At 45.0% G+C, this 66,528-nt stretch overlaps 1 protein-coding gene across 1 annotated transcript; it reads right to left on the bottom strand.

The window, feature by feature from the left end:
* Window positions 1-31,959: 31,959 nt before the first annotated feature.
* Window positions 31,960-51,556, bottom strand: LOC308152128 (adenylate cyclase type 8; the record flags this gene model as incomplete). The annotated part of the gene is made up of 20 exons (XM_080525038.1): window positions 31,960-32,175; window positions 35,165-35,367; window positions 35,572-35,686; window positions 35,989-36,081; window positions 37,110-37,256; window positions 37,974-38,132; window positions 38,320-38,401; window positions 39,366-39,535; window positions 40,479-40,580; window positions 41,060-41,261; window positions 41,633-41,733; window positions 42,369-42,551; window positions 45,776-46,010; window positions 46,323-46,481; window positions 47,774-47,901; window positions 49,194-49,305; window positions 49,786-49,916; window positions 50,137-50,286; window positions 50,430-51,149; window positions 51,401-51,556. The coding sequence occupies 20 exons, from the start codon at window positions 51,554-51,556 to the stop codon at window positions 31,960-31,962; spliced, it is 3,564 nt and encodes a 1,187-aa protein (XP_080381164.1).
* Between the last annotated feature and the right edge of the window lie 14,972 nt (window positions 51,557-66,528).

Below are 66,528 nucleotides of genomic sequence, written 5' to 3' on the forward strand. Positions count from 1 at the left end.
TCTTGCATGTTGTCCACGCCCCTACGCATTTTCATTGGTTGATACCGCGCGTGACGTGTGAAAGCAGCGACAGCAGTTATCATCACAGACGGGTAGAGAGTCCCCGTTCGCGAATTTGCGAAACCTAGGATGGTATGGGGAAGGCAGGGCAATACCGCTACCTGATTGGTTGGCGAAAAACATGTTTTTTGACTGGGCAACACAGTGTAAATACAGAGTTCAAGTTTAAACAACTCCTAAAGTTCTGAAATGTATTTGTGGGTATACAATGTGACAAATTGAATGTTAACAAGCTGGTTATTATCAGAACAAACAGCCTGGTCTCACACATCAATTTAAATTTTAATTTTGCCATTTAGCAGACGCTTTTATCCAAAGCGACTTACAATTACGAATTACAGGGACATTCCCCCTGGAGTAACTGAGGGCTAAGTGCCTTACCCAAGGGCACACTAGTAGTGGTGTGGCTTCAGGCGGGATTTGAACTCACAACCTTCCGATCCCAAGTCCAACTCACTATCCACTAGACCACCACTACCCCTACATCACACATAGAGATTACAGGGACAGTCTAACCCTAACCCTAACCTTAACCCTAACCTTAACCTTAACCCTAACCTTAACCTTAACCCTAACCCTAACCCTAAAGGGCTCTGCACACAGCGTGCGATTTCTGTTGCGCGTCAACGTTCCATTTTGAAGTTTGAATGGAAGTCTATGAGAACATCGCATTTACCCACACACGGCCCCGATTTTAATCGCACGGCGAACATTCGATTCCATTCATTTTGAATGGGACAAAGCAGTGCGACAAAACTCGCACGCCGTGTGCTTTGTCCCATTCAAAATGAATGGAATCGAATGTTCGCAGTGCGATTAAAATCGGGGCCGTGTGTGGGTAAATGCGATGTTCTCATAGACTTCCATTCAAACTTCAAAATGGAACGTTGATGCGCAACAGAAATCGCACGCTGTGTGCAGAGCCCTTAACCTTAACCCTAACCTTAACCTTAACCCTAACCCTAACCTTAACCTTAACCCTAACCTTAACCCTAACCTTAACCTTAACCCTAACCCTAACCTTAACCTTAACCCTAACCTTAACCTTAACCCTAACCTTAACCCTTACCCTAACCTTAACCCTAACCCTAACCTTAACCCTAACCCTGACCTTAACCCTAACCCTGACCTTAACCTTAACCTTAACCCTAACCCTAACCTTAACTTGAACTCTGTATTTACACTTTGTTGCCCAGTCAATAAACATGTTTTTCGCCAACCAATCAGGTAGCGGTATTGCCCTGCCTTCCCCATACCATCCTAGGTTTCGCAAATTCGCCAGCGGGCTCGGCAAAACAACCGCCAGGCGTCATCTTTTTCTTAGGGGTAATACACCTTAACAACCACCAGAGGTCAGCATAGCCAATTCTAATGTCTAGAGTAGACTTTAGTCTACCTCAATGACACGAACACATTTAACTTGTTAATATTGTGTTGTTGGGGAGATGGCAGATGGCTACTGATGTGTACATGCAGCTAATTGCTAGTCATATGCAGCTGATCACAATGTAATATTTTGGCAATGATTAAACATTTAGAGAGAGGCCCATGATGAACAAGATTCAGCACTGGAGCGGCTCGGCCTCATGGGAAATGTAGTTCATGAGAGCTCTTTGCCGGTTCCTAAACTCCTCACTTTTTTGCTGTGCATTTATACCACACGTTTATTGTCAGGCTTGACTGATACTGGTTAAGGACACATCATGTTATCGGGCCCAGGAGTGTGATTCAAACCAATCCCCGGTAGTCCGGGAGACAAAGCCTGCTTTTTTGATGAACCTTGTTTTGTCAAGTAACGTTTTTTTCCTCTCCTGTTTCTTGTTGCTTGGGGGTTCCTCTTCAAAATACAGGAGTCAATGCACTTATAAGTTATAACACACATGCAAAATAGTTTGTGAAAGAGACAAAAAGACAAAAGAATACGTTATGTGAATGAAGGTAAGTAATAAGATATGAGTAGCTCTCGGCCACTTACATTTTTTCAAAGTAGCTCTCAGATGAAAAAAGGTTGGAGACCCCTGATTTATGCTGATACATGCCTGCCATCTAGTGGACATTTAAGGGTAGGACCAGGTAGGGGGATATTGCTTGTAACTAACACAATCCTCATTCCTTCCCTCTCTCTAACCTAATCCCATAGTAACCTTCATAATTCAGTTTTAGATATGTATTTTCTTTATGTGGCTAACACAACTCCAATTAAACTGCTTCATGAAGTTAAAGTTAATAAATGTATAGTAATAATCACTTTAATAGTAATTACTTTGTTGTTTAGTATCAGGGAGGGAGGGAGAATGTATGACCATCTTTCTTCAGTAGGCCTACCATTTCTAGCTCATGTATATTTCTAATGATTCCTTATATGTCTTGTATATGATTCTTGTTATGATTCTTGTATATGATTCTTGTATATGATTCTTATTATGATTACATTTCTACTGGGATATTGCCTCAGGCATGGCTGTAAACATGCTTAGCTACTATATTTGTTGCTGTAATCGCAGTTGCTTCTAGCTATGATATTGTTAAGACCACTTATCTAGTTACACAATCTTCAGCATAACAAGTTCATAAGATATGAAAAATGCACAAGCAAAAGGAATTGAATCCAAATTATTTAATTTTTAAGTTTTGATGCATCCTCTGGAGGCGTCGTCACAGCCGCCACTGTGCCGGGCACTAGAGACAGGAGAGAGAGTTCATATGAGCTTCACCAGGCCTATCGCTACAGAATAGAATACGTCATTAGTTTAGTTCGTATGTCCTTGGTCTCTGTGTTCTATATGTTGACTTACCTCTGCTGTGTCCATCGTCGTGAAGACGGTTACTGGGTCTCGTTGGACGGAGACTGTCTGCGTGGACAGCAGCAGCCAAGGCTCCTCACAGATTTGAGAATCCACTGGAGGACGGAACGCTTCTTGGGCTTTGAAGCTCCGCTCCCCTCACAAGGCGTCGTCACAGCTGTCACTGGGCTGGCCGCTAGAGAGAGGAGAGAGAGTTCATATGAGATTCACCAGGCCTATAGCTACAGAATAGAATACTTCATTAGTATGGTTAGTATGTCCTTGGTCGATGTGTTCTACATGTTGACTTACCTCTGCTGTGTCCATCGTCGTGGGCAACCTCAATGCCCTCCTGTCCTGGGGCTGGAGGCGGGACACTTACCTTCATATCCTCCTGTCTTGGAGCTGGAGGCTGGAGACCTACCTTGATGTCCTCCTGTCCTGGGGCTGGAGCCTGGACACCTACCCGGTTGGTCCTCTTGCACTATATCAGTTATTACAGAAGAAGAATCAATGACAGAACATATCTCTTAAAACCCCATTATTCCAATGCATAGATTGTCTGCTGTTTTATGATAAACTGGTAAGACTTATCTCTTATAAATTCACTGTATATTTCTGTTTTACCTTGCGCATCACCATTGAAAGGAATTTCCTGAATTTTCCTTTCTTCTTCTTCCCACTAGCATCCCTCTGAGGCTGTGTGACCGAGGCTGTGGAGGTGTCGGATCCCACTGATAGGGCCATCACCTGGTTGACCAGGGCACTGGAGAACAGATCCACTGTCTCGTTGTAGATCTCCGAAGAGCTGGTGGACAGCAGGCTCTTGTGGCTGGAGACTCTGGTCGGGGCGTTGCTGTTGGAAGCTCCTCCCACCTCCATGCTCCATGATGAGGGAGGGACGATCACGGGAAGAAGCAAACGCTTCACAGACTCCTCGGCAAAGGCGTAGAGCACCTCAGAGCACACCGTCGCACGCGTCTCTGCCGGTGTCCGTTTGGACAGAACACTGTCCGACACACTGGTCCCAACGTCCACTGGCAGACTACTGTGGAGTAACATCAGCCCCTGGAGTCTGTCCACAAGGGCGTTGGTCAGGGTGCGGATCCCCCCCTGGGACAGATGCTCCTCCCGTCTGGTGAGGTCAGCTCCGGGAGAGGTGACCTCTTGAAGAGCCGTCGGGTCCAGGTGGTCCATCAGGACTTGCACCACGTCGGCCATCGGCTGTTTGGAGTCACTGATGACGGAATCCTCCGGCACAGACTCGTCAGAGGTCGCGCTTCTGACGACGGGGAAACTGCTTTCTGCTGGAAGCTCTGTGGGAGGCTGACATGTGAGACTACCCTCACTACACACCCTCTCTACATTCTCCAGTAGAGATCCTACAGCACTGTGCCATTGCTGTAGCTCCACTGAGGTCTCCATTTCCCTTGACTTTACCACCATGTCACCCTGAATGGCGACCAGGATCTGGCTAATGCTGTCTCTAGCCTTAGCCATCGATGCACTCTGCTCAGAGGCATCCATCTCACGCCGAGTGAAGAACTCCTTCAGCTTCCTCTTCAGATCTCTGAAGATGGTCTGCGCTGTAGACCACAGTCTCAGCTCCGACACACCATCACTAGCACTAAGCCCACTAGCCTCGGACACCTCAGAGGCCTCAGTGTGTGTGGGCAGCACACTGGGACCAGCTGAGGACTCCTCATCCTGGAACAGGCTCTTCACACTGTTCACAACCATGCCGACAAGGTCTAATGCTGACGAGTCAGCACTGGCAGGTGACAGCCCAGAGTGGTGGGAAGAACTGAGGGAGCATCTCTCTGATCTCAAGAGAACATCCCTCACTTTCTCAGTGGCTTGACTCTGAAAGTCCTCCTTGGACAGTTCGCTCACGACTGCCTTTGGAGACACGCACAACCTCTCTGATGAGGAGGATGAGGAGGAGGAGTACTCCGTTAACCATGTTAACACGTCCTCCACATACTCGCAGGCAGCGAGGGATTCATCAGATGCCGTTGGTCCAGCGGAGGCTGTCCTCTCGTCTTCTGTCTTATAAAAGAGGAGAATCTCGCTCAGAACCTCTTTGGTCGTGCGGTCGAGTTTGAGCTGGCTCACCGGAGGGCTCTGCTGAGCCAGCATCGGTAGAGAGCATTCACTCCGACATCTATGCAGCTCTACTCCAACCAGTGAGGTGGATGGAAACAGAGGCTCACTGTGAGAAGACCCCGCTTTTACCAGAGTAGATCCATGGATGAATCTATCCTGGTCTGAGGGCAGTTTGCTCTTCTGGCTTGTGCCTTTAAAAGACAACAGCCGTGCGAAGAACGCTCCCAGCCTTCTCTGAAGCCTCTGAACTAGGGTCAGGGCAACAGGCAGAGACTCCTCCTTTGAAGCACCAGACCCAGCTGAGTGAGTGATAGACCTCATGTCTGCCACAAACTCATCAACAATGTCTGAGGCCTCCTCCGTGGTTATATCTATAGATATAATGCTATTCCGGCACAGAATTGCACTCACGGCCTTGATGGCTTCGGAGTGAAACTCCTCACTCTTCACACTCCTGAGGTGTCCCACACTGCAAGAGGAGGACACGCGTCTATGCGGTGCTCCAGCAGAGGATCCGTCCTCATCAGAGACAGAGCTGATCGTGCTGATCTTCTCTGCCAACTGTCTGAGCATGTCAGCTGCCCCCTGATCAGCAGTGCTGCAGGACTCCACCGTCTCAACGATGGCAGTCATGACGTCTGCCGCCACTGACCCCAGGTCGGTCTTAGAGGCTGTGACCTTGACCTTTGGCACCACTGGTTTGGTGATCCCCAACTCCCGGAGCTTGGTGCACACCACGTGCAACATCCTCCTAGCCGCGGACATGGTGGTGTCCCTGTCGCAGACTATCAGGGTGGACTTATCTGACCTTGATAAGGAGATTATCAAGGAGACGTCCGAGTTCACCTGCTTCAGGACGTCTCTCACCACAGGTCTGGTCAAATCAAATGGGCCAGAGGAGATAGAGCCCAGTGATTGGAGGACGGTGTCCTCTGTGATCCCAAAGTGGACCTGGAGTGGATCATCCAGGGGGGGTGATCCTCCGGACACACACTGCCGCAAAGTCTGGGAACTTCAAAATAAAGACAAATATGACATTCAATTCAATCGAATGTAACTTTATCAATCCCTGGGGGATAAAAGCATAAGAGTTGGTGGCTCACATCAGACTCTGATGTAGTGAAGAGAGATTTGACTTTTTACAGTACGTTGTTACTCATTCTGATTATTGTTGGTATTTTGTCAATGGTCAAAACATTTCATCACCCAAAAAATAATTGTATTATCAGCATTGATAAAGTCCAACACTTTAACTGTGCAACAAACATTTGGTTCTAAAACAAAACAAAGTAAAAATGATCATCATCATGTTATGATCATAGTAGTCATTACGTAGAGGCGTGGCTGTGATTATAGCATACCTCGCAGAGGAACACCTTGACGGGGACTGGGCCTCTCCTTCCTCCAGAGAGGTGGTGGAGGAGAGCTCTGACCCACTCTGAGAGGCTGCAGCATCCCTGGCCTCACTCAGCTCTATGACCCGCTGTAGAGTCGGGAGGAGGACCTCTATGACCGTGTCGGCGACCAGTTGGACAATCTTTCGACCTGTGATGTCAAGCTTCGCCTTGGTCATCTGTGTTCATTCAGAGAGTGAAGAATTAGTTGGTGTTTAGCTTAAAGAAGGTAATCATTTCGATTCACTGATTCACAACACAAACAATGACTGGTATGGTATGCCTGCTAACTCTAAAGTCACACACATCAAATACACTTACAGGGTCTGTCATGCCGTCATGGATCACCGTCCACTGCCTGGTGAAGAAACAAGTCAACATTTTCAGTTGTTTTGGTCTTGGCTCACACTTGTTGTACTGTTTATGCGCAGGGTGCAACATATTGGGTGTGTATAGAAACATAGGGAGCATAGATACAGTAGAGCGCATAATACTGACTCATCAGTGAGACCCTTCATGAACTTCATCAGGATGGGGAAGGAGTCCTGATCTGTGTTGATCAGGGCACCAGCCACGCCTTCCTCCGCCAGCAGCTTGATTACTGCTCCTCTGTCCTCACACTTCGTTCCGGAAGCAGAGGACATCACAGAAGGAGCTAAAAGAACCAAACAGAGAGGATTCTGGGGTTTTATTGCCAGCTATGAAATATAGTCTGTAGTACATTAAGACAATCAATGGTTGTGTTTACAATATTCACACTAGCATACCATGATGGAGCCATTTCCCAGCCTTGCATTCAAAATGATATGTATGGCCATGCATTCATAATGAATGTTAGCATGTGGATATTGGAATGATGTTCAAGTCATTATCATTGTCTGTGATCGGATGTTTAATAGGAATGAAAGACATTTTTTCTTCTCATCAAACCAAGTCTTCAACATAGGGACTCTACAGGGAGAAGTCAACAGAAAACTCTCACCTGCATCAGTCTTGGTGCTCTTCTTTGCGCTCTTCCTCGTGCTCCTACTCTTCACCTGCAACACAACAGAGTTCAGATCGTCACATTCTGGTCAACTTGTTACGTGAAGTCAAAGTAGCTTCAGACACAAAAAGTAGCTTCACATAAAAAACGGATTGAAAGGATTAAAAACTGTCTGACTGAAAATCTAAATATATAATAAAAATATACTGCTCTTCACAGTCTATATACTGAGCTCTCAGGTCTTCTGACGCTGGTTTTCTCTGTGTACCACATGTACAAAAGAAGAGATTTGGTGTGGCTGCGTTCTCATTTTATGCACCCACATGTATGAATGTAGCCTACTGCCAGTTTACATTAGGCATGCAACCTCAGCAAATATGTTCAAGTCAAGACTAAAAACCCATCTTTTTAATATTGCCTTTAAATGACTAAATAATTCAATTAAGATTATAATGATTGGAGCACTTTGAGCTGCAACGTTTGCAGGAAAAGCGCTATACAAATAAAGTTATTCTTATTCTTATTCTTATTCTTATTCTTATTATATATACTATAATAGGTATCCTTACTTTTTCTTGGTCCATACTCTCAATCTGCTCGTTGTTGTTAACAATACAACGTGCGATCTGCGATGTAAGATGTCATCCAAGTTGACATCGACCACATGACTGACGACAAGACGCCGCACCGTGGTTTTATAGTGGCGTTTATTACGTCATAATACATTGCGCGCGATTACGTCATAATACATTGCACACAGTGGCGGCCAATCAGAGGCCTGTAGACCATCTTCATGTGGCCCGCCGAAGATATATATATATATATTTTAAATGAAAAATATTTAAATATATATATTTTAAATAAATACTTTATTTATGACTGTCTTGTATCACGTTGGTTATTACATATTAAGGGTTTAACTTTTAACCACTCCGTTTTTTTTTTAAACGACAAGGTGTATTACCCCAAAGAAAAAGATGACGCCTGGCGGTTGTTTTGCCGACCCCGCTGTACTTGGTGGATTGGGCCCGAGGAACAGTCCTGGGGTCAAGCTTTGGACGTCCTGGATCAGGGGTTCCTGTCAGACATGTCACTGAATCCTGATGTGATACTTTTAAAAACATGAATGAATAGGATTTAGGTCTAAAATAACCATGCAATTGTAATAAATTGATTGTAATAAATTGATAGTAAATTAGAAAGAGTACACATCGAATCATTTCGTGATTAAAAGAGTCCAGTGTTGAGTTATATTCGTAATTTTGAACATGTCACCTCAAGTGTTGAACATGTCACCTCAGTTTCTGCCGCTAGGCGTCACTGTTTTACACCTGCCGTTTGACATATCCACAGTTATCAGTCTATCCAGAATAACTGCCTGTTTCCTGGGCTTTCACCCCTGTACACAGGGCTGGACTTAGGGGGGTGGGGGCCCCTGGGCTTGAGTCATTGTTCAGGCCCCTACCTACACTAAAAATGATAAGCTACAACTACACCAACCAGAACCTATGACCAGAAACACACGTATCCCAATGGAGTATGTTATTGGCATAAAGCACATGAAGAAAAAGCAAGTGTTAGGCCTGAACCAAGCGGTCAAATGTGGCAGAACCCCAGAACAGACGGACACAGAGACAAGGGTGACAATAATAAAAAATGTATTTATTAATAAAGACAGACAAAATAACAAACCTACACTAACAGGGCCTACGTGGGGGGAGTGTGTGGGTGCCTGAGACGAAATGTAAGTGAGGTGTGTATTGGACAGCTACAGTATGTGTCTGGGCGCGAGTGTCTGAACTCATGAAGCATCTACGACTGGTTTGAAAAACCCAGTAAGTTTTGGAGTTTTTCTCAGTGTCTCCCTTTCGCGTTCCACTTTTTCATTTTTCATTTTTCTTTTTTGCGCTCCACTCTCGTAATTCCTCCTGTCCGCCATGATCATGACATTGACAATCGCTCCACCAAAGATGATGCCCCTGCCCTGCGCGTGACGCGTCGATGTAAACCTCTCCATTGGCCTAAATATACAGTATAATTAAACAAATTAAAACACGTCATTCATCAGAGCGTCCAGTAGGAATAGTGATAGGGGTTGTATTTCCATGCCCGCGGGGGAGGGGGGGGGGGCTGTATTTCCGTGCCCTGCGTTGCGACAAAACAATTTTTTCCAATTTGAACGTAATTTATGAATTCAAAATCAAAGAGCAAATATTTATTCATACATTTGGATTTATTTTGGGGCCCCTTGTAGCCCGGGGCCCCTGGGCTCAAGCCCAGGGTAGCCCATGCATAAGTCCGGCCCTGCTCCTCCCCTTAGCTAATAACCTCTTATCCATGAACTAATTAAATGACCTAAGAACATGTCAACTCTAACATCCTGCTAAACCTAATTAACGTCCTACTTCTGCCAGAACGGCACAGTCTCTGCCTATTGCATGGGCTACACCCAACTAAAGGTCAAGTCTCTCAGGAGGGTTTTGTTGGCGCACAGGATTACGTCTTGCTATCTGGCCTTCAGGCGGAGGGCCAAGTTGCGCTGGTAACTCAGGCTCCTCTTGTCCACATCTCCAGTCTAGGGCGAAGTTCCCTGGGTCGTTGTTGATATCCTTGTCTGCGTCGGCAGGAACGTTAGACCTCAGCAGATGATCCACGTGCACGCTGACTTGGCGATGACCCACCTGTACGGTGTAGGTTAGAGGGCCTTTACGGTGTAGGATAACACCTGAGTTCCACAGGCGCTTGGGATGGCGGAAATCACAGACCTTCACCCTCTCCCCCTCACTGAAGTGTCTGACAGGCCTTGAGTGCTTGTCATGGGCCTTCTTCTGCTGTAGTTGATGCTTAACTACAGTGTTTGACAGGTCTGGCTTCAGTAGTGTCAGGCGGGTGCGGGGTTGGCGTTTGAGGAACAGTTCAGCTGGTGTACGTTCAGTCACTGTGTGGGGGGTATTTCGGTAGCTGAACAACAAGCGGGCAAGCCTCTGGTGAGTGGGCACAGCCTGAACCTCCTGCTTAGTCCAAGCCTTCTTGAAGATTTGCACAGCTCTTTCAGCTGCTCCATTTGAGGCTGGATGATACGGCGGTGATAATGTGTGTCTCGTCCCGTTGTTTCTCAGGAAAGTCTCAAACTGCGCTGAAGTGAAGGGAGGACCGTTGTCTGAGACCAGCTCTTTAGGAAGGCCATAAGCCGCAAACAGGTGTCTCAGTAGGTCGATGGTCTTCTCAGCTGTCATCAGCTGAGTAGGGAACACCTCCATCCACTTTGAGTGAACGTCCGTGACCACCAGGAAGTGCTGTTTGTTTATTTCAGCGTAATCCACATGAATACGCTCCCATGGTGCAGTAGCCCAGGACCACGGATAGAGGGGCGCAGCAGCAGGCTTGTTTCGGACTGCTTCACAGGGAGAACACTGACTGACACACTGCTGTACACCACAGATAACTCCTGGCAAGAGCTTTCATCCGAGTGATCCCTGGATGACCCTCATGTAGATCTGAGAGCAATCTCTTCCTGAACTTGGGTGGCACCACTACTCTAGATCCCCAGAGTAAACATCCTTGATCAGTAGAGAGTTGGTCTTTCTTATCTGTGTAGGGACGAAGGTAAGGGTCACTCACATACGCTGGCCAGCCTGCCAGTGTCAAGTCCATCACCTTTGATAGGACCGGGTCTCGTCTGGTTTCCTCTGCTATGTCTGACGCAGATAGTGGCAACTCTTCGATGAGTGAGATCTGGAAAACAGCTGCATCATCTTGACCACCTGAGTCACTGTTGCATGGTAACCTTGATAAAGCATCTGCATTGGCATGGTCACCTGATTTTCTATATTCAATGTTATAGTCGTAGGCTAACAGGATCAGAGCCCACCTTTGCATGCGGAGAGCAGCCAATGTCGGAACAGCTGATTTAGGTCCTAGAATGACCAGGAGAGGCTTGTGATCTGTCAGCAACTGGAATTTTCTTCCATACAGATACTTGTGAAATTTCTTCACTCCATAGATTATGCTCAAAGCCTCTTTTTCAATTTGAGCATAATTTTGCTCACTGGGTGTGAGGGTTCGTGAGGCGAAAGCAATTGGATGTTCTTCGCCTGAGGGTAGGACATGTGATATGACGGCCCCAACTCCATACGGAGAAGCATCACACGCCAGTCTCAACTTCTTCTCAGGGTCGTAGTGCGCGAGCCACTTGCTCTGTAGTAGGCGCTGTTTGCAGGTCTGAAAAGCCTCTTCACATTGTGAGGACCATGTCCATTTGGTATCAGTCTGCAGTAGTTGGTGAAGGGGGTGCAGAATCGTTGACAGGTTTGCTACAAACTTGCCATAGTAGTTAAGGAGACCCAAAAATGATCTTAGCTCAGAGACATTAGTGGGTGTTGGTGCACTGACAATGGCCTCCACTTTGCTGTTTGTTGGGTGCTGACCTTGGCTATCGATCTTGTATCCAAGACAGTGTTTCCTCTATATGCATTTATTGGTGGCGGGCCGCCACGAATGAATTTCTTCCGCCACTAATTGATTCAGTCCACAAAAAAAAGAAAAAAAAAAGAAATCCACCTCTGAACATTTTAGCTGATTAAAATATATCTGATCCTAGATCAGCGCTATAATGGATGTTGACTAAAAGTGCACCTAAATCCACGCCCATCTCTCTCTAACCGCTGATCCAAAATCAGATTAATGACATTAAACATTCAGTTGACGACGTGACACAAGGGCTACTCCTGATTGGTCTAAATGTGAACCGGCATGAGAACCGTGCAGACTCAACCATCCCTGCTCAGCAGTCTTACCTGCCGAAATGCTCGGGCGCCTGTGTTTTCTCCTCGCAAATAACGGGCTAAAAGTCACCGGTAGTACCATCTAAAAGATACAAAAAGCTGATCTAGCTAGCTAGGTGCACAAATAATATATCACGTTAAATAACTTCGAAAAATTTAACGAAAACAGCGACAGATGGATGGATTTTTCAAGAAAAAAGATGTCCCAGACACTTCAAACATTGCTGAAGCTAGCAGTGGCTATAAGCGATCCGAAACTGCATGGCTGGCAGGATCAAAGGAGCTAGGTGGTGGATCAGCTAACAACGTTTATGGCGGGGTACCACCACCACCAGCTACAACTACAGCGGGAGAACAAGCAGCAGCTACTGTGCGCTGTGGTATGTACACCAACATATATTACTTTCGTTTGTTACTTTTATTTGGACTTTGGATTTTAAGACCACTTTAATTCATGAAAAGGTCCAGAGTTTCTTGTTGCAAACGGAGGAAGGACAAACAACAGGCGCGTTGAAACCAACACCCAATCATGCCAGGACGATGGCTAATTTGATAATTTTGATAGACATGATAGCCATCACATCTAGTTGAAAAACTGTCGCAAGTTGAAGAACTCGGGCAAGTTGGAAATACTCGGAAACTTTCGCCAAGTTGGACATACTTTTCCTGTTGTGTTTGAGACGGAGCCAAGACTGCTCGTTTGGAAGGACATTGGATCCGTGAGTAACGTAGACCTTCAGAGCTGATGGATGGAAACCGGTATCACAAGTTTATATTCTGTATATTCTTATTTATTTTTTTGCCATCCTCCCTCTAGTTTTGGTTGAAATTAGGTCGTTGTTTTGAGCGCGTGTGCGCGTTTCATGCGTGTGTACGCGAAGAAAAATCGCGCGCACAGGGCTCTCCGCCACTAATGTAAAAATTCCTGAAGGAAACACTGCAAGATACTCCACTGAGTCTTTGAGGAACTCACATTTCGACGGTTTCACTCTCAGGCCACATTCTTCCAGTTTGCTCATCACCTTGTCCAGTACAGCCATGTGTTTTTCCAATGTGGGGGCTGTCACTAGAATGTCATCCAGGAAACAAACCACGTTGTCTATGCCATGTAAGATCTGGTCCATTGTTTTCTGGAATATCGCAGGGGCTGTTGAGATTCCATAGGCTAGACGATGGTACTTGTATAGCCCCTTGTGGGTGTTGACGACTAGATACTGTTCCGATTCTGAGTCTAGCATCAGCTGTTGATAAGCAAACGACAGGTCAAGCTTACTGAAAACCTTACCCCCGGCTAGGGTGGCGAACAGATCCTCGACGTTTGGCAGTGGGTATTCTTCCTTCTGAATACTCTGGTTTATTGTGACCTTGTCGTCTCTGCATATCCTCACACTGCGGTCTTTCTTGGGAACCACGACAATAGGGGCAGCCCAGTCGCTCCTATCCACTTTTGAGATGATGCCATTCTTCTCCAGGCGTTCTAGTTCCTTCTCTACAGCTTCCTTTAAACCATAGGGAACAGGGCGGGGCTTGTGGAACCTAGGATTGGTTCCCTCTTGAACTCTGACCTTCGCTTGGAAACCCTGCATCTTTCCATAGCCATCCTTGAACAGTCCTTTGTGCTTCTCTAGCAGGGCTGTGAGTGTAGGTGTACTCACTGGCTTGTCATTTTTCACACTGAAGATCTCTGCCCAGTTCAGCGTTATCTGTTTCAGCCAGTTGCGGCCAAGTAAGGCTGTCTTGTCGCCTTTTACTATGAGCAGTGGTAACATCCACTCTCTTCCTTCATACTTGACCGGTACCTGTATCTGGCCTAACACAGGAATCCTGTCCCCCGTGTAAGATGAGAGACGGACGGCAGCTGGTTGGAGAGGGCACTGTTTCAGATGTTCTCTGTATATATGTTCCGGAACTATGGTAACTGAAGCACCTGTGTCCAACTGCATACTCACTGGTTTTCCAGCTAACTCAATTTTTACATACAGTATATTCCCTCTTTGTGTCCTTCAGCGGTGTACATGTTGAATAGTTCAACTGTCTCAATTTCACCTTCCTCCTCTTCCTCTGACACATTGTGAGTTCTTCCTGTGTGTTTTGCACTTTTACACACCCTCTGCACGTGACCTGTCTTCCCACAGTTGTGGCATTTCTCATTAATGAACCTACAGTCACTGGGTCGGTGATTATCTCTTCCACACCGATAACAACCTTGCTTTGCTTTGTCCGATGCATACTGCGTTTTGGGTGCACGTCTTGCACTTCTTGAGTCATGTACCTTGTGAACCTTCTGGCGTTCTGAGTGCTCCGACAGCTCCATGGTGTCCTTGTGGGCAAGCTCGAGTCCCAGGGCAATATCACAGGCTTTCTTTCTTGATCCTTTTCTGTCAAAAGCCGTCTGTGATAGGCTTCACCTGTGAGACCACACACAAACTGATCTCGGAGAGCATCATTCAGAAACTGTCCAAACTCACATGAACTAGCTAACCGTTTTAAGGCCAGGATGTAGTCTGCCAGTGCTTCACCTTGGTTCTGGTGACGCTTATAGAATCTGAAGCGTTCAGCAATTATAATGGGCTTAGGCTCGAAATGGTCTGATAGTGCTTTAGTAAGCTCAGCATAAGACAGTTCCACACATTTCTTTGGTTCTGCAAGACTTTTCAGCAGCCTATATTCAGTTGGGCCCAAAACACTGATAAACACATTTGCTTTCTTCACATTTTCTATTTCATTTGCAGCCAGCCAACTCTCAAAACGTTCCAGATAAGACTCAAAATCCCCCTTTGTTGAATCAAAGTCAGGTACTTTTCCAATAGTAGTCATTTCTTTTCTTTAAAAAAAATAATAATGTATATATATATTGCGATTGACGATTTTACCTGAATATTCAGTAGTGTTCACTTTCGCCAACAGAGGGCAGCAGAGCCCATCAAAGCCATGACTTCATCGCTATGCCGCGGCAACGTTGCTTGCTGACTTGTTGCTAGCCGCACTCACTTCTTGACAAAAACGGCGCAGGTTCCTTATTTCTTCTAGTTCACTTGGTCAGTTTTCAAGTTCAAGTTTTTTTCTTTTCAAGAATTGTAATGTTTTTACGATATCCCATCCTCGTCGCCACTGTAGTATTCTTAATAAGGATGCACGGACACAGTAAGTGTGACTTTACTCGTAAACTTCAAGGTACGGAATCCCGTAAAGGACATAGAATAGGTAGATTAGTCTGCTATTACACTCATCTACTACAATCAACTAACATTAAAAGATACATTCAATACATTCAATATTTGTACTTCAAAAGCATATGATTTTGACACTGTATACTTGAAAACATATGCTGAAAACAATGTACATATCAATATCAATGTACAATGTACATATATGCAGTGGAGCCCCTAGACTTTTGGGGGCCCTAAGCAAACAACATTATGGAGGCCCCTGGTAAGGGTCTTAGGCGGGTGACGATGTGGACATTTTAAAATGTATTTATTTCCCTGACACTAAAATATAATACGGTTTTACGAAGTTCGCGCATATGCGCGCGCTCGTGTGTGTGTAAGTAAAAAAAACAGTCTGAAAGACTAGCGTCTCTTTTACAAAGGAGCCCTGGCCAAGACAGCCACAATACAACAATTACATTTGACATAATAAAAGCACATAAAAACATGCAAAGCACATTACATAAAAACAGTAAAAACAGTACATGACCACAGGTACAGTAGCACACCTAGTACACATTGCGACATACTGGACCACAAGTAGCATACAAATTACATGCAACATGGAGCATGTAAATGATGCATGTAAATGCATGTAAATGATGGATCTTATCATGAATCATTTTTAAAGGCTTTAATATAGGCTACATGATGTATTAACTATTTATATTTTGTACCCAGATGTCAAATAAATACGTAACAAATGAATAGTTAACTTTAAAAAAAAAAACTGCCCCGCTGAACCAATGAGAAGGACGGGGGGGCGGTGCTTCCCATCAGTCCGGCCTATCAGTGTCCTAGATTTGCCGCTCGCTCCGGGCGGCACATAGAATCCGTTCTATGGATAAAGGTCTCCAGACGTTTGGAGCGAGAGCAAAGCGGAAGTGGAAACGGCTGGCACCGCGAGACTAGCCAGCTATCAATAAACTACAATTCATCAGAGCAATTGCGCGTCATCTCCCTGTCATCAGAATGATCACGCCCCTTTTTGGGTGATAGAAGGGGAGAAGTTTGACTGGCGGTCAATGGGAATTTCTGGTCTTCGCTACTTTAATCCGATAAAATAAGAAAACCGTAGTGCTTTTTAGATATTAGGAGCCCAAATCCGATGGCCAGTTAGGCAAACTATATGATAGTGTCGTTGCCGATCAATGATCGACGTCGCTATATAGAGAAAATAATGAAATAGGGGTTGATTCATCAGAGCAGTCATACGTCATCTCCCTGTCATCAGGGATTTGTAGTTCTTCATTTGATTTGCCGTGTAAATCCCCAGACTGCCCAAATCCGATTGCCAGTCAGGCAAACAATTATATAGTGTCGTTGCCGATCAATGATCGACGTCGTTATATGGAGAACATTTATGAAATAGGCAATGAATGTGTGTCCTTTCAGTCTGCCTCCATGAACCACCCGACCCAAAGGCCTGAGGTGTTGTAGGAGGTATGAATATGATTTAGGGGGTATTTAGTATAACAGGCTAATGGGTTTATTGTGAGTTTACTTTGATTGTTTGTTTATTGCCTAGATCACCGTATTGAGAAGTCATATGGTTATGGGGGGTGATATTGCAAGGTAATTTAAGCATCTGCGCACCTTGCATGGTGGTAGTGGAGAGAGAGGGGAGCGATGTATTTTTGTTGACCGCATTATACGCATATTCTATACGCATTGTTTGTTATTTTTCTGGTTTTGATCGCTTATGGATTATTTTTGTACGTCGCCAAGTTTGACTGTTCTATTCAATAAATGACCAATGTGACAATTGCCCTCCTCCACCGGCCCTAGTTTTGGATCTAGCTTGCTGTTCATTATTTTCATGATAAAACGTCATAACATCTTCATATACACCATACAGTAGACACTGAACAGTAGACATAAGACATGTTCATAAATGTTTATCTTATATGTGTATATGTTTGTGAATATGTGAATATGTTTTCTGTTTTTTTGCACCTTCGGAAGAGCCACTACAATTTCATTGTATAGGCAACTGTACAACGACAATAAAGTCTATTCTATTCTATACATAATAAATACTGATTAACAGTAGGCTACTTTGGCAAATGCCCATTGAACAGATTTATTTATTATCCTATCTTAAGAAAACTAATGTAACACTCCCATCTGGAAAAAAAAAAATTGTGGAAAAAAAATTGTTAAAAAAAAAAATTGTGGAAAAATATTTGGAGGCCCTTTTTGTTTGGTGGCCCCAAGCAATTGCCTTGGTTGCCTCTATGGACGGGGCGCCTCTGCATATATGTACATATATATATGCTAGTATGCCATTTCGAACACAGCCATAGGTTACAGTGGAAACTAACTAGCAGGCCTCACAGCCTAACACAAACACAGCACCTACCACACAGCTACCAATAAAACAATTGATTAAGTTAAATTCAGTTTCACTTACTTCAGCGAGAAAAGAGATGTGTCCACTCACTCAGTCCAAAAAGTATTTTGATATATATGTTATGATAGTGTTAAATGATTGTGTGTGTGTGTGTGTGTGTGTGCTCCTCATGTCCATTATAATATATACGCCATAAATTAAACTCCCAAAGTGATGTGAGAGGATGGAACATCAACTTCATGGCACACTTTGCTTTTTACAAACATGATAGAAAGATCTGAATTATGCTGCTCTGCTACAACTGACAAAATCAGACTTGATCAGAAGATAATAGATTGTCTCATCTTCAAAGCAATTACAGATATCTGACAGACTCATAAATACCAGTCAGTGTTTGATAAGCCGATAAAAACTGTATCATGAAGGCATGCTAAAATATCAAGGGTTTGCACGCTGTAGGTCTACATACTCACTATCAATAGGAATCAATAACATGCAGTCTGATGAATGTCTTCCTCAAAGAAAGTGGGGTAGTGGTGGTCTAGTGGATAGTGAGTTCAAATCCCACCTGAAACACCAATACTAGTGTGCCCTTGAGTAAGGCACTTAGCCCTCAATTACTCCATGGGGAATGTCCCTGTAATTCGTAATTGTAAGTCGCTTTAGATTAAAAGTGCTGCTAAATGGCAAATTCTTAAATTCTTTAAGTGTTCTACTGCCACTGAAATTGATCTTTGGTCTTTGAGGACTTTGCTGACTTCTCTCAAATGGCTCTAAAACGGCAGGTCTTTCTGCCCAGAAATGCACGGTGCTGTGTGTGCCTTCTTCCCTGCCCTAAATCAGCCAGAAAGAATCCAATTCTGCAAACTTGGGGAAACTGGTGATAGTGTAACTGTTGCTATTTCCTGAAGACCTACAGTACAAACAGACAATTCAGTATCAAATATGGTGCCTACGGATTAACCAAATAAGGTTTCTTAGAGCCTGAACATGCTTTATGAGTGATTACCCCCTTGTCATACTTGATACTTCAACATAGAGGCCTATCTGTACAGGTTCAAATGTTTTGCTATATGTGCACATAATTCAGTGGTACAAATGACCAGGTTGTTAGACACATAAAACACCAGCTTTAAGAAAAAAAAACGTTTCTTATTATGTTGCCTCTTCAATATTGTTCACACTCCTTCTTCTGCTACATCTAACTCCAGAACAGTTTCTACCCACAGGCCATAAGACTGCCCAATTGACCCCCCCTTATGTTTTCTTCTTCTGCTGATACACACCATTTACGTACAGTAACATCCAGTTCATATTATGTTTTTATTAACAGCAAATGTGTTTCTATTCAACATTTCGGTACAAATTGTGTAAAAATATAATATGCACCCAGGAAACAGTCCATCATTCTGTCACTACACAGTACAGACGTTGTATTGAATAGTTGTAGTTCTGTTTATAAACCAACAGTATCACGCACCCTTTCTTCTTCTGCCCTTTCCTTCATACTAGCTGAAGCTAGCTGTAGATTATTTCACACCAGACACATTTAATGTGAAACATCATCACAACAATCAGTCCTGGTGAAATACATGAATAAATAATATATAAGAATAGTTCATAAATAATACATTAAATGAACACTATATATCAGTGTACTTTTGGCAATAAAGTGGGTTCCATTGTGGAGAGACCTGTTCTATGAACGTGGAACGTTCTCTATTTCCCCCCTCAGGTGCCTGGCATTTGGGAGGGACGGAGTAAGGGAAGGGGGGGGGATAGAAGAAGAAATGGGGTGGGTAAAAGGGGGAGTCAAGAGGATAGAGAGAGAGAGAAAACGTAAAGCAGAGATTAAAAATGGGGGCTCAGAGAGAACAAGTATGAGGGATCTCTTCAAAACGAATAGATCTGCGAATATGGTATGAGTTACATGCAGTCATGAATGTACACGTACACACACACACACACACACACACACACACACACCTGATTTCTTCCTCGACGTCTCTGCTGAGGTAGGAGGCCCTCTTCTGATCAAAGGAATAGAAGCGGTTGTTGTAGATCTGATCTCCGTCCTTCGAGAAGGCATGACTGCAGTTCCTAGGAGGCTGTCTGCTCTGCATCACATTGTGAGCCTCTGCGCTATTCCACACACACACACACACACACACACACACACACACACACACACACACACACACACGCACACACGCACACACACTAAGGTTTTTCTTATCTTCCTAAAAGCCAACGTCAGTAACATCACAGAGGATATGGTGTTAAGATGTATTGATTTTAGAATGCAATTGTCACTTCGCTAAAGTAGGGGGACACATTTCACACCTGTGCGTTGGTGTGAGCTAACTTTAGCCTGCGGTTCCTGTAGCAAAATAAAGAGACCCTAGTCATAGTTGCAATCACTACTGGCCCATGGGTGACTTGGAACAGATTTCCAACATTTAGTTTATTTTTTGTTTTGTTTTTTACATTTAGGGAATTTAGCAGACACCTTTGTCCAAAGCGACTGACAACAATAAAAAAAATACTTTAATCAAATAAAAACTAGTACTCAGTCGAGATAAAACAACAGTAACATATTAAAACATAGGATAAAACCTGACAAATGTACACTAATAACACATAATAGCTGGTTTGCACAGAATTATAATAGTAACCTAACCCTTTAACTGTGGCTGCCAAGCCTGTGGTGCCACGCTCTTACCTTGATCAGCAGGACGGTCTCTATGCTCCTCTGGTCGATGAGGCAGTTGGCCACTACTGGGTCCTCTATCTCCAGGGCCTGCAGTACTGAAGGGTAGTCTGGGTGGTAGACTTCCCTGGACGGATGGATGCATGGAGAGATAACAGACACACACACACATACACACACACACACACACACACACACACACACACGGTTACATGAGTAATTAATATATATATAAACTTTCTTTCTTTCTGTTAAGCCCATTGTATTGCATCGGTGTATGAAATGTGCGTTACACAAATAAAAGTTGCCACAAACAGGTAAAACAACCTCCTGCTGGTGTCGTGTTGGTTGGGGAAGAACTGGCTGGTGATGATGTTAGGCCTCCTGTCTGCGGCGTAGTATCTGCTCATCAGGCCCTGCAGCACCCTCTCGTCCTCATGGTTGTCACAGGTGAAAGCCACCATCAGGGCCTTCAGACACGCCTCCACTGCCAGGGCCAGCTCTGGGTCCTTCAGACGGAAAAGGTAACCTGGAGGGAGGGAAGGAAGGACAGGAGAGGAAGAGAGAACTTGTTCTTCATCCAAGATGCCATGTGGACCATGTGAATGAGACAGAGAGAGAGAACTATTTGTAGATCTAGCGTAAGACACAGAGGAACGGCAGGGTTCTTCCCAGGACATATGTGACAGCAGCTGGTGAAACCGGGAACAAGTCAGCAACCAATGAAAATGTTCTGACTTTTATTCAGAAAAAGTTAAATAAATGTCAACTTTGTTGAAAATCAATTACACACTCACTAGTCAACTAACACAGCTTGTTTTGTGAGCCTGCTAACAATGTAAAGTAGTGTTATAGTTAACTAGGTAGTAGTGGGGATTACTCACCGAATCCATTGCATTGCAATGTTTTGATTTGACTAGCGAGTGTGTCATTGATTTTCAACAACATTGACATTTATTTAACATTTTCAGAATAAAAAAGTCTGAACAATTTGATTGGTTGCCGACTTCTTCCCGGTTTCACCAGCTGCTGTCACATAATGTATGAACAAGGTGGCGCTGGATTTCTTTATCAGAACCCGACTTGCGTTTAATTCAAGTCAAAAACTACAGCTAAAAACACTGAATTCATTGAGGAACATCATAACGCTTTCACTTTTGTATTTTACAACGACATAGTGGTGCCACCAAGTTCACAGCGTGGTGCAGCGCCAGTCTTACATTCTTTGGGGAGAATGCCAAATGGTATTTGTGGTAAATATATTTGGAAACCTAGAGAAAAAAGACTGCTGATGTGAGATGGGGACAGAAAGAGCCAGAGTCAGAGACACACAGAGAGAAGAACACAGAGACACACACAGAGAAGAACACAGAGACACACACAGCCAAACACACACACAGAGCCACACACACACACACACACACACACACACACACACACACACAGCCACACACACAGAGCCACACACACACACAGTCAGCCAAACACACAGAGCCACACACACACACACACACACACACACACACACACACACACACACACACACTCTCTTAAGCCCAATTTATACTTCTGCATAAAATCTACGCCGTAGCCTGCGTAGGCTCACGCGCACCTCTCCAAAAATGTAATTACGCGGCACACCTACGCAGACCGTAAGAACTGTGATTGGTCCGCTTGGTAGCACATGATTCCGACTCTCTCGGAGGCCTAAATGCGGAAGCCTTAAGAAATGTCATTTACTTTTTCTGTAATTACTTATTAATAAAGATTTGAAAAATGATGATAACCATCTTATATCTTAGTTTAATGTAATTTCAATGCATTATAGACATTTTCTTTACAACAAGCATAACAAAAAAATCGCTATTATGCCGCTATTATGCGGAACTATAAATTGGGAGAGCCCTTGCATAGGCTACGGCGTAGCCGCGCGTAAATTCGATGCAGAAGTATAAATTGGGCTTTACCCAGCGGTCCCAGTGGCTTCTTCCTGAACTGGTCCCTCCTGTGGGCATCATCTATGTCAGCCAGTAAGGCGGGCATTCTCTCCCCGAAGCGCCGCAGCCGGTCCGAGCGACTGCCCTCCATGGTGCGTAGGTTCCTGAGGTTGGCATCCACAGACTGCCTCAGGTTCTGCTCCTCCGTCCTAGGTTGAGACAGACAAACATTCAGCTGTCTCAGTTCCTAACCCTAACCCTGCATTTCTAGTGCCATGCTCTAACGGTACCAATTAAGCCACGCAGCACCATCTGACCATCTCTGATATGTTTGTAGGTAGGTGATTACACAAAGTTAAGTAAAACAATATGAAAATGCACTGCACATCAGGCAAACGCTAGTTGCGGTATTCAATCCCAGTTATGTCTCTTTGTGAAATTGGAGCCCCCAGCGATATATATTGCGGCGCCTGTTCCCTCAATACTCAGTATACTCACTAGCCTGGGGACGAAGTTAGTATACTCTTCTTCCTCTTATGCCATTTAGCTGACGCTTTTGACCAAAGCGACTTACATTGCAGTGAGTGCATACATTTTTAGGTATATATGTTCCCCAACTAGGGATGTCCCGATCCCACTTTTTCACTACCGATACCGATACCTGGGCTTCAGGTATCTGCGATTCCGATATCAATCCGATATTTGTATTTATTTTTTTACTCCTGAATAATAACAAATACTTCCCCATTATATAGTCCACAACAACAGTTGGCTATTAAAGACTGCCAGCCTTTATTGAAGCAACAAAGTAACAGTACTCTGCAGTCTGCAGTACTCAGTGACCAAGTTAAAACAATTTAGCAGCATTCAGCATTGTAAAAAAATAAATAATTACTGTCTGATTTCTAGTTTTAGTGCCTTCAGGTTTTTATTCTATTTATCTTCTCTTACAAATGGCATGCAATTATAGCACCCTTTTTAAAAGTGTAGCCTGGTGACACCCGCTGGTGAGACCCTAAACCAGTCGCAGAATCGAAGGGGTCAAAAAGTGAAACTTATTGTGTCAACAACATCTGGTTTTCGTTTTTTTTTCATAACAGGCAACTTGAAGTTTTAAAGTAGCCACTCAATATAATATACGATCACGTTTAACGATCACTACATTTGTGAATTGGATTCACTGTTCTCGTTTGCCGTAGGCTACCGGTAAGTGATAATGACTTGTAAACATACTTTCGTTTTAGGACGTGTTCAATTCAATTCAATTCAATTCAACTTTATTCGCCATGTGCAGTGCACTAGGAACATGACTTGGTATTCTCCATGCTGAACAAGCTACAGTACATACAACAGCAAGACGACAATACAACAATACTCAAGACAATATATACAGTACCAATATGAGTGAACAAAGATACTGTACAACTTAGTGCAAGAACATGTAAAGTGCAAGGTGCAATGATCAGGAGTTATTGAGGAGGGCTATGGCTTTGGGGAAGAAACTGTTCTGATGGCCCTGTACCGCTGTCCAGAAGGGAGTAATTCAAACAAGCTGTGAGCTGGATGTGAGGGGTCAGCCTGATCTGGAGCTATGGAGGTCGGGTATCTGTGATGGGAGGCAGGGGGCAGCTGATGATCCGCTCAGCTGTCCGTACGACTCTTTGTAGCTTGGCCTTGGATCGGGCAGACACAGAGTCATACCAGACAGTGATGGAAGATGTTAGGATGCTCTCTATGACGGCCCTGTAGAACTGGACCAGGATGTGACGACTGATGTGAAGTCTCTTCAGCTGACGGAGGGAGAACAAACGCTGCTGGCCTTTTTTAACTAAATGGGTGATGTTGTTATCACATTTTAGTTTGTTGGAGATGGTAGTGCCCAGAAACTTGAATTCATCCATTATTGTGACAGGGGAGTTATTGATGACCAGTGGAGAGTGAGTTTTTTTTCCAGAAGTCCATAATCACCTCCACTGTCTTGGTGTTGTTGAGTTCCAGGTTATTGGCTGCAGACGAGGACACCAGGCGGCCGACCTCCTTCCGGTAGGCAGTCTCGTCATTATTAGTGATGAGGCCAACCATGGTGGTGGTGTCATCTGCATATTTGATGGTCTTGACAGATGTGTCACCAGAGGTACAGTCATTGGTGTACAGGGAGTAGAGCAAGGGGGAGAGCACACAGTCCTGAGGAGCACCGGTGTTAACTGTGCGGCGCTGAGACAGGTGAGGGCCCATCCTGACATACTGTCTTCTGTTGGTGAGGAAGTCAGTAATCCACTGACAGATGGAGGGGTGGCTATTCAGCTGGTCCAGTTTATTGTGGAGGAGATCAGGAATGTTGGTATTGAAGGCTGAACTATAATCCATAAACAGGACTCTGGCGTAGGTGTTTCGATTGTCCAGGTGTTGCTGAATATAGTGGAGCGCAAAAGCAAGGACAGTGTGTTCATCTAATAGACCTATCGCTAAGCCACGCCCCAAAATAGAAATTGTCCAATCATATCACAGCAAAAGTCAAAACAGGCAGAAAACTCGGACAAACAACTTGCAAATATCTGATGGTGAAAAGCTTCTAGACTAAATATTCTTGTCATCTTTAAAAAACATGTCTATTACTTGCTGTGGTAAATCAGAAATGTGCCAACTCCCACCATTGTAAGTCAGTGAATGTCATTCAGTCGCGGTCGGTCAGTCAGTCACTGTCAGTGAGGCGTTGTTTGTTTGTCTGAGTTTTCAAAGGGGGTGTGGCTTAGCGATAGGTCCATTATTGTAGTTATGTGTTTTTAGCGGGTCGATGTTCTCTCAGCATGTTGTGATGTTATAAAAACGCAGTTAGACTTTCGTAGCTATGTATCACTGTTAGCCGCTAGCTGTTAGCAGCGTTTGTTGTTGTGGTTTGATCAGTCACTCTTCTCCTGTCACATTCTCATTCTTGAGGTGCACCAACATTCAAATACTCACGTCGTCTTTAATGCCGTGGATCGGATCGGGACATCCCTACCCCCAACCTAAGCGTTGTTAACACCATGTTCTACCAACTGAGCCACAGAGGACCACGTTGTGAGGTATACTCACAACATGCGGGTTTGCTCCTCCTTGGCGCGGGCCACAGCCAGCTGAAACTGGTCTATCTGCTGTTCCAAGGTGGAGTCCTGGAAGTTGTGAGACTGTACAGGACAGTATTATAACAACGAGTCCTCAAATACTTGGTGATCTACTGTTGCATCTACTGTTGCATCATGGGATGCAGCCTATCAAAATGGGTTCACAAATCTGTGGGTTTGTATTGAGCTGGTGAGCACATAGGTAAGAACTGTAAAAACAACTATAAGAATTGGGGCGGATTCCTTATAAATTCCATCAATTCTAGAAGTGAACTGAATCCCATTTCGGTAATTGACAAAAGGACATTAATACATTTGACATTAATACATTTGAGTATCATTAATACATTTGAGTATCAGGGTATACTATTTGTTCCAATAGCCAGCAACTCACTTGTGTGTGTGTGGGTCATTGACAGATAAGACTTTTGAATGGGCCAATTTTAAAATACTAACAATAACAATATATTTGGCCATTATTCAAACATTTGGAATGTAGTGTACACATGCATTTATGCAAAAACCCCAAATTAAGAGATTTTAGTGTTTTTAAAGTTGAATTAATAGGACACACCCTTAAAAAAAGTCATTTGGGGCGACCCGACCGTAATTTATCCAAAAATTAATATATTTCCTTAACATTACTAATATTTTAACAAGTATCAGTAATTAAATAAACTGTTTAAGAAAGACAGGCTGTGTGCCCTTTCATTTTTTGTAAACCATGACTTCACAAGTTTATTCTATAATGGCAGTGTCTCCCTCGTAATGCAGTTACAATACCCATTTTTGTTCTAAAACCCATAAAACTGATTTAAAATGTGTACAGATAATATCCACTTAAGCATAGTATACAATTGATTAATATTTTAGCCAAAACTGATGGATATTCTATTTAGAATTTAGTACAGTAATTGCCAATAGTTGGTTACCCCACATGACAGATGGTCGCCCCAAATTATGAGAAAACCGCAGGTAGTTAAAAGTCTATTTAAAATGTACACAATACAGTTCAGACTAAAGAAAACGGAACAACGTTTTTATTACAATCTTTTCAAGTGGTCAAGTAAAAAATATTCTTAAATTCATTCAAATATCACAGAACTAAAAAAATGTAAAACGTAAAACGCGTAGGTTACAAGTTTCGTCAGGAACATTCAAATATAATTTTGCCATTTAGCAGACGCTTTTAATCCAAAGCGACTTACAATTACGAATTACAGGGACATTCCCCCTGGAGTAACTGAGGGCTAAGTGCCTTACTCAAGGGCACACTAGTAGTGGTGTAGTTTCAGGCGGGATTTGAACTCACAACCTTCCGGGATTTGAACTCACAACCTTCCGATCACAAGTCCAACTCACTATCCACTATACCACCACTACCCACACAAATGTTAAAAACATTAAACATTTAAAAAGTTAAAGTGCAATGCACATTATATCCTTCATGAACTTCTTCAAGAACAAATATTTCACAAATGTACATTTTCACGTCCTTGTCATCTCATCTTTGGTTTTGTCAATCTATGAGTGAGAGAAGGAGGGTTAAGTAGCATCACTTTTGTGGACCCTGGTAGTCACATTGCACAGGGATTAACAATTTCAGTCAATAAAAAGTAAACAGTTGTATATATGGAATACAAACTAAACACCAACACAGTTCTATAGAGTCAATAAACAATAAACACCAACCTAGTTGCATGGATGAAATCAACACTAAACACCTACAACACAGTTGTATCAGTTCCCTGTATATGACTTACAACACAGGCTGGTTGGAGCAGTGGATCATTTGTTACATTAAAACGATGTTTAGGAACATCAGCATGTAACAAACTAGGCTATTTCCATTTCATTGTTACTGTAATTTCATTGTCTTTGCTATTTCATTCTATTAATCTATTCATGCTATTTCATTCTCATTTGTCACTTGTTATTTCAGTTCCATTTTCTTTTCGTTCCTTTTCTTCCCCATTTTATTGCCATTTCATTTTCCTTACTCATTGCATTGTGACCAATGACCATCTAATCATTGTGACCAGACTCATGGTAAACACCAGGCATTTCTTTAACACCAGGCAAGTCAGCTTCGAGAAGCGTGAGGTTGCTGGCTCAGGCTCTGAGATGACAGCGTGAACATCTTTCCTGAAGTAGAAAATTACATCTGGAGTTTGTGGCCACATGAACAGGTTCTTGTCACCAGACTGCTGCATGCAGCTGACCTGCACTTCCTCTCCTACAACCTTGAGGACCTGGCCTACATATGGAAACTCATCGTAGGTTACAATTACACACTTGCCACACAGATCTAGAACACCTTCTTGTTCCCTGGGTGGCTCAGGAGGAGAGCTTGGGGGATTCTCAGTGTGGCGCACAGTGTTTCTCAGGTCTACTGTTACTGGCTTGTAACAAGGGCATGGACTCATCTCTAAGCGCTTGCAGAAGCATGACACCTCCCTGTGAGTGATCTGTGCAGGCTGTGAAGACAAAACCTGGTGTATCTTAAAGGTGCCCTTCACAGCCTCCAAGCCGCCAGGAATCAGCTCGTCGCATTTTTCGATGCTCTCTCTGCTTACCCAATAGTGAGTGATACTTGAGCCTAGTCTTTTGTTCAGCATCTCGTACAGATCCTGTGGTGTCTGAAGCTCACCTCCTCTGTGAACGTAGAGATCCGCTTCTCTCTTTATTGCCCCACCAATCCCATCTGGGGCCCCTTTTCCATGGGATTTTTCGGAGTAATTCCAGGTCACATTTGTGAATCTGGAAAGGAAAGGCACAGTACTGAGGAGGTAAAAGTTGTTTTTGTTCCGGTACGGTGTAACCGGCCCATCACTCAGAATGTGGAGAGTTGTGATCTCTGGGAACGTTTCCTGAAGCTCTCTCAAGATGGGGTTTAGATGCGCCCACACTGCCCGTTCGTCGTGGCGGAGGCTGTCAGACAGTGTCGCATAGGTTTTTGTTCCATGGACAGTGTACAGGACTGCTGTGTGGATAGTAGCCTGCTGTCTACTGCCTCCAAAGTGAAATGCCTGGATCTCTGTGCTCAGCTTGCAGGCATAGTTCTCAGAGAAGTCGATGTGCAGAACAGCTTCGCACTCTGTGAGGTTTTGTTTGAGGAGGCGGAACTGCTCTGCCTGGTGCAGCCAGTTGAACTGGTGTATTGCCAAGGCTTCTAGCTTCTGAGAGAAAAGCTCTATCAAATCCTTGATGGTTCCGGTCTGGGTCTGTTTGACCACGTTAGAAAAACGATTTCTCTCCATTTGTGGAGGTGACCCTCTTCCACTGCTCCCAGGTGACTTCTGTGCTGCTCTCTGTCTCAGGGAACTGGACTTCCTCAAAGCAGCACTTGACACAAACGCGATCCATACAGTCTTTATTTTTTGGGTTACACACTATCATGCCCAGCAGCTCAGAGATGCTCTTTGTTTTCAACAGCCCTCTGCTGTAAAGCTTATTGGCCAGCAGGTGCACATTTTCATGATCCATGCATGCACATGTGTCCCGATCCCTGGTCTTTGGCTCAGTGACATAGAAGGGGCGTCTTCTGGCAAACTGCCTGTAAGATAGGCGGAGACTCTTCTTCATCTCACTGTTGTACAGTGCATGGAGCTCTGTGAGCGGCTTCGTAAGAACTCTTCGTTGTTTTTTTACTTTGTTTTTGTGATGGTGTCTTTCTTTCCCGGTAAAAGCCGACTGTTCTCGTCTCTAGTCAAAAGTGTTACTTTTTTTTTCATGGTGAGGGTGACATTTACATGGAATTGCCCTATACAAAGAGTTATGCTAAAACAAATAACTTTTGTTATAGTATATAACATATATGTATATATATATGTATATAAATCATGAATACAATATAAATATACAGAAACTAAAATACAGGACATATATCTATCATGTAAAACACTCAGCAGTGGTCGCCCAACATGACACTCGGTCGCCCTAGATGATGTTTTCAAGTTCAGTCAAATATTACAGGCTAACAGTTAGCAACAGAAACCAAACTAGCTACTTCTTACCACATGTCACTATAACATTTATCATCAAAATATAGATTTGCAGATAAAACGTATTATTCACAGTTTTGTGGGGGTCGTCCCACATGATATGGTAACCCCCCAAACCCCTGCCCGCTCACTCCGCTCCTCCACCTCGGCTGGCCGACTGGCCCCACCTCCTCTACACAGCAGTCGGGCTGCCCGATCACGTCTCTTCACAACACTGGCTCCCCGCTGGTGGAATGAGCTCCCCACGGCTGTCAGAACGGCAGAGTCACTACCCATCTTCCATCGTAGACTGAAGACCCATCTCTTCAGGTTACATCTTAACTGCTCCTCCTGAGACATCTTCTGACCCTCACCACTACGTCTCCTAAAGACACCCGCTTTCCCCTCTACTGTGTCCCTAAGAACTTCTATTGCCCCCCTTGTACTGTTTCTCAGTTTCTCCAGTAATATAAATAAAATAAAATAAAAGTTTAGTAGAAGGCGATAATAGGGAGAAGGTTTTTCCTTCTATCAGTGGCCCCGGGCCCGAGCTAGAGTACTCTTCCTGCAACGAATGGTGGACTGCTGATTCACATGCTTAGTATTCAAATGTATTGATTGTAAGTCGCTTTGGAATAAGGCGTCTGCTAAATGCCAAAAATGTAAAATGTAAATGATATCCAAAAGTGGCAAGTACATGACAGCAGTTAAAAAAGAGATTTATTTGCAAATATGAGAGAGACTTACTAACATGCCAGTTGTTTCTCTGGGTCCCTCACATGTGACTGGCGGATGCAACATCTGTCCTTGAGGTGGTTTCAAAATAAAAGTCCCACAATTGTGTTTTCTTGATGGTCGCCCGAGATGATATTTCATAAAATTAACATATTCGGACAACATTCGTTTGTATTTTATGATGGAAATATAAGTGCAAATGCTTAATAATAATTTTGTCAATTAAATTAATTAATTAATCAATTAAAACATGTTTGAAATTATGCCAAATAGAACAAGGGATATATTTAAATCGATTTAAAGTGATTTTAAACCGGTTGTCTAAAACCAGTCAAGGCTGGACGGTCGCCCCACATGATGTTTTGACACTTCAGATGACCAATAACTAAAATGTTTGGAGAAGTTAGAGTGGTTATGTATATGGGGAAGGTATTAGACATACATGTTATCTTTTTATGTATTTTTATGTTTTTTTTAAGGTAAAAAATTCAGTTGGACAGAAAAAGTAGGCGTCACGTCATTGACCCGTGTATGTGTGTTCTTAACATTGTATTGAAACATTATATGAAATTTAAAAAGCTTAAAAAGACTTCCTGAATTGATGGAATTGAAAAGGATTTGGTTTCAAACCTGCTTCCCACATACTGTATAATCTGCAGCAAATCACCTGTGTTACCGACAAAGTAAACCTGTATGAAGAAGTTAGGGTGTTCAGCCCAATGGGACACATAGAAGACCTATAGTAATCACTGAAGTGGTCAAACAACATATTATCTCTACTTACAATATGGGAAATTGTAATAAAAATGTTCAGATGGGAATCAATCATCAGTAACATCATACAAAATAGTGAATAGGCTTTCTATACTACTATTCTAGATTAAAAGGCTATGATACAAAATAGGCTGCACAGTTCATATCGGTACAGTTAAACAAGTGAGGTATTTGTGATCTTATGGCGAAGAGGTCTGGGAACTCACTAACTGACTGGACATGTAAACAACAGGATCGTTTTTACATGAGTAAGTAAGTATCTGTTGGCCTCTGTCCTGTACAAAATCGCAGCAAATATACCTGAAAACAAATATAACAAACATGTACGTGGCCGTAGATATGGCAATAGAAAAACAGGTATTAGCATCCTAATGCTGTTTGGTCAAAGTCAGTGGATCCAAAAGAGTAGATCCTTCTTCCGAGCCAAGAAGGGTCTTCCAGAGAAAGTCCTCTGGATGATGCACAAAGAAAGTTTTTCCTCGAAAGATGTCCGAAACATGTCCTTTATTCCTCTAGAGGGCGTCTGTTAACTTGGTACTCTGAGAGAGAATACTGTCAATGTTCTGTCCAGTTCTCTCCTCAGGAGCCATAAACTTGGACATCCCTGTCTCTCTCTCTGTCTCGATCTCTGTGTCTGTCTCGATCTCTGTGTGTCTGTGTGTCTGTGTGTCTGTGTGTCTGTGTGTCTGTCTGTGTCTGTCTCTCTCTCTCTCTCTCTCTCTCTCTCTCTCTCTCTCTCTCTCTCTCTCTCTCTCTCTCTCTCTCTCTCTCTCTCTCTCTCTCTCTCTCTCTCTCTCTCTCTCTCTCTCTCTCTCTCTCTCTCTCTCTCTCTCTCTCTCTCTCTCTCTCTCTCTCTCTCTCTCTCTCTCTCTCTCTCTCTCTCTCTCTCTCTCTCTCTCTCTCTCTCTCTCTCTCTCTCTCTCTCTCTCCAGACCAGGTGATTCACCACTGAGGCACTGAGAACTCATCACACTCAAGACTCCAAAGGAAGTGCGAGGAATGAACTGTGACCACCCCCCTCCATTGGTCTGAACTGTAATCCTCATAATTGTCCACTGCTGGGGGACAGACTGAAGCCACCGTTCGCATCCCTCTGCTTCTCCTTTTTCCGGGCCTGGACCAGGCCGAACACCACTGCCGCCAGCGTGCTGCGCCCCCCGGAGCGTCCCCCAGATCGGCCCCCGGTCCCGTTGCTCGCCCTCTGGGTGCGGCTGTTGCTGATGAAGTAGGTGAGGACCCTCCCCTGGCGCTCACTCACCTGGGGACCCAGGTGAAGGAAAGGAGGATACTCATGAGGTACAGTATGCTGTGTCTACACAGGGAAGTCTATGGGGGAGCCTCACATTGACAGGGCTTAAAGTGGGAAAAAATCCTGTGCCTGAAACTTTTTCTTGGGGAGGGGGGTCACAGTTTGAGATATTGGGAGAGCGGGTACAGAAGACAGCTTCTTGTCTCAATATTAAAATGCATTAATACTTTAAATGAATGTGCAACAATACTATGTGCAATATGACAACCCTTGTGTACATAAGGTTCAGATATAGGAAAAGTTAGGATATTTTATAGCATAGCATAGAGTACAGCACAGTGTTTTGTTGTATAGTATAGTAGTATAGTAGATAGTGTACATAGCCTTTATTTATGTAAACCAGCTCTTTTCCCTTTTTTATTTTACCCTTGGCCCTCGTGTTTTTAGTCTTTTTCCAAGCACCAGGGGAGCCCCCCCCTCCTAAATGTCGTTGTATGGTACCTGTACTGTATTACAGTTTTTGTCAATTGCTAAAACACATTTCACAAAACTTTCCTCCATTTCCCCAAAACTCTAAACACAACACACTTTTCTAAAGCTACATAAGCAAAACCACACCTTCTCTCTTCAAAACTCAAACTCAAACCCTACCCCTAACCCTAACCCTAACCTTACTGTAACCCTAGCACCTAACCCTAACCCTAGTTTTCCCACATGTATGATAGTCATGCATAAAAATAAATCTGCGCTCCCTGTCTAACGTTATATCTAACATTACATATTTTACATTACAGTAAGGCTGATTTTGCATGATAGTCATGCATTTTTAGATATCTATTTCCCCCCTTTAAATGGCATATGATGTCCGAAATTTTACTAAAGTTCAGCCGCGAAGTTGTTGCACTGTTGTCCTATCGAGTTTTACGTAAATAAAGGTTTGAAAAATGTTACCGTATTCCCACATGTACCGTAACATGTACAATACTGTACTGTATCACAACTCAATGCAAACACTACAGAGGATCCATTACACACAACAATACTCACTGAAAACAATGTTCAGGGTGTGATGTTTTTTTATTTATTTATGGAACTATACCACACACACACACACACACCACAATCATTTGCAACAAGTGTCTTAAATTTTGAGTCGTTATGTTTAATGAATGAAGCCAGGTGTGTTCATTGTGTTAACATTTTGCTGACTGTGGCAAGCATTTTGCATCACATGAGCTTTAATTTGAGAATTTGACATTTTGAGCAGAGTTTTTTGCAACTTGTGTTTTAGCAAGACAAAATGTGTTTAGATTTATGAGAAAAGGAGGATTGTGTTTTGTGAATTGTGTCTTCATGTGAAATGTGTTTATGGTTTTGGCAAATGGGAGCTAGTTTTATTAAATGTGTTTAGAGAACTGGTCATTTGGTTTAGAGAAATGGCTTTTGTGTTTTAGCAATTGGGAAAAACTGTAATGACAATAAAGACCATTCATTCATTCATTCATAATACTGTTTTATACTTAATAAAAAATAAATAAAATTAGATGTCTTTAAAAGGCCAAACTGATTGCATCACTTATTAAGCCACTATCACTATAACAATACAGAATAAAATATATACATGTCTTTAAAAGAACAAACTGATTACTTATTAAGCCACTATCACTTATATTCTCCTTCTTGGCACCACGTCCCATAAGGCTTCCCGTCACTACTCAGGGGTTTTCCTGCCTCAAAATGAGGCGGAGGTGGTACCAGTGGTGTTTGACATCGGGGGGGACCCATGAAGCAGGGCTGTCTGGGGGTCCTTAAACGAGCATCAAACACTTAATTTCTTGCATTCTGGTGAATTGATATGCACCAATTTGTGCCCTTTCGCCATCAAGTTATGGTGGAAATGTCATTATATATGTAAAGGAAAAAACAATATTCAGGCACCAGATGGCCATTCAAAATATAATGTAATATAATGCAATATAAGGCTCTCAGGCATTCTGTACTTTCAAATATGTATTCTCCTTGAGCAGTCAACATCAACTATCAGCTGTTTCGCTAGCAAACACGAAAGCTAAGTTATTTGTGAAACAGTGCCCCCGCCACCACGTCGGCGCAATTTTTTTAAATTCTCCCGCGCTGGAAATCCGGCACTGTGCCGGAGTACTTTAAGCCCTGCATTGACTTCCATCGTTTTTTTGTGGGGGTTTAAAATGCTATCCGTTAGCGGTTAGTGACTTAAATAAACAGAACCAAAGTATGGATTGAAGTTTGTCCTCGTCCATAGACTCCTTTCAGGATTAGGAACAAATTATGTGATTTCCTAATGAACTATCCCTTTAATGTATGACTATTCCGTCTTCATCTTATTCATTTCACTGCATGTTCAGCAATCAGAATACAATCTTGTACATACATACCGTACATGCTCATATGTATGTACGGTATGTATGTATCAGACTGTATTCGTCAGTGAATGTAGTGAATACCGTACACAACATCCTGGTCTTTCAAGCATTTTAGGCGGCCACTCATACTCCCTATGCCAGATGCCTACTAAATAGATAGAGTGATAATTGAATAATAATCAAATAAAAGTAAAGATTAGACATAAATAGACATCTGAAACATTATATACAGTAACAACTAGGCAGGCCACTCATACTCCCTGTGGCAGATGCCTACTAAATAGATTAGATTAGATTCAACTTTATTGTCATTGCAGAGTACAAGTACACAAAACGAAATGCAGTTTAGCATCCAACCAAAAGTGCAAATATAGTGATATACAGTAAGGGCATGATATAAATAGAACAAGAATGGTAGTGATAGGTAACTATGTAATATACAGTATGTGCAGAGGTAGTATTGTAAGCATCAGTATAGGTTAGAGGTATATACAGTTATGGGCTATGTACAGTGAGGTAGTTTATGTACAGTTTATCCAATGTGCAGAGTATAAAAAATAGTGTAGGAGTGTGTGATTGCCGACACAGCCTCTCACCCCCTTGATGTAGATCTGGCCCCGCAGCTCCAGGACGAAGCCCCAGTCCACCAGGATCTGCCGCGTGGCCTCGGGGACCTGGATGCGGCCGCTCACGCCCGTGCTGTCCATGCGGCTCGCCAGGTTCACCGTGGTCCCCCAGATGTCGTACTGCGGCTTGGTGGTCCCGATCACTCCGGCAACCACCGGCCCGTGCGCGATGCCTGCGGGGAGGAGAGATGAGAGTTGTTGGGCGCTGTTATGCGTTAGTTATCTTGTGAGGAAGTATGTAGTCTGTCGATCTGCCGTGTTAAACAAAGAGTTGGAATAAATGTTGATTGCTCGTTGAAGATCTTTTCCATTTTCTTCACGTGATTTCAACATTAATTAATGTTAATGAAATGCTAAGGTTGTTTAATGGGTCTCACCCACGCGTAGCTGGAAGCTGTTGGATGAGTGTCTGTTGATGCCTCTCAGGGTCTCCTGCATGGCCAGGGCAAACAGGATCAGCTCGCTCAGGTGGTGCCACTCGGTCACAAGCCCCTGTACGTGTGTGTGTGTGTGTGTGTGTGTGTGTGTGTGAGAGAGTGAGTGCATGTGCATGCGCATGCGTGTGTGTGAGTGAATGCGTGTGCGTGTGTGCGTGTGTGTGTGTGTGAGCGAGAGAGAGAGATACAAAACACTTTTTAAAAATTACTGTTTTCCATTCACAGGGTAGCCAAGGTAACGCGCTGCCCTGCATTCATCATACTGAAGGCTATGTGCTAAACTGTGTATATAGTATACTATCTGTACTAATGAGGGCTCGAGGTGTACTCTGTGGGTTTATGCAAAGTGAACAGCACCTCTCTGTCAGGAGCCAGGCCAGATGCTGCCATGTAACAGCTGCCAATGGTCTTGATCTTCTCAATGTCATGAAAATAGGACTCCTCCAGCAGCTAGAGAGAGAGAGAGAGAGAGAGAAAGAGAGAGAGAGAAGGAGGGGAGAGCGGTAGGGGGTGAGAGAGAGATATTCGAAAAGTCAATGAGAAAGAAAGAGGTGAGTCAGTGGGGAAGTGGCGATTAGTGTTTATAATTAATCATCACCTCTGTGTTTTAATTCTAATTTAAATATAATTAAAATAGTTGGAATTGAAAAGTTCATCAGGGACTGATAGTGGAAGAGTGCAATAAATCATTTAAAACAACTTTATTCTTTGGTTCTATCCAGTTATTTTTCTTTCTAACCTGGCAGTCTATTGAGGAGTCCTCAGAGTTCCTAATTTCTAAAACAGTGCCTTGCATTGATTGATCGTAACCTGTCTACATTGATAGCAAAGCTTTGAGCTTAGACATCTTTTCCACCTCAAGGCTGCGTTCAGAATCCATAAATTGTGGGGAATGCTTTTGAAACAGCATCTGAATTAACTAAGAAGAGTGTGTGAACAAAAATCCAGTAAAACAGTTTAAAGTAAAAAACAGAACCAAAAAAACAATTGAAGTTCAAGTTGAAGTCACAGCGGTGCGAAACGTTGCTATCTTGAACGTACCCCACTACTGTTGATACACCCCTCTTCCCCCTGTGATGGCCCCTGTGGTGCCCTCTAGGGGTGTGCACTGGGGGTTGAGTGTTTGGTTCCAATCTATCCTGCATCTAAACTTGCATCTATCCTGCGTCTTAATTGGCTAATTCGGTGTACCTGGGCCCGGTGCATCGTGGCCATAAAAGCCACACTGCAGGACCTCACTCGCTCCCTGCTTCTGCTCTGTTGCCATTTGGCTTTTTCTTTGTTCTTTCCCTTACAGGTATCCTTTGTTTGGATTATGTTATCCACTCACCCATCCAAGATGCGTCATCACTGACGTTCACACCTCATAGTACTTTCTTTTAGTCAATAAATACTTTTGTTATACTTTAAAAAATGTGGTGCATGTCCCTTTTGTTGTGGCCTTGGAGCCAAGGTCATAACAATGTCTCCCCACTCACCTCGTCAAAGTCGGCGATGATCTCATTGAGCAGACGGAGGCAGTCCACCCCCTGGTTCTTCATCTCCTTCTGCTCGTAGTACTCGTTGAACCCTGCGATGGAGGCGAACATCACCCCCACCTCGTCGTAGGACTGAGAGTAAAGATCCTGAAAGAGGGACGGTATAGTCACTGGTGAGTTCATTTCAGTAATTAAAAAACCTATCTAGCCGAGTTCAGATCTGTGCTGTGGATATCCATAAGGAGTTAACACTAGAACAGCCATGGGTGGGGTCATTTCAAGTGAGTAATTTTTTTTTAATATACCTTTGCACTCTATCAAATTTCAGGACCCTCCTTTCATGACTTTTCCTAGATATCTGTGTTCTACCACCCAGTATAATTACATTTTCAAAATCACATCAGGATAAGCTAGTATAAAGCTATTTAGCAGTTTTTCTGTGTAGTAGGCAGGCTAATTTACAAGATGCGCCAACAAGTGGTCTTTGTGTGTAAGTAGCAGCTTCCCATTATAAAGACTATGGTCATTTGACCCCTGAGGCGGCTCTATTAGTAGGCAAAATAGGTACGGCTGTTCTAGCGTTAAAACTAGGACAGATGAGGGGCGCTTAGGTGGCGTAGCGGACTAAATGCTGACCATGTAACCGCAGGGTTCCCGGTTCGAATCCGACTGCGGACATATCCTGCATGTCATCCCTTCTCTCTCTCTCACCCATCCTTCCTGTCAAATCTCTACTGTGTCACAATACAAATTAAAATATGAGTGGGACTGCCCCACTCAGAAAAAAAAACGTAAAAAAAAAATAGGACAGATGGATTGGTTTGGAATCGGGCCGTTCAACTAGCCTGCGGTGATGTGACGTACCTCGTCGTTCCTGCTCCTCTCCAGGAAGTGGCGCGCCACGTGCGAGGGCAGGATGTTGTGCAGCAGACACTCGTTGTGCTCCCGCAGCTCCCGCATGTCCTCCACTTCCTGTTGGGCCTGCAGACGCCACAGGAAGTCCAGCCTAGCTGTGGCCTCCCACTGCGGGGATACAGAAAAGGGGGCAGCCAATAAGGACCAGGCTCCACTGACATGTGACCACCAGACTGTCACATAATTGTGGGCTAATGCTTCAAACATTGAATAATGTTATTGTTAAGTTAGTAGAGAAACACACGGTTAAGTAGTTATATAGCTGCTCAGTACACTAAGTCACGTCTTACAGTACCTGTCGTCCATTGTAGAACACGGCAACAACAAACATGGCCATGAGAAGGATGGAGATGCCCTTCCTCCTGAGGTAGTGAGACCTGTGTGTGTGTGAGAGAGAGACAGAGAGAGAGAGACAGAGATAGAAAGAGATTTTGCTTTAGATTTGTGGCCATATCGGCGCCCCCCTCCCCTCTCTGGAAGAGCTGTACAACACACGCTGTCTCAGGAAGGCCTCCAAGATCTCCAGGGACCCGACCCACCCTGGGTACGTACACTTTACCAGGCTGCCCTCGAAAAGGCGGTTCAGGACCCTGGCCGCTAAGACTAACAGACTGAAGAACAGCTTCTACCACAGGGCCGTCCAGGCCCTGAACACAGCAAAGACCTAAGTTCTGGGCCCTGGACAGTCTGGACGGATTGTATGGCAGCTGCTGGACTGAAAAAAAAAAATCAGGTGTAGTGCTGAGGAACAAACATGTACATTTCAAGCCTGCAAACTGTGACACTTTAAATAACGTGAAACAATACTATTGTGCAATATGACAACCCTAGTCGTCTATCTGTACAGTATAGTACAGTGGATTGTGTACATAGCCTTTATTTATGTAAACCAGCTCCTTCCCTTCTTGTGATTTTTTTAAAAGTGTTTTTTTTCCCCTTTCCTAACACCAGGGGAGCCACCCCTCCTAAATTTCGTTGTTTGGTACCTGTACTGTAGCAATGACAATAAAGTCCATTCATTCATATCACACAGTATCGAATCAAGTAAGGAAAGAGTACATTTTGATGATTTTACAAGTGTCATATCATTGTGTGTGTGTGTGTGTGTGTGTGTGTGTACCTGTGTTTGAGGTCGTGCTCCTGGCTGACGTACAGCAGGTGGAAGGCCAGCTGTGTGTGTGTGTGTGTGTGTGTGTGTGTGTGTGACAATGTCACAGCTGAGGTTGTGTGTGTGTGTATGTGTGTGTGTGTGTACCTGTGTACAAGGTCGTGCTCCTGGCTGATGTAGAGCAGGTGGAAGGCCAGCTGTGTGTGTGTGTGTGTGTGTGTGTGTGTGTGTACCTGTGTACCAGGTCGTGCTCCTGGCTGATGTACAGCAGGTGGAAGGCCAGCTGGATGAAGTAGGAGTAGACGGCCACCGCCAGCAGTAGCACAGCCAGCTTCAACAGAGAGCTCAGCCTGAGGAACACCGCACACGTCACCATGGCTACCACCCCGCTCAGCACAAAGAACTACAGAACAGAGGAGAGAGGAGGGTGGAGGGAGAGGAGGATGAGAGAGATAGGGGGGAGAGGGAGAGGAGCATGAGAGAGAGAGAGATAGGGGAGAGGAGGATGAGAGAGAGAGAGAGAGGGACAATGTGTTGGATGGATAGATACATAATCAAATTTAATTCTGGAGCAATGAATAGATAGAATAGATATGAGAGAAACTGACCTGGTAAAACTAGATGAATGAGACGAGTGTTTCTTCAAAAGTTTTTTCCCACACTATCTTACTGACATGAACCATGCTCTTCCCACTGAGTATGACACAGTATAGGCTGCTGTGAGAGAGCCAAGCCATGCCAGAGAGTGTCATGTGCAAAGGATCATTATCTGAACCAGCACAGTTTGGTTTGGGTCAGCATGATAGTATGAAAACCATTTTATTTATACTTAACATATGCAATTTAGCGACTTTCAGCAGTTTTTGGGGGGGGATATAATATGAATATATATAATCCCAGCAGGAATTTACACCCATAGCTTTAGTCTTCCTACTGTCATGCAGAAGAGGAAGAGGACTTCAAAATAATCAAATAATGTCAACCACAGCGTAGGTGCAGGCTTGCCAGATAATGGTCCCCTCCTTACCGCAGGCTTAGGTGTAGGCTTGCCAGATAATGGTCCCCCCTTACCTCAGGGTAGGTGCAGGCTTGCCAGATAATGGTCCCCCCTTACCTCAGGGTAGGTGCAGGCTTGCCAGATAATGGTCCCCCTTACCTCAGGGTAGGTGCAGGCTTGCCAGATAACGGTCTTACCTCAGGGTAGGTGCAGGCTTGCCAGATAACGGTCTTACCTCAGGGTAGGTGCAGGCTTGCCAGATAATGGTCTTACCTCAGGGTAAGTGCAGGCTTGCCAGATAATGGTCTTACCTCAGGGTAGGTGCAGGCTTGCCAGATAATGGTCTTACCTCAGGGTAGGTGCAGGTGGTGAGAGTCCACTGGTTGGGTGAGTCTGTGCTGAGGGTCCTGTTCCCCCCTCCCGCCTCTGTGTCCCTCAGGCTGCACCACACCTGGACAAACACGCACAGAGGAGTGAAGAACTACACTACCCAGCAGCACCAGCTGACCTCCATCAGACCCTCGTTGCCATGACTCCCGTTCCCTAGCCTAAATGTTAACACAGATGTTAACACTGGAATTCATCAGTCGTCAGAGTTTCTCATTTTTATGACACTGGCTGGAGTGAAACCATGGCCAGTGCCACTGAACAATCTTAGCAGGGATATTACAGATATTAACAGGTAACACAGCAGATATTAACACAGATATTAATTAATTAACACAGCAGTTCATGATTTGTGAAGGAGGTCATTTGTCCACTTTGCCTGGTAAAGAACTGCTGGTATTTGACCATATCTGGTCCCACTTTATTTGGATAGAGTCCCTATTAGAGAGTTGGAGAATGTGCAGGGGACCATAAACCATCAACGTTGTACGGAGAACAAACAAACAACAAAAAAAGGTTATTTAGTGTTTTTTTAGTTCTGACCATGTCGGTGGAGGCCATGCCGAAGTTGATGGCGATGGCGGTGAGGGTGAGGAGGTTGCGGGCGCTGTTGTTCTCGTGGATCCAGCAGCAGAGCTGCTGCAGTGCAGAGGGGGCGTGTCTAAACTCCTCAGCCAGGGCCACCATGAGCAGCAACAGGTAGGCCAACAGGAAGAGAGAGAACTGGAGCACCGCTGGGTACTGTCTACAGAGAGGGGGGGGGGGGGGGAGAGAGAGAGAGTGTTGGGGAGGGAGAGAGAAAGTGAGGAAGGGAGGGTGGGGGAGAGAGCGAGAGAGAGGGAAGGAGGGGGGGGGAGAGAGAGAGAGGGAGAGGAGGGGAGAGAGAGAGAGAGAGAGAGAGAGTGAGGAAGGTGTGTAAGTAAAGGGGAGAGGGAGGGCATAGGTGGAAAGGATGGATAGATATAAGGGGGGAGAGAGAGACATGGATACAGAGAGGTGGAGGAGAAACAATTAACATTAACAAATCTTAAAGGCCTCAAAGAAACCTGCTTCCACCAGGAAGTGATGCTGTGATTAGTCAGCGGGGGGGGGGGGGGGGGGGGGGCATCCGTCTACCTGGGGGCGGGGATGAGGGCCTGGGCAGCCATGAGGAAGAGTAGCATGATGAAGGAGCAGATCAGGTTGGAGTTGAACATCTCGTCTCTCATCTGGGAGAACTGAGACAGAGAGGAAGACATCATCACAGTCCGTACCATGTTGGGTCTATCTACCACCCTGACCAGCTTCCATCTGCTACAAGTGCAACCTCCTGAATTGTGACACATTCTAATGCTTTGGTCCTCATGTCAGGACATCTGATGTAATGATCTGACTTTTCTTTCCAAAAATGTGAATACATTTCCGCGTTGTTGAAAATCAATGACACATCGCTAGTCAACTAACACAGCTTGTTTTGTGAGCCTGCTAACAAGTAGTGTTATAGTTAACTAGGTAGCAGTGGGTGGAATACTCACCCAATCCATTGCATTGCAGTATTTTGGCTTGACTAGGAAGTTTGTGTTGTGATTCTCAACAACGTTGAAACGCAGTTCCGTGTTTCAAAAGAAAAGTCAGAACATTTTGATTGGTTGCCGACATGCGGACCAAATGATTAGACTGTGTCACAGTCTTGTGAATACAGATGAACAATCTGTCAGCAGCGGCACGCACACTACTATACCATCATACCCCCCCCCCCCCGCCCCCCCCATAGTATAATACTGTACATCTCTAGCTTATGTTGACCCCCTCGCGCAGACCCCTACCCTACCCCTTACCAAGGTTTCTGACCCCCCCCGCCACCCTTCCTCACCTTGTCCTCGATGTGCGTGTCCTTAAACACCAGCGTCAGCGGGGTGATGTGCTCCTGGCGCATGCGCTCGCTGCTGCGCACGGCGATGGCGTGCTCGATGCGCTTGTTGATCTCCTTGGAGGCCGACCGCCGCGATGAGTTGGGCAGCTGCGCCAGCGAGCCGTTGGTGAAGGAGGCCAGGATCTGGGAAGGTCAGAGGTGAAAGGTCACGGGCCTGCGGGGAATGGGTGGGGTGTATATGCCAATTTTCCACCTGTTTCCGTCCCCTAGTGGAAATGGAGGGAGGCCACTAGGCAGGGCACTGGGGCTGGTGGAGGATCCCATGCTTACATCACATCATGTGATTTTTAAATTCCACGCGGGGGAGTGTCTTCCCTCCTGAGACATCTACATCCCCATGTACAGTTTCTCTTCTGTTAATATAATAAAAATATATATAATAATAATATATATATATATATAAATATATATATATATATATATACTGTATATACACTACCGTTCAAAAGTTTGGGGTCACCCAGACAATTTCATGTTTTCCATGAAAACTCACACTTTTATTTATCAAATGAGTTGCAAAATGAATAGAAAATATAGTCAAGACATTGACAAGCTGCTCCCACAACAGCTCAATAGGGTTGAGATCTGGTGACTCCGCTGGCCACTCCATTACAGACAGAATACTAGCTGCCGGCTTCTTCCCTAAATAATTATTGCATAATTTGGAGGTGTGCTTTGGGTCATTGTCCTGTTGTAGGAGGAAATTGGCTCTTGCGTTGCAAAATTGGCTTTTGCGTTGCAAAATTGAGTGATAGCCTTCCTTATTCAAAATCCCTTTTACCTTGTACAAATCTCCCACGTTACCAGCACCAAAGCAGCCCCAGACCATCACGTTACCTCCACCATGCTTGACAGATGGCGTTAGGGCACTCTTCCAGCATCTTTTCACTTGTTTTGCGTCTCACAAATGTTCTTCTGCGTGACACCTCAAACTTCGATTTGACTGTCCATAACACTTTTTTCCAATCTTCCTCTGTCCAATGTCTGTGTTCTTTTGCCCATATTACCGTAATCTTTTCCTTTTATTGGCCAGTCTCAGATATGGCTTTTTCTTTGCCACTCTGCCTAGAAGGCCAGCATCCCGAGTCGCCTCTTCATTGTAGACGTTGACACTGGCGTTTTGCGGGTACCATTTAATGAAGCTGCCAGTTCAGGACCTGTGAGGCGTCTATTTCTCAAACTAGAGACTCTAATGTACATGTCTTCTTGCTCAGTTGTGCACCGGGGCCTCCCACTTCTCTTTCTATTCTGGTTAGAGTCTGTTTGTGCTGTTCTTTGAAGGGAGTAGTACACACCGTTGTAGGAAATGTTCAGTTTCTTGACAATTTCTCACATGGAATAACCTTCATTTCTAAGAACAAGAATAGACTGTCGAGTTTCATATGAAAGTTATCTTTTTCTGGCCATTTTGAGAGTATAATCGAACCCACAAATCTGATGCTCCAGATACTCAACTAGCTCAAAGTAAGGCCATTTATATAGCTTCTCTAACCAGCAAAACCATTTTCAGCTGTGCTAACTTAATTGCACAAGGGTTTTCTAATCATCCATTAGCTTTTTAACGCGATTAGCAAACACAATGTACCATTAGAACACGGTTGCTGGAAATGGGCCTCTATACACCTATGTAGATATTCCATTAAAAACCAGATGTTTGCAGCTAAAATAGTCATTTTCCACATTAACAATGTATAGAGTGTATTTCTGATTAATTTAATGTTATCTTCATTGAAAAAAACGGTGCTTTTCTTTAAAGAATAAGGACATTTCTAAGTGACCCCAAACTTTTGAACGGTAGTGTATATATATAATTATTATTTTATTATATATTTTCATTTTTTATTATTATATTATATATTATTATATGTATTCTGGCCCCTAATCTATGCCCTGGCCGAGCATAGATTAGTTATTCCTGCTATGACTGGTAGATAGATGATTCACTTATTTAGCCAAATGTACACAGCACAGCAGCCATCATCAAGAAGGCACAACAGCGGCTCTACTTCCTGAGAGTCCTCAGGAAAGACCACATCGGACAGGAGATGCTGGTGACCTTCTACCGCTGCGCAGTGGAGAGCATCCTCACCTACTGCATCTGCGTGTGGTTCTCCAGCTGCACAGCCGCAAAGAGGAATGCGCTACAGAGAGTCCTGAGATCGGCCCAGAAGATCACCGGCGCCCCCCTCCCCTCTCTGGAAGAGCTGTACAACACACGCTTCCTCAGGAAGAGCTGTACAACACACGCTGCCTCAGGACGAGCTGTACAACACACGCTGCCTCAGGAAGGCCTCCAAGATCTCCAGAGACTCATCCCACCCTGGGTACGAACACTTTGCTCGGCTGCCCTCGAACAGGCGGTTCAGGACCATGTTCGCAAGGACAAACAGACTGAAGCTCAGCTTCTACCCCAGGGCCATTCAGGCCCTGAACACAGCAAAGACCTAGGTTCTAGGCCCTGGACAATCTAGACAAATGATGGCAGCTACTAGATTGAAATCAAGTGTAATACTGAAACACAACTGTGTACATTTCAAACCTGCAAACTGCGACACTTTAAATGAATGTGCAATAACACTATGTGCAATATGACAACCCTAGGGTACATAAGGTTCAGAGATAGGAAATGTTAGAATAGGTATAGCATAGCATAGAGTACAGCACAGTGTTTTATTTGTATAGTATAGTATAGTGGATAGTACATAGCCTTTATTTATGTAAACCAGCTCTTTTCCCTTCTTGTTTTTAATTTCGTTGTTTGGTACCTGTACTATATCAATGACAATAAAGACCATTCATTCATTCATTCATTTGTTGTCAATCGCTTTGGATAAAGGTGTCTGCTAAAATAGAAATGTAAAATGTAAAAGGAGTGCACAAATGTACACTTCAGGGAAAAGCTGTGTTAATGGATGTCTGAACTAGGCCTACGGATACAGCAGACAGCCATGCACGGCAGGAACCATACGGACTCATAAAAAATGGTTCCTTCAATCCTAGTGGACCACTTTGAACTCCTCCTCCCAACCACAACTCATCCTTTAGCTCATTAGCTCTCCTTTACTGACTGCTCTAAAAACAAGCAATAAACACAACAACAATCCTTCAGGATAAAAACATGATAAAGTCAACTTTATAGGTAGGTGAGAGGACTAGACTGTAAGGAGGAGGTATAAAATTGGAGGACGGGCTCATTGTAATGCATGGAACGGAAAATAAGGAATGCAATCAAACACACGTTTCTCTCATTCCTCATTCCGTTCCATGCACTACAATGAGCCCCGTCCTCCGATTTCTACCTCCACCAGCCTCCCCCTGGGTCTCTTTACTGAGGTGGTCTTACTTACACAGTTCATATCAATGATATTCCCAAACGGCAGTTCTGGGTTCCAGTTGGGAGTGGGTCTCTGGGTTTTGGGGGGCTCAGGGTGGTCCGGGGTCTTCGGCTCCTCTTTGGGGCAGATGAGGAAGGTGTCGATGTTGTGTTTCCGTAGGAACTCGTTCCTCTCCTGGCCACGCCCCTCCTCCGTCTGGTAGTTGCCCCCCAGGCAGTCCAGAGTTGCCCGGGAGATGTGGATGCGCCTGTAGACGGAGAAGCAACAGATGGGGTCAAACTCTGTCACCCTGTCACCCTACGGAGCTCCTCTCTGCCACTCTCACACTCACACTCACACCCCTGTAGAGGAGAGCCTGGTCTTGTTTTTTTTTTAAAGTGTTTTTGTTTGTGTGCGTGCGTGCGTGTGTGTGTGTGTGTGTACTTGTGGTGTGTGTGTGTGTGTGTGTGTTGTGTGCATGCGTGTGTGTGTGCGTGTGTGTGTGTTTGGTGTGTGCGTGTGTGTGCATGCGTGCGTGTGGTGTGGTGTGTGTGTATGTGTGTGTGGTGTGTGCCCTCACCCTGGTACGCCCCCCGCCTCCAGCATGTTGGCGATGCCCACGTCCCCGGACCAGACGTCAAACTGCCACTTCTGCAGCCCCAGCACCCCGCACAGCACCGAGCCTGAGTGGACACCGATGCGCATGTCCATGTCCTGGTTCAGCTGCTTCCGCACAGACCTGAGATGGCAGGACAGCACAGTTCAGCACTGGACAGAGGGAAGGAGGAAGGGAGGGAGGGAGGGAAGGAGGTGAGGAGGGAGGGAGGGAGGGGAGGAATCAAATATCCCTTTCCTTGTGATAATGGACCATAAAGTAAAACACAATGATGGGGCACAATGATGGAGTGACCATATAGGGTATGTGTGAGTATCCCTGATTAGATTACATTAGATTAGATTAGATTCAACTTTATTGTCATTTACAGAGTACAAGAACTAAGACAACGAAATGGGGTTTGGCATCTAACCAGATAGTGACAAATAGTGGCATAGTGGCTTGATTATGTAGACAGCGTACATGTTATGACAGTATATGGTATTGCAGTGAGTATAAGTAAATGAATATAAAAAGTCAATATGCATGTGATGAATATGAATATGATATGTACAGTTAAGATATATACAGTATATGTACAGTTAAGATATATATATATACAGTATAATATGTACAGTTAAGATATATATATATATATACAGTATAATATGTACAATTAAGATATACAGTATGATATGTACAGTTAAGATATATGTACAGTGTGATATGTACAGTTAAGATGTACAGTATGATATGTACAGTTAAAATATATATACAGTATGATATGTATAGTAAAGATATATGTACAGGACAAGGGCGATGGATATCAATACGATACGTGCAGTTAAGATACATGTACGGTATGAAATGTACAGGACAAGGGCAAAAGGTCAAAGACAGTGTGTCTAACTGGAGGGCTCATTACTGGAGGGCTTGAACCTATAATGCTGACTAGAAGCACTGATGGAGGGGTATGCTGAGGGGGCACGCAAATGAATCGACTACACACACCACTTATAAAACTGACTGGATTCATTTTGAAGTTAAAAGTTATTCCATAGCTCTGCCTTGATGAACTGAGTGAATAATAAAGTTAAAATATCTGAAGAGATTGTAGACAATAGACTATAGGGGCGGCTGTGGCTCAGGAGGTAGAGCCGGCGTCTAATGATGGCAAGGTGGGCAGCTCGGCGGTTCGAACCCTTGCTGGACACGTGTTGAGGTGTCCTTGAGCAAGGCACTGAACCCCTAAATTGCTCCAGGGTCGCCATCTATGGCGGACCCCTTGCCTATATCATGAAAAATTAAAAATTCCAACAATTGACTGACAAGTTGATTGCATGGCAGTAAAACAATTATTATAATTATTATTATACAAATATATTAGGTGGATCAGATATAACTTTACAATCTCCATAGCAGGCGGATGGACTGACCGGAGGGTGCTGATCATAGCCAGGCCCATCTCCACGCAGTAGCGAGCGTGTGCACGCTGGGGCTCTGGGACCCCCGACACACAATAGTAACAGTCCCCCAGGATCTTAATCCTCAGACAGTGGTGCTTCTGTGGAGAGAGAGAGGAGGGGGATAGAGTTCTGGGCCCTGGACAGTCTGGACGGATTGATGGCAGCTGCTGGATTGAAAAAATCAGGTGTAGTGCTGAGGCACAAATGTGTACATTTCAAGCCTGCAAACTGCGACACTTTAAATGAATGTGCAATAACACTATGTGCAATATGACAACCCTAGTCGTCTTATCTGTACAGTATAGTATAGTGGATAGTGTACATAGCCTTTATTTATGTAAACCAGCTCCTTTCCCTTCTTTTTTTTTTTTCTTTCCTAGCACCAGGGGAGCCACCCCTCCCAAATTTCGTTGTTTGGTACCTGTACTATAGCAATGACAATAAAGACCATTCATTCATTCATTCATTCATAGAGAGAGAGGGGAGGGGGGGGAGAAGAGAGAGGGGGGGTAGAGAGAGAGAAAGAGAGAGGGGGGAGGACAGAGAGGGGGTGAGAGATGGGTGGAAGAGAGAGAGAGAGAGGGAGGGGCAGAGAGGGGGAAGGACAGAGAGGGGGTGAAAGATGGGTGGAAGAGAGGAGGTGCGGGGAGAGAGAGAGAGAGAGGACCAGGAGGTGTGGGGAGGGAGGTAGGGAAGAAATGTAAAAAGATATTAGGTGGATGAGGGAAGTTTCTAGTAAGTGTCTAGGGAAGTGGGGTCTAGGGCTTGTTTCTGGACAGAGTTAAGTTAAGGTTAGTGTTTAGGTGAGGGGAAAGTCTGTGAGGCTGGGGAAAGTGGTTAGAGTCGGGGTTACATGTGACATGTTGGAGTAAGATGGTAAGGTTCAGGGATTCCGGGTCCGGTGTAGTAGCAAGGTTCTTGGTTTGATTCTGACTCTCGATATATCCTGCATGTCATCCCTCCTCTCTCTTACCCATCCTTCCTGTCAATCTCCACGGTCTCTCTCCCAATAAAAGCAGAAATGCCCTAAAAATATATACTGTATGTAACAGCAGCTGCTGAACAACCAAGAAAATCCGCAGCCGATTAAATGTTCAAACCTTTATTCTGAAAAATTGTTGAAAATCGTTGTTGAAAATCAATGACAGACTCGCAAGTCAACTAACACAGCTTGTTTTGTGAACCTGCTAACAATGTAGTAGTGTTATAGTTATCTATATCTATATATCCATTGCGTTGCAATGTTCTGGCTCTGACTAGCGAGTGTGTCATTGATTTTCAACAACTTTGAAATGTATTTAGATTTTTCAGAATAAAAGTCTGAACATTTTGATTGGTTGGCAACTTGTTGGGTTCACTGGTTTACTGTGCGTACTGTCGATTGTCTCACCTCTGCCAGGTGATCGAAGCGCCCGAAGAGCTCGTTGAGCGTGCGGACCAGCTCCTGGGCTGACAGGTTCATGGAGAGCAGAGTGAAACCCTTAATGTCTGCAAACAGAATACTACGGAAGAGAGAGAGAGAGAGAGAGAGAGAGAGAGAGAGAGAGAGAGAGAGAGAGAGAGAGAGAGAGAGAGAGAGGGGGGGGGGGGAGAGAGACAAAGACAGAGAGAGACAGAGACAGAGAGAGAGACACAGAGAGAGACAGAGAGAGAGAGAGAGAGATAGAGAGAGAGAGACAGAGAGAGAGACAGAGAGAGAGAGACAGACACACATAGACAGATATAGGGAGAGAAACAGACAGAGAGAGAGAGAGAGACAGAGACAGAGACAGAGACAGAGACAGAGACAGAGACAGAGACAGAGACAGAGAGCAGGGGAGAGAGAGAGAAAGAGAGACAGAGAGCAGGGGAGAGGCGGGAGGGGAGTGAGCAAGGTTGGGGTCAATTCGATTTCAATTTAGCGTGTGTATATGCGTGCGTGTCTGTGTCTGTGGGTATGTGTGTGTATAATATATTATATGTGTGTGTACATGTGTGTGTACCTGACATCTTTGTACTGGTGGATGTAGATCTTGTGGAACTCCTGTGGAACAAGCTCATCATCCAAAGCACTCATGTCTGCGATCATCTCCAAGGCAACAAAGCGAGGCAGGATAGACAGCACGAGACGCTCCTGATAAAGAAACACAAACACATCTTCCTTCCTGATCTGTCCATCATGAACACAAACACACCCTCCTGTCCATCCAGCCATCTGTCCATCCAGCCATCCATCCATGCATCCATCCATCCATCCATCCATCCATCCATCCATCCATCCATCCATCCATCCATCCATCCATCTATCTAACAGTAGGGTTTAATGGGGGAGGGAGTTCTGGAGGGAACAATACTTGTCTCTGGTTCTCCTGCTCCAGTTTGAGGCGTCCCTCGATGCAGCGGCGCGTCTCCAGGAAGGCCTGTCTCTGGGCGCGGTCCGTCAGGTAGTGGATGAACAGACCTGCCGTGTTCATGCCCAGGTACAGCAGCCCCTGGGCCAACACCTGTCCAGAGGACGAGTGGAGGAGGGGAACACAGTGGAGGTGGATGAGCTACAAGCTTTGCATAAGAGCAAAATGGAGCCCAAACTTGTTGTTTACACATTCACACATGCATGACACGCGAAGCAGAAACGATTCCCCCTCACCTCTCTCAGCAGTGCCGCCTCGTTGTAGTGACGCACCATGCCCACCAGGAGGTGCAGAGCCGAGGTCAGACACCCCGCGCACATGGCCCACAGGAGCGGCAGCGGGAGCAGCGTGTACGTGGCGAACAGCGTGAACAGCACGTACCACGACGGGTCCTTCTCCAACCCGTACGCCAGCCCGCCCAGCACCTGCGTGGTTTGGGACAGCCAGCTAGCCAGGCCGGCGTAGCGCAGACACCGTGGCGACATGGAGCCCCCGCAGGTGAGCACCAGGACACACAGCGTCACGGCGAACGCCATGAAGAAGCCCGTTAGCCAGCCACGCGGGGCGTCCGTGGCCGTCTCGGGAGCTACCACCAGGTACAGGACGAGGATGTGCAGCTTAGCTAAGGCGTCGACCACGTTGGTGATGGCTAGCGAGGTGAGCCGTTGGTGGGAGGAGTGGCGCTGGTAGAGCTTCTCGAGGTCGTGGGACCTGAAGGTGTGCCGTAGCGTGGGCAGGTAGATGCCTCGCACGGTGCGGCCCCAGCGCTGGAAGAAGTCGGCGTCGCTGGCGTAGCCTGTGGTGCTGGTGGAGCTTCGCTCGTGGATGGGGTGGACGCGGGACGTGGAGGAGCGGCGTTTGGTGGCCCCCCGCGAGGCCTTGTTGCGGATCTGCCGGTTGATCTCGTCGATGTAGGAGCGGGTGACGAAGATCTTGCGCGCCGGCTCCACCCCCACCTGTCAGAGATAGAGATAAACAAACACTTGCAGTTGATGTGGACCCTGAGTAAGAGTGTAAGTGGATGTTGACCCAGAGTAAGACTAGAGGTCAGACGTTCATATTCACACTCAGTAACTGTGGACGTGGATATTGACCCTGAGTGGTGTGTGTGTGTGTAGTGTGTGTGTGTGTGTGTGTGTGTGTGTGTGTGTGTGTAGTGTGTGTGTGTGTGTGTGTGTGTGCGTGCGTGTGTGTGTGTGGTATTGACCTGCTCGCTCATCTCTCGTTGGCTGATGATGTGTTTGGCGGCGTTCTGCCACATCAGCCGTTTGCGCCGCAGCCCAGGAGACATGGGCGTGAAGTTATAGGAGGGCTGCCGCAGCCCCATCGGATGGACGCCTGCCGTCTCTGCGAAGGTCACCATGACGACACACCCCAGTGACCCTCACCCCCCTCAAAGTGCTCAGGAGGCCCTTGGTGTTCCTTTTAGCTCAGGAGGGGACAGCATCACCTGTGGGGGGAGGGGGTGGGGGGTGGGGGGTGGGGGCCTAGTTAGTAAGGTTCCCTTTCCTATAAAATTATATCCCTGATGTAGAAGAAATGCTTTTCATTTTTTGAAGAGCAGTTATGAAACTGGGTGAAAAGGGGGAAAGTTCACAGGCAGGCACAGCAAACCAGATGAATACATGTCATATAATCCGTTAAATATGTGGTCTGCTATTGTCTTTTGATGACTTTTGATTCCTGAAGAATGAGAGCATTAACATAAATAAACGGCCCAATGTGTACGGTCCAAAGTGATACCATATTTATACAGTTCTGGATCATCTGCTACATTCACTATATGGACAAAAGTATGTGGACACAATTATGGTCTGGGGCTGATTTCATGGTTTGGGCTAGGCCCCTTTTTTTCACAACTTTGTTTATTGAAGTTTTCATGGCAGTACAAAATCTGCAGTAGGTCAAACTGTACATATATACACTAGACATATTGCACATACCTACATACGTATATGTAGTCAAAATAGAGGTCTATTAAACATAGAATACAGTAAAGTAATCACACAAGTGAAGGGAAATCTTAATGCTACAGCATACGATGCAATTCTAGAGAATTGTATGCTTCCAACTTTGTGGCAACAGATTGGGGAAGGCCCTTTCCAGTTTCAGCATGACAATGCCCCCATACACAAAGTGAGGTACATAATGCCATGGTTTGCCGAGTTTGGTCTGGGAGAACTTGACTGGCCTGCACAGAGCCCTGACCTCAACCCCATCGAACACCTTTGGGATGAATTGGAACGCGAACTGCGAGCCAGTCCTTCTCGCCCAACATCAGTGCCCGACCTCATTAATGCTCTTGTGGCTGAATGGGAGCAAATCCCCGCAACCATATTCTAAAATCTAGTAGAAAATCTTCCCAGAAGAGTGGAAGCTGTTATAGCAGCAAAGGTGGGACCAACTCCATATTAATGCCCATGGTTTTGGAATTAGAAGTTCTAAGATGGCGGCGCGTTCACACGCGAGGCTGGGAGCGCTCCTACCATCGGTGCTTTTTAGGGTTTTTATGTACATTTGTATGTACATTTTTATTTCAGTACTTATAGGGAACTGTTGTGTAAATAGCAGGCACGACTTACTAGAAGTTGGTGCGCAAAACGGTAGGACAGTAACAGCGGAGTTTCTGAAACAACAAAGGATTCCTGACGATATTGCCCGAACACCGGGGAAAGACTGGTACACAGTCCCGACCCTGAGGCGCAAACGTCGGCGTAGGGACCGCAAGCAACGCCGGGGAGGCCTGCTAGCAAGGCAGAGGAGGAGCCCGGACAAGCCAGCTTTGCCGAGTATATTCCTCTCTAACGTAAGATCCCTAGCTAACAAGATGGACGAACTGAGACTGCAGGTCGCTACTAACAACACCGTGGGGGATAGCTGTGTGATTATTCTCACAGAAACCTCGCTCAGCGCTTCCATTGTCGACTCTGCGGTCGCGCTACAAGGCAGGACGGAGCTTAGCGAGAAAAAAGCGCGGGGGCGGCCTGGTTATATCTACGAAGGACAGCTGGTGCTTAAACACAAAAACTGTGAGTAGCCACTGCTCCCCAGACCTGGAATACTTGACTGTTAAATGCCGACCCACATACCACCCGAGGGAATTCAATGCAGTTTACATAACAGCTGTTTACATTGCACCAAGCGCGGATGCTAGCTTAGCATTAGCCCGGCTACATGACGTCATCAGTGGTCAGAGCACAGATCCTCAAGCAGTGCACATCATCGCGGGGGATTTTAATCATGCTGACCTGAAGGTAGTACTACCCAAGTTTTATCAGCATGTTAAATATGCAACAAGAGGAGATAACACACTGGACAAGGTATACACCAACATCAAGCTTGCCTACAAAGCTAGACTGCTAGCTCATCTAGGCATGTCTGACCACGTGTCCATCCTCCTGATCCCAGCCTACACTCCCATGAGGAAAAGTGCTCCCATCACCACTAAGACTGTCAGAACCTGGCCAGCAGGGTCTGCTCCACTGCAGATCTGCCTGAATGACACCTCATGGCAGGAATATGAGCATGAGGACCTGGAACAGTTCACGTCGTCGGTTCTGAACCACATAGTGAACTGCACCAACTCAGCCACCGTGGACAAACGTGTCCGGGTCTACCCCAACACGAAGCCATGGATGACTGAGAAGGTCCGACAACTGCTCAAGGAGAGGAACAACGCCTTCTCAGCGAAGGACAAACTGCTGTATAACACCACCAGGGCTAACCTAAACCGTGGCATCCGGGAGGCCAAGGCAGACCACAGAGAGAAGATTGAGGAATGCTTCCTGAGCAACGACTCCAGGCGGGTGTGGCAGGGGGTTCAGCACATGACAAACTTCAGAGCCAACAGGCTCACAGCCGCTGAGGGCGACCCCCTGCTGGCGGAAGAGCTGAACTCCTTCTACGCCCGGTTCGACGAGGGGCGAACGGAGGTAACCACAACACAAACACCACTCTCTCCAGCTCTCAGCAGCCTCACCCTCACAGAGCATGAAGTGAGACGCGTGCTGAAGGCGGTGGACCCCAGAAAAGCCTCAGAGCCGGACGGGTGCTGAGGGACTGTGCCGACCAGCTGGCCGGGGTTTTCACCAACATCTTCAACCAGTCCCTGTCCCAGGCCACCATCCCACCCTGCCTGAAAACCTCAACAATCATCCCAGTCCCGAAGAAAAGCACGGTGAGCTGCCTAAAAGACTACCGCCCGGTGGCACTCACACCAATCATCATGAAGTGCTTCGAGAAACTGGTCCGGGCCCACATAGTCACATTCCTCCCGCCCAGCCTGGATCCATACCAGTTCGCCTACAGAGCCCACAGGTCCACAGAGGACGCCATCGCGACGACTCTCCACTCCACTCTATCCCACCTGGAGGGGGGGAACAGCTACGCGAGACTGCTCTTTGTGGACTTCAGCTCTGCTTTCAACACTATCCTTGCAGACAGGCTAGTGACCAAACTACTAGACCTGGGACTATCACACTCCATCTGCGCATGGATCAAGGACTTCCTGTCTGACCGCCCCCAGAGGGTGCGGGTGGGCTCCCACACCTCCACAGCCCTCAGACTCAGCACTGGGTCCCCCCAGGGCTGCGTGCTGAGCCCCATCCTCTACAACCTCTACACCCACGACTTCACCCCCGTCCACCCCAGCAACTCCATCATAAAGTTTGCAGACGACACCACCGTGGTGGGCTGCATCTCGGGGGGGGACGAGGCAGCGTACAGGGATGAGGTGGAGCAGCTGGGCAAGCTGTGCAAGGTTAACAACCTGCTCCTGAACCAGTTAAAGACCCAGGAAATCATCGTGGACTTCAGGAGGAACAAAATCTGAGGTCCAGCCCCTGCTCGTCGATGGAGGGAGCGTGGAGAGAGTCTCAACTCTCCGATTCCTGGGGGTGCACATACAGGAGGACCTGTCCTGGAGGACCAACACAGCAGCCATCATCAAATAGCACAACAGCGGCTCTACTTCCTGAGAGTCCTCAGGAAATACCACCTCAGACAGGAGCTGCTTGTGACCTTCTACCGCTGCACAGTGGAGAGCATCCTCACCTACTGCATTTGCGTGTGGTTCTCCAGCTGCACAGCCGCAGAGAGGAAAGCGCTACAGAGAGTCGTGAGATCGGCCCAGAAGATCATCGGCACCCCCCTCCCCTCTCTGGAAGAGCTGTACAACACACGCTGCCTCAGGAAGGCCTCCAAGATCTCCAGGGACCCATCCCACCCTGGGAACGAACACTTTGTTCGGCTGCACTCAGGCAGGCGGTTCAGGACCATGTTCGCACGGACAAACAGACTGAAGCTCAGCTTCTACCCTAGGGCCATTCAGGCCCTGAACACAACAAAGACCTAGGTTCTAGGCCCTGGACAATCTAGACAATTTGATGGCAGCTACTAGATTGTAAACATAAGTGCAATATTGAAATACAACTGTGAACATTCTAAACCTGCTAACTGCGACACTTTAATGAATGTGCAACAAATACTATGTGCAATATGACAACCCTTGTGTACATAAGGTTCAGATATAGGAAAAAGTTAGGATTTTTATAGCATAGCATAGAGTACAGCACAGTGTTTTGTATAGTGTAGAGTATAGTACAGTGGAGGCTGGTGACTTCCAGAATTGAGGAGGCCAATTTTTTCCCGCTTGCTCGCTTCACTCGCGATGGAATGTTCCCTGTTCTTCTTATCTGTCAACGAAATCGACTACATTAAAAATAAAACTATTCAATAAATCCTAAATGTTGTCTACCTATTCGATGTATAAATCGCGCCAGAGTCTCGCCGACTTCCGAGGTCATTTTAAGCAAAAGTATTTGGCCAAATGAGCTATTATTTTCAGGGATAATAGCCATGGGTGTTCTAGACGTGTCCTCTCTCTCTCTTCTCTCAAATTATTGGGGAGGCCAGGCCTCCTCCACCTCTATGGAGGAGCCTCCACTGGTATAGTAGTATAGTATAGTAGATAGTGTACATAGCCTTTATTTATTTAAACCAGCTCTTTTCCCTCTTTTATTTTACCCTTGGCTCTCTTGTTTTTAGTCTTTTTTCCAAGCACCAGGGGAGCCCCCCCTCCTAAATTCCGTTGTATGGTACCTGTACTGTATTAATGACAATAAAGACCATTCATTCATTCATTCATTCAACAAGCACATATGGGTGGGATGTTCGGTTGTCCCAATACTTCTGTCCATATAGTGTACATACCCCCATCGACTAGGTCCAACAGTGACATCATCATCAACATGGGCTGTGCGGCTAGGGCCCTTTAGGAAGTTTCTGCTGCCACTGTTTTAAACATTGTAATGGCTGCGTCTGAGATTGGGCCTTGAGCCATCTACTGCTGCGTGGTTGTGTTGTGTTTCTCTCAGATAGCAGAGTGCAGATTGTACCCTAGTGTGTGTGTGTGTGGATGTGGGTGTGTGCGTGTGTGTATGCGCGTGTCTGTATTATTTATACAGTTTGTGTTTGTAAGTGACTGTATGTCTCTGTATCTCACTGTGCAAACATCTCTAAGAGGATACCACGCTTCAGGATCTCAGTGATTGAGCTGGTTGCCAGATTTAGACCTAAGCTTGTTAATACTGAAATAACTACGTACAGTATAAACTCCTGACCCTGCTACTTCTGGCAGGAGGCTGCTCTACCACAATCCTATCACAGCTCTGATCTGCATTGGGGTTATAGATATAGAAGAGAGAGAACAGACACAACATTCTGTGGTACCGCAAATAGCTTGAACATTTTCCAATATTGAGGCAGACTGGGAGCAATGCACTGGTGGCCTTCAAAAACACAGGACAGAGATTTTGAGGTTGGTCATAACCCAAACATTTGAGAACTGCATTTTTCCACATGTATGTCCATTCTATGTGATTTCTATGGCTGGATTACTGGTTTCACTGCTGTTGTTGGTATTGGCCAACAACTACAACAAGTGTAAACAAATACCTAATTGACAATCCAAAAAATTTCACTGTCACCATCACATTCATTTGAAATCATTTCACAAAACATGTATTGTTTATATTTGTGTATTGCAGTTCTATTCAAAAACCAAAGAAAAAGGCAGAGATCACAGGTATGTGATCATTTAGTATGAGTCTAAAAAAAAACGAAGTTTGTAATCATATACAGAACAAATGTCTCTAAACTGATACTTATTACACCTGTGTGCGCATTGATCTTTCATCAAAGACTCATTACCATGGAGACATAATTAAGACAGCTATTAATGGCATAATGATTTAGTACAAAACATAGTTTTCAAGTATAAGAATAGAACTTGCCTGCATTATTGTGCTACTTGTGTATCTCTTGGTCCACTTCTTACTGGTCACATTGTCCATAGCAGACCCTCCACCGCGAGACAATTAAGCCCCTCATAATTCACTTCTTCTTGATCCCTTCGTTCCTGATCCCACCTCTTTGTGGAAACATTAGGGTTTTAAAACAAACACTAAACAACGCCCAACAGAAAGGAGATGGAACTAAATGACTCTCTTTTTGGGGGGTTCGGATCCCATCAACAGGTAGAGGGAGAGAGTTCGATTTCCAGCTAGGAACAGTGGAGCGGATCCCAGTTGGGTCACCACCTGTGGGGGGAGAATCAATGGCGGCCACAGAGCAAAGCCCCAGGAGTGGAGTTACAGGCCAAAGAGGATTACTTAGCCATGTCACTGTCTGACAGGGGCAACATCAACTGGATTTGAATTATCCATAGAGCGCACTGAGAACCATTAGACATGTTTGCATTATTCAAACTCAGATCATCTCTCACCAACAGCTCACACACGGTTCCATTTCCAGTCCTTGTTGCCCTGGTTGTAGACAAAAGATGGGGGGGTCTTGACAAATGCAATCATGTTTAGTTTACAGTAGCTTCTAATATATATATAAATGTATCTCTTATAGCTTTTAAGCCTAATGTGTTTGTAGTCCCTCAATTTATTACTGGGGAAATGAGAGTTAGAGAACGTACCTTTAACAAAGCTATTTAAAGGGATGGTTCAAGTTTTTGGACGTCATACCTCATTTTCCACTTACTTGGAGGGTTGCTGAGTCATCCAGACACTCATAGTTGAATTCTTGAGCAACTTTTGCTGCTGGGCTTAGCTGCCAGCTGGATGAGCACAGCAAGTGGCCCAAATTTGATTCAGCAGTTATTTTCTTCTTTTTTTTTTTACATAGTTTTTTTTTCTTACATAGTTTTTCTTAAAACTAGGGACAAAACATACTTGCTAAGTCATACCAGTACCTTGTTAACAATCTAGGCATCATTAAAGTGGAGGTTGCTGAGCTAAGGCCAACTTTATTAATTACTATTATTATTGATCTACTTACTATCTATCTATCCATCTAATTAATAAATAATATTTGTGCCCCGCGGTGGTGTAGCGGTCTACGCACTGGCCACTAGTGCATGCTGCCCACCGGGGCCGGGGTTCGTATCCCGGCTCGCCAGATCCAGATATGGCCGAGGCACACGGGAAGCGGCATATTGGCCGGCCGCTTCCGAGGGCGGTATAGGAGTATTTCTGGACTAGGATCCGTCGCGCAACACCGCCCCCTGGGCGCCGGAATAACGGTACTGGGCTCGAGGAGCCAGTCAGCCTAGTCTGCCTGGCGGCCTCTTCTGGGACTGCCGGCCACGGGGTCGTGCGGCGGATCCTATGCAATAGGCAGGGGATAATTGGATGCTAAGTTGGGTTAAATTGGCTACCAAATTGGGTGAAAAAGGGATAAAATCTGAAAAAACAAATTTATAAAAAAAATAAATAATAATAATAATATTTGTGTTGACCAAATGCAACACCATCCTATTGCCTTCCATTAAAAAAAGCTTAGTCTACATAGCATAAAAATTCAGCTTGGACAGAAGAAGGGGCGGAGTTGTACCCATGGTGCCACACTGGGGATACCTTTGCATCAGCCACGTCTCAGCACGTCTCTCTGTGCCCAGGAACACTTGAAAACTTGCCTGTCTGCAGAATCTACAGCATCTATACAGTGTTTGCGCAAGTCAAGCACAGTGGTCATCTGTGGCTCAGTTGGGAGAGCATGGTGCTAACAATGCTTAGGTTGTGGGTTTGATTCCTGCATATATAGTGAAAGATGTAAGTCGCTTGGGATAAAAGCGTCAGCTAAATGGCATATATATTATTAGATTTAAAAAGGTGAAGCCGTTAATGAAATCAAAAGAAACATGAGCGGTGGGCAGGAGAAAGAGTGAGTGTGCAAGAGAGCTGTAGAGAGAAAGAGAGACAGAAGTTGAAGAGGAGTGTGCTTGAGGGAGATGGAGACAGAAATAGGCAGGAGAGAAGGAACGGTAGAGAGATACGAGGAGAGAGCGAGAGAGAAAGCTAAAAAACAAAAAAGGTAATACAGTGAGAGTGGTGAGGATTAGCGAGGCTGAGAGCGTTAGCTGGACCAGTGCCATGTTGGCTATAAGCTGGCTAAAGCCTTTGAGACTCTGTTTGCTAATTGTGAACAGGCAACGCACAGCGACTAGAAGTGACCTAATGAGCTCCATCTGTCCCAATCCCATTCCTGCCTTTAGAGTTTACAGTGCTAGCTAAGACCCAAGGGCTATATTGGCGGATACCAACTCACACAGCTCTGCCCTCACTGACTTTTGGGAAACCAGAATCAAGATTCGCATCTCAATATATGCCATTTAGCTGATGCTTTTATCCAAAGTGTAGTACATACATTTTACAGTATACATGGTCCTAGCGGGAATCAAACCCACAACCTAAGTGTTGTTAGCACAATGCTCTACCAACCAAGCCACAGAGGATCACATCTTGAAACGTCGCTGCGATAACAAGTCATGAGAAACTTCATCTTCATTTCCGAAGACCATATGACAAATATTGGTGTACATCTACAGGGAATTGATGAGAAATAGTGAATCTATGCATATACAACACACAGTTAAGATTACACACTGACCCTGATACAGTCTATCTCTACCTGTGCGGGGAGGGCGAGGAGCAGATCACCTACTAGTGGGTCAAACTGTTGTGGAGCATAATTAGCTAATTAGCATAGAGGGATAATCGCTAATTGGATTTGCACACACACACACACACACACACACACACACACACACACTATGCACACGTAACAAACACACACCAAAAAGACACACCAAATAGACACAGACACATACACCCACACATTATGCACACAACACACACACACACACAGCATACACACACACACACACACACACACACACACACACACACACACACACCAAATTGACACACGGACACATACACCCACACATAACACACACACATTATGCACACAACAAACAAACACACACACACACACACACACACACACACACACATCCAGCCGAGCTCCCAGGCCAAATTAGCCCAAGCTAACCTTTTACAACGTGCTAGCCAGGCAGTCTGACTGTGGGCTGTTTCTCTGACCCTGGAACACAGAGCATTAAAGAGGAGCAGTAGGCTAATGTGGTCAGACAACCCAGAGTGAGAGTGTGATATTTTTGGTTGGCAGTGCCACACACGCACGCAAGAACGCACACACACACACACGCACGCACGCACGCACGCACGCACACACACACACACACACACACACACACACACACACACACACACACACACACACACACACACACACACACACACACACCTTCACAGAGAGGTGACTGGGTATAACACACAAAAACACAGGGATATACTATAATGGGCTCAGGTAGCTTCGGGTGTGGGCTGACCATTAGATTACATTTACATTAACAATTAGAAACTGTACAGGGGGGTAGAGGGGATGAAGGAGGGACAGATGGGTCTTCAGGAAGATAGGTAGATTAGCTTAGCCTACTCACTATTGCCCTTAGATGCCCCCTTCAGGAGTCATAGTAAAGGTATGGTGGCACAAACAAAGAAAGCCTCCACAACAGCTAATTTGTTTACAAAGTCTCTTTCTATCCTATGACAACAAGAATATAGTGGGAGTTGGTCCTTTTATTTTGGTTTTTATCAGTTTAGTGATTTGTTTTTAAATAATAAAAAAAAATGAAATGAAAAAAATACTCCATACCTTGATTGTGATTATCACAATGCAATTATAGAAATTATTCAAAAATGATTTACAGTGCTGCTGATTATAATGTAATAATTAATTAAATGTATGTTGATTTTCTGGACTTCGTTTGACCTCGCCAGTAACTCTGTTGCTTCCATGCTTTTGTAATAGGCAAAACACAATTTCCAGTCCATGTTCTTCCATACTCAACTCAAGGATTGGTTTTGTTTGCAAAAGCAAAGAGAATGTTGCAGAGAAGCGTTCAAACGGTCACTTGGTGTCACTAGAGACAGACAGGGTGGTGTTGGAAGCTTGCAGTCACATACGTAGGGTGCGTTCGTAAATTCGCTCTGAGAGCGCCGGAGCGCACACTGGGTTCAACGTCAAAAAGAAACCAAGTAATTTGATTGGACAAGTGGCATTCCATGAGTACTGATCAGATTTCCAGAGCGAATTTACGAACGCAGCCGTTGACAACATGTTTTTCTGTTGCTAGGGACAGCTTCAGCTACAGTAGTAGGTTGGCTACTCCTCGGATAAGGACATTGAAGAAGACTAACCAATGTTATTAACCCTGGTGAGAGCATTTGTTGTTATATGTTTACCTAGCTACCATAGTGAATTAATCTATTACCTAGTAGTAATGTCCGCTAACGTTAGCAAGCTAGCTAGCTAACTACCCTAGCTCTACTAATGTGTGAAATGAATGCATTGCAGTGTGATGGCTGTTTGCACAGTTTGCTTGCAATGCATGTTGATACGCTTAGCTAACATACTGAGATGTGTCAGTTAAACAGTCATAACAACGCCTACATTTTTTAGGTCGAGGAGTTGAATTGGTTAATATTTTGCTAGCTAAGTAGCGGCATGTAGCCTAGGTATTATTATACAATTTTCCATAAAGCAATTGTGCTGCTGGTGATTCATGGTTCTGTATCTCATATACTAGGTAGCTACAGTACATATACAACATACATACATATATACAACTGTGGCAAGTAGGCCTACTTTAGCTATGCCGTATACTAGCTAGATTTGGGTCAAAATGATTCCCGTATTTGTCTCACACAAGTGTTTTATCAGGACCACTAAATTGAGCAAATATTTCACAGGCCGAAGGATATCCTGAGGTTTTCCTGTTGTGACTGCCCCAGGAGGAGCATCCCTTTGGGGGCTGAGTTGCCCCCTCTCCCTCTACCAAGCCCCAGGCTACGACGCCTGGTGACCAGCATTGAATATGACAGGTAGGCAATTTTTCTGATTTTCCCTGAATAACTGCCAATACTATTACATGACATGCATGATTCCCGTTTCCTAATCTGAATGCACTCCAGGTCTGTTGTCCCCAGGCAGAACTGCTGCGATGGCCGAAAATGCCTGAGCAGCTTAGTAAAATCCATAGTTAATCACACAACCAAAGAGCTCCCTGTCCTTCTATGTAAGATGTGTGTGTGCGTGGGTATGTGTGAGGGAGAGTACTGTCCTCCTGTGTGTATTTGTGTGTGCAATCTCTGTGGCCAAGTGTATCTTGGGTCAATATATGCAGAAAACATTGTCCAGACTTTCCCCCCGGTGTTGTGGTCTGCTGGTGGTTGAACTCCTTGAACCTTCTGCCAAGTGGCTGAATGGCTGCTTCTCTCTCTCTCTCTCTCTCTCTCTCTCTCTCTCTCTCTCTCTCTCTCTCTCTCTCTCTCTCTCTCTCCCTCCCTCCCTCCCTCTTTTTCTCACAGAGAGACAGAGGGTGGATAGTGAAGTCCATTGTGTTAGTGAGATGTTTGTTAATGAGAGACTGGGAGGGATAGGGTGGGTGAGAGAGAGCCAGAGCTGCTACAGAAGGGCTAATCGCTAATCTCATACATAATGCAAGGCACCCAGGCTGTTTTCTCAGTTAGCTGCTTCCCTAGCTGAAGAGGCACAAGACAAGAGACAGAGAGAGAAGTTTTGCTTCGGCAGGGGCCCATAGGGTTTGTGTACGACTGTACGGGTGTGTGTTTGTGTACGTGTACGGTATGTGTGTGTTGGTGTGAAATCCTCCACACTATTTTGAGTGGAGTACAGACTGGCCAGAGTGTGTGAGGAGTTTTGTAGCTAAGGTTGAAGCTGGTGTATGCATGTGGGTGTGTACTGTGTCTTTAGTGCGTGTTGCATGGGTTTGACAGGACAAGTTGTGTTTGTGTGCGTGTGAATACACACAAGTGTGTGTTTGTATCTGCATTATGGTGTTTGTATTAAGGCAGGCTGTAAGTTGATGTGACTGTGTTGTCAGGGAAACTACAGTATTGTGCGAGAGAGTTTTGATGAGTTTTGACGACCAACCTGATTTCAGAGTGTGTGTGAGACCGTGCTGTCCTATAGCCTAGCTTAAGCCTATGTGTTTGTATATGTGCGAGCGTGTCGGTGTGTGTGTTTCTGTCTTCGCACGGGGACTGGCCTGTGTGGGTGCGTGTGTTAGCGTGTGCGTGCGTGTGTGTGTGCCCGCCATGCCTATGCCTGCGCCTGATGTCCCGGCCACTCGGAGGCTGGCACTGGACTGCCGTACCCTACTGGACCATCGCGTTGGCCGGGGTAAGAGTGGTCCCATCACCACCACCTCCTTCCCTCTCTATCTGTCTCTCTTTCTCTCTGTGTTTGTCTCTTTCTCTCTCTATCTGTCTGTCTCTCTCTTTCTGTATAGGTCCTCTCTTCTCTCTCCTCCCTCTCTCTATCCTACTCCCTGCCACCCCTCTCTCTCTCTCTCTGTCTCTCTCTTTCTGTATAGGTCCTCTCTTCTCTCTCCTCCCTCTCTCTATCCTACTCCCTGCCACCCCTCTCTCTCTCTCTCTGTCTCTCTCTCTCTCTCTTTCCTTCTGTATCTCTCTCTGTCTCTCTCTCTCTCTCTGTGTCTCTCTCTCTCTTTCCTTCTGTATCTCTCTCTCTCTCTGTCTCTCTCTCTCTCTCTCTCTCTCTCTCTCTCTCTGTCTCTCTCTCTCTTTCCTTCTGTATCTCTCTCTCTCTCTGCCCCACCCATTCACTCTGTCTGAGCCTATATGAACAGAGGACTGCTGTTCTACTTTGGCTGTTACATTCATTCCTTTTTTTCCCTTCACACATTCACTCCATCTCATTGTTCTGTTGCACTGATATTTACTCAAGTACAATGATTGGAATTTTGCGCATTTGGGTATTTGAGAGAGCTGGTTTCTGACTTGGGCTAGAGTTTTTTTTCAAGAGCTGGTTCAGAAGAACTGTATTCAAATGATGTCTGCATGTGGAAGCTTGTTGAGTATCTAGTGCAAAGCGTGTGGAGATTATAAATGCTTAGTAATCCGTGAAATGAGATTAATTGAGAGTAATTTGCTCAGGCGCAAGCCTATTTATTATACATGGATGTAGGATTGTCTTACCCTCCATGCGGATCCTACATTACAACACTGACCAACTATGCTCTTCCCCAGCCTTAAATGACAATGACTCAAACCACAGGCCTTAATGGGAGTGAATTTACTGAGAATTTGATTTCAACGAACAACACCACTGTGAGGCGGAGTTTTGAATTAAAAGGGCGGGTGGCATCTGTGGGAGGTCCTGGATTACTTGTATACCATAGATAGGACTAATTTACTATTGTATTGTATTAGGCCTATATTGCATTTCATATCATCGTACTCTGCACAGCATTTTTGCACTATTGATCCATCACTTTATTCGTTTTGTATTGTCAATGTCGAGGAACCAAAGCCAAATAATTTTACTCTTGTGTACTTGTACAGTAAGATGTAGGCTAATAAAAGCGATTCTAAGATGATTGATGCCATGAAGAGATGTTCATTTTATGCACCCAAATTGATACACTGCCAGTTTACATTAGGGTTGCAATCTCAGCAAAAATGTCAAGTCAAGACTAAAAACCCATCTTTTTAATATTGCCTTTAAATGACTAAATAATTCAATGATGATTAGGCTATATAAAGATTAAAGCACTTTGAGCTGCAACGTTTGCAGTAAATGTGCTAAAATAAAGAGAGAGAGAGAGAGAGAGAGAGAGAGAGAGAGAGAGAGAGTGAGAGAGAGAGTGAGAGAGAGAGTGAGAGAGAGAGTGAGAGAGAGAGTGAGAGAGAGAGAGTGAGAGAGAGAGTGAGAGTGAGAGTGAGAGAGTGAGAGAGTGAGAGAGAGAGAGAGAGAGAGAGAGAGAGAGAGAGAGAGAGAGAGAGAGAGAGAGAGAGAGAGAGAGAGAGAGAAGAGAGAGAGAGAGAGAGAGAGAGAGAGAGAGAGAGAGAGAGAGAGAGAGAGAGAGAGAGAGAGAGAGAGAGAGAGAGAGAGAGAGAGAGAGAGAGAGTGAGTGAGAGAGAGACGCACCCACGCTGTTGGTGATTGGACGGGAGGTGTGTGTGTGAAATCTGCGTGATTCTCTCGAGACTGAGCGCAAACGGGAAAATCCAAGGTCATCACAGCATGCTGCGCTCCTGTGTGTGTGTGAGAGAGGGGGCGTGTGTATTTATTGCAGGGAGCAACGCTGTGTGCTACAGTACAAGACTGTGTGTCTGTGTGTTTTAGCGGGTACACGTGTGGATATATTCCTCCCGGGGAGTGTGTGTGTCTCTTTCATCAAGACTGTGTGTGCGTAAATTCCGGTGCCTATTATCCTATTACAACAGTGTGTGTGTGTGTGTGTGTGTGTGTGTGAGAGAGAGAGAGAGAGTGTGTGTGTGAGTAATCGTGACTGTGTCAGTGAGGCTGCAGGGGGAGAGTGAAAGACAACGTCACGATCAATGTATGGTAAGAAGGACAACTATCCATCACTATGTGGGTGCGTGTGTGTGTGAGAGGAATGTCAAACCTCTGTTGAGCCAGTTTTCCAACATTCTGTTCTATGTTCTTTCTATGTTCTCTCTCTCTTTCTCTCTCTCTCTCTCTCTCTCTCTCTCTCTCTCTCTCTCTCTCTCTCTTTCTCTTTCTCTCTCTCTCTCCTGTATTGTAGCGTTTATTTTCGATGAACAGTATAACCTGCTAACTATTCACTTTTACACCGACACACAGGAGCTCTTCTATATGGTCTTAATGAACATCTTAGACTTAGGTAAGGAGCATTTTAATTTGTGGTGGTGTGTTCAGGTGTACTGTCTATATGGACTGTATATAGTGTTTGCTTACTTGGCTTTCACTTGTGCTTCGAGGTCTATATTTGCGGTATGGTGTCTGATGCACACTGGCATTTGAACTTGGAGTGTGTTGCTACTACAAAGCGTGTGGCTTGTTGCTAGACGACCAGGAGCACCTTTACCCTTT

The sequence above is a fragment of the Nansenia antarctica genome (genome assembly GCF_963989245.1).
Source record: "Nansenia antarctica genome assembly, chromosome: 1".
NCBI lineage: Eukaryota > Metazoa > Chordata > Actinopteri > Argentiniformes > Microstomatidae > Nansenia > Nansenia antarctica.